The following is a 72,089-nucleotide window of genomic DNA, read 5'->3' as shown; positions in this document are numbered from 1 at the left end:
GATGAAATTAAACGGCAACTTGGATATAACAGGTTAAAGAATCCAAGAAATGAAAGTAAATATAGATAGGTTATTCAAATTAAAGCATGTAAAGAAAACCTAAAAAGACAATAGTTTCAGCTGTGGGACAGTATTAAGCTAGGTAATGTGTATGTCTTTGGACTAGTATTGGAACTAATAATGTTGCCTGCTTAGAGTAGTTTACTACCACATCTAATTTCTCGCTCAATATACAGCTCCAGGGCTTAAATACCTCCAATGATTTTTTGACCCCCACTCCTCCCATACATATCAATGCCTACTCATTCTTTTGCATTTCTTAATTTTACAGAGTTATACTTTTATTTTTGTATCTTTAACAATTCACAGAATTTTTTATTTACATTTGCTCTGCCACTATAAAACTGAGACAGGGACAATATCTTATCTATATTTATTTACCTAGTATCTAGTACTGTGATGACACATTGTTATTTTAAATTATTATTCATCAAGTGAGGGAAAGGATACAAAAAAACCCAGAAATTTGAAAAGATAAAACACAAGGAAGAAAAATACCTGAAACTCATTACTACAAAACCTAAATGGATATGAGAAACTACTCCATGAAAGAAAATTAGGGCAAATTATTATGCTTGAAAAATAATTGATAAATAAATAAATATAAATAATTCCAATTCCCTTAAAATTGATGTAGGGTAGCATGGAAAACAGACCGCATTTTGAACCGATAGAGAGCACGGCTTGTGAACCAAAACAAATGAGTTGCTTCGTGTTTGTGCAACCCATGTTTTTCATTGACGTCCATCTCCTTTTTCCTGTCTGATAACACATTAAATTGGTTAGCATAGGTCTTTCATTTACTCTGTTAACTTTAATCTACTTTGGGGTTAAAGTGTTTCTTCTCATTTTAAAATAATTTAAAAGCAATCGTCTCTAGCATGCAATGAGATAGCTGTCTCACACTGGTTCTTTGCTGACCTGCGGAGGACCCCTCTCCCGAGGGCTCTTCACTGGGACATGGAGGTCTCATGTATGTGAAATGATCTTCTTGAGAGTTTCCTTTTTTGGTGAGGGACCTGGCTTAAATGACTTTTCTTGACTTGGGGAATTTCCATATCATATTCTTATAAAAAATGTCATTACTAACGTGAGACCAGAATTTTTTTGCAAGCTTCCATTTCTTTATTTTGACCATTGCTTCCTGAGTCAGGTAAATCCTTACCTTATACTTTGATCACACATGAGTATCATGCATGCCCTATACAATTAAGAACCGAGGAGACAAAAAAAGTCCCATTGGTAAGGATGCTAGGTATCAGGTGGAGTGGACTACATGCCATTATATGTCTTTCCACTTCTAGGACTGTAGGATGCTCAGGAATCAGCAGGATCTCAATGAAACAACAGGCGATGTCATCAAATAATAATGCTGATGGAACAATCAAATATTTAGAGAGTACTACTATCTAGCATGGAGTGGCTGGGATCTTTAATTTTTTTTTTTTTAATTTTAGCAAAATGTATGCCTGTAACACTTTTTTTCTCAGCATGATTGTGGCATACATGCTCACTCTCCGGAGTTTCCATGGAGACTTGGCACTACGGTTTGTTTTCGCTTTGTTTCCCTACTTACATTTTTCCTTTTAGTAATTTTCGTTTTCCCAGTGAACAAATTTTGTTAATGATCTTCAAAAGTGTAATTCTTGGATTTGGAGAGGTTGTCTCCTTTCTTGTCATCATCTATTTGTCCAAGTACTTTGAATATATCAGTCCCCTTGTTTATTACATGGACATTGCATGAAAGAATATATTTTATTAAATATTAAAGAGTTCTGGGTGTTTATTTATACTATGTTGCTTAGAATTGTAAAGTCTAAAAGCTGGGATGATTTATTTAATCCTCTAATGTTATGTATTGGGGAACTGAGCTGTAGAGAACTGAAACGACGTGTGTTAACCAGTTTTCAGAAGTCCCAGGAGTAGCTAATTTCCTTGTCGGGTCTCTTCTGCCATATCAGATATATTTGGTTTGTCCCTGTCGCCTTTTGGATTGGAAAAGACACTTCTCTGTTTCCCCACTCATAGAATTGTTCAAATGAAATAGATTGCTTCTTGGCGGTGGGTGAACTCAGGCGTTTCTGCTGCTGAGAAATTTACTTTTGCAAACTGTGACTCACTGTGCAGCAGCTGCTTGGAGGGAGAACACCTGGTTCCGTGTCTGGTGTCTGTGCTCTGGCATCTTCTCACCACCTCCGGTTGTAGTTAGAGCAACAGTTTTTGATTTTAGAGGACACCAAGATTCTGTACAATAACTTATTTTTCTCTTGGAGAGAAGTCCCCTTTTGGAGTCCCTGTGCTTTCAAAACACGTAAGGACCCATTTTTAGGTTCTCTTTTGTCAAGTTGTGGCTGGACTGTAAAACATTCCTTACTCTTTCCTGTGGTAAGCCCATCACTGTGGGGAAGACATATGTGATTCATTTTTATCTCACGTTGGAAGTATATCCTTGCCAACAGGCAACTCTTAAAATCTCACAACTGTGAGTTTCCAAACAACCTCTCTGGGACATGTGCTATTTTGCTGTTGGACACCGTGCATTATCATCATAATCATTGGTGCTGGAAAGACAAACACATTAAGTGTAATATAGACCAAATAGAATACAAAGTTTCTGCCTTCTGGGAACATGAATTTTAATGAATGCTATTATTTAACTGAAAACATATTATGCCAGAAGGTATTCCAACTTACTGTGAAATAGGTTGATGAAAATGTTATTTTTCATAACAAATCAAGGAAAATTGAACAAGCAGAGGGACTGAGCAAATTCCATTAGAAGGTGTAGTGTATCTCATTCAGAGTTTAGTTTATGGGTTCCTTTCCTGTATCCTTAAAGTGGAGATTCATAAAATGTTACCATTTCTCTAAATGAGATGACAAATGTAAAAATCTCCTTTATTCATCATTTCTTACTCTGAATCTATCCACACTCATCATTTTCAATAGCACAGTGGTAGATACTCAATAAAATAACTGATATATATACGTTTAGAGGATTTTGAAGCCAGGTTGGGGTTTGAATATGTTATATTTGATGGTATTTGTTTAACAAATGAGTGGGTTCCCCCGTCCTGTCCTGCCAATCATCTCTCTTATAATGAAATCCTCAAGGGAACTGAATAAAAAAGCTAAGAGCAAGTGAGAATGAGCGAGTCATTTTATTGCTGGCTGGATAGATACCAAATTCTAGTGAGCAGCTTGAGGCACATGCTTTATGTTGGAGGCCTTCAGGGGCCATTATCTCCCTTAAGGTTTAAATCTCAATTTTGAGAAAGTATAATCCTCTGGTTGCCTGCATAATCTTGGAACCTGAAGGAATTGCCAGCATATGTAAGTGTTCAAATGGGGAAAAATACAGCCCAAAATATCTGAGGATGGTAGGCTGGGGCCCGTTTATCTCTCTATTTCCTGTAGGAGAGGACAAGAAAGGGAGCATGGTTTTTATGTTAAGTCCTTCTTGGGTCTTCTCATTGTATAAAGGTAAACAGTAGGTGGTCATATCTTGCAAGGAAGCCAGTAAATTCAGATGGTTTCTACATATGGCTGTATATGTCCTTAAATGCCATTCTGTAGTCTGAAATAATAGATTAATGCTTTAGTCATCTTGAGGAAATGGAGGAATGGGGAGTTGCAGAGGCAGGCAAGACCTCTTTCTAGAATAGAGAGCCTCCCCATTGCTCCTGCAGAAACAAACACTGACTACCAGATTAAACTGGTATTCAAAGGAAATACTTTCTTATTCCTCCCACAGAATCACAGAAATATAGTCAAGTCTTGGCATTTTGTATAGGGTACTTCTCTCATTAATGGGAGATAGCTTCTGGAGATTTTTAAATTGTACAAATACCTGAGTGTTTGTATTCTTAATGGATTTTTTGAGGGCTAACAGTTTTCTATTCTCTCTTTTGCAGTTTACTTTCATTTCTTTCAACTCTCTGTTACTTCCCTATGTCACTAACAAACTTAAATATCTGGAAGAAGCCGAAGTAGACCTCAAGTCAATAATACAAACTCTAATGAAAAATAGAACTTGCTTCTATTACACTAATAGACAAAACTCTCAGATCTTTACATATATTGTCTTATCTGAGTTTGCAAAGAAGTCTAACAATCTAGATTATACAAGATCTCAGACTGTAGGCAATTAGAAAGAACAAATTGAGAAGTGGTGCTTTACGTGCTATTTATTGAGAATAGCAACAAATAGCTTAATAGCCTGAAGATAAACCTATAAAATAGGAAGTAGAAGAATCTTATAAAGCATAGGATCCAACTCAGTCCCTGTAGGAATAAGTCAGGTTACATGACAATTGACCCCACGTTATTAGGGAGAGTTTGATACATTTAATATTGTCTATTTATTTCACAGATTTCTTAATCTATATATAAAATATATAAAGATAATGAAATAAAAATAATTATTTCATTTTATCCCTGTCTTATTACATACAAAACATAAATCACCTGTTTGTAGAACCATATATAAACTTTAACAAATAAAAATTATTAATATATTAGATATTTATTTCATGCTGTAAGTTTTAGTTGTTTTTAGCAAGTATGGAGAATTCATTTTATCATTCTAGATATATGAGAAGTTGCATGTAAGAATAAAAAAGGGGGACTTCAGAAGAGTAGTAATTAAAACAAGGCCCTGATGTCTAATGAGCCTGTGTTCAATCCCTCACTTTGATATTTGACTCTCCTGCATTCTAGTTTCTTCCCCTAATACCATCATTGTAAGAATTTAATACTTATTCCCATCATTTAGGCTTATTTTGATCATTAAATGATAATTAATAGAGACTATTTGGGCTATCTATTGAGTAATATAGAATAGAGGAATAATAGATAATGGGTATAGCTTATTCAATTTATGTCAACATAGGCCATGAGAATTAAGCACTTAGAACCAGTCTCCTAAAAATCTTACTTATTTGAGTGAATAAATGTGAATAAATACAGGACATAGAGAAAATCTGTTCTCCAGTGCCTGCAACTCTTGAACCCATAGCAGGCATCGTAATATCATGGCGCCCGCACTGTCCTTCAGGGTGGAGGTGGCTGAGGATAGATGACAATTGCATGACTCCTCTTGGAAAAATGGCTTAAAAAATGCTTATTTCCCAGAGTTAGTCACTTATCTCAAGAGAGTTGGGTTGAACCACAAAGCATCATCCAAGAAGAGAGTCTATGTGCCAAGGCAGCCCCATATCATGACCAAATCCTTTTTTCTTAGTGCTTGTCCACTAAGTGAAAGGCAAAAGTCGGGCTACCTTCACAGTAGCCTGTGACATCATACTTGATGTCTCTAAGGCTGGGTCACTGAAACCAAAGCATTTTTTTCTCTGTTCAACTGCTTTGCTTAATGTAATGGTACTATCAACACCAGGAATTACATTACTGCTCTTAGCAGGTTCTCACTAGTGTTGTCAATGTTCATTTTATGTTTTTTTTTTTTTTAAGATTTTATTTATTGGGGCACCTGGGTGGCTCAGTGGGTTAAAGCCTCTGCCTTCAGCTCAGGTCATGATCCCAGGGTCCTAGGATCGAACCCCGCATCGGGCTCTCTGCTCAGCAGGGAGCCTTGCTTTCCTCTCTCTCTCTGCCTGCCTCTCTGCCTACTTGTGATCTCTGTCTGTCAAATAAATAAATAAAATCTTAAAAAAAATTTTTATTTATTTATTTGACAGAGAGAAAGAAATCACAAGTAGGTAGAGAAGCAGGCAGAGAGAGAGGGGGAAGCAGGCTTCCTGCTGAGCAGAGAGCCCGATGTGGGGCTTCATCCCAGAATCCTGAGATAATGACCTGAACTGAAGGCAGAGGCCTAACCCACTAAGCCTCGAAGGAACCCCTATGTTTTTGTTTTTTTAACTCAGAGTTCTTGCCTTCTATAAACTCTCTGGCACTTGTTCTATTTTTCACATATATTAAAGTGTGAAAACGGCAGAATTTTCCAAATATACCAAAGTTCAAATGTAAATATTAGACCCTTTCTGTTTGAATATAAATTGCATACTATTGTCCTGGATTTTTTTTTTTAAGATTGTTTATTTTAGAGAGAGTATGTGTGAGATGGGAAAGGACAAAAGGTGAGGGAGAGAGACCTTTAAGCTGACTCCACACTGAGTGCAGAGTTGGACAGGACTTGATCTCACAATCCTTAGATCATGACCTGAGCTGAAATCAAAAGTCAGATGCTTAAGCCACTGAGCCATCCAGGCACCCCAAGACCCAGTTTTTTTCTTAAATGAATCATTGGTTCAGAGAATTTCAGTCTCATATCAATGTATTGTCTTAAAATACTAGATATGTTTATAGAACAATTAACACCCCTCCAATAACTGTCAATTTGTGTGTTTAACTTTTCATCAAGCACTGTTGTCATCTGGAGTTCAGATGTTCAGTTGTTGAACACCTTTACCTCAATAATGGGGCAAGGAGAGCTGAAAATTCAATCATGCTGTGTTCTGGTTGCTGCATATCAAAGTAAAAAAGCTAATTGAGTCACCTAAGGATACATGTGTGAAAGCAAGGGAAAACGGGTTCTCAGATAAACATGTTGCAAACTTCAGAAAGTTCTGGTTTCATGGGATGGCCCAACTGCAAGTTAGGATTAGTGCAGTTGAAATATTAAGCATAAGTTTACACTGGCACTGCATGTGGGGTTGAAAACTTATGCTTCTTAAATCTATAGGGACACAACAGTGAGGGAAGGCACACTTGAATTTCAAGAACAAGAGATTCTCAGTATTACTCCTTTCTCTAAAGACTCACCTTTACACATCTGAAATCCAGAGACAGTGCTTGTTAACATTTTGGCAGATACGGACCTAATCAGTGCTTTTTTGGTATATATCATTTGTATTTTAAAATTTGACATTTTTAGGAATAGGTAAATACATCATAATTTTTACTATAATATTTTTTTAAATTGTAAAATATTTTCAAAATTGTTCAAAACTATAATTCCATTATGTTTGGATATTTAGTTTGTTTCCACTGGTTTGCTGTTATAAACATGAACATCTCTGTGTACACATTTGTGTACATAGTATTGTTAGAATTAGAATTAATGGGTCAAAGAATATTAATCTAGTTTTTTTTCAAGCACATATTGGACTTTTTTTCTGGATAGTTTATATCTATTTATTTTTGCTGGACAGAAATGCTTTACCACACACTTACCTTTACTGGGTATTATTAACATTTTTCTTAGAGTTTTAAAAAAATCTTGGGATTTGCTTTCTAAATGAAGCAAGATATACAAGACATCATTCTTATATAAGATAACTTGGGACCATGTAGAGGCTAGCCTTCTGGTTCTTGTATGGATTACTATTCTACTACCAGGTAAGAATGGTGGAAAATCACCGTCCTTCTAGACCTGTGCCAACACAGAAGACTGACTATAAGTTAGTATCTACTGAAGAATGAAAGGAGAGTCATGAGAAACGCTTTCCTTCTTGCACATGAAATGAGAAAGACTTTTCATGGCAATACTTTGTTACATCATTACATAGCTTTTAATAATGTTTCAAATGACTTAAAACTTTCTTACGTCATTCACATCATAATGGTACATCATTAAAAAAAATCAACCTTTGGTCTAAAGTAATCATTACTTGTAGTAAACAGAGGTTTCAACTTTCTGAATATTATTTTAAGACTTCTGGATGAATCAACACTAAATAAACATAATTTGAAGCACTGTGCATTTTAAAGTTTGCTTTATGGTTTTGTGTGTGGTTTTTTTTTTTTTGGCGCAGGAAGTCTGATATTTCACCTAGTGCTTTAACCTTCCTATGTGTAACCACCTGACTCAACTTACTTTTGCTATCATTTCAGACAGGACCAATCCTGTCCAAAAACAACTTTAAAATATAAATTTATAGGTCTAGTGTGCTGAAGCTGAGTTAAATAAATCTAATAATGATGATAAAATTCAAATGAGGAAAACTGATTATGACATGTAACTTTTAGTAAACAATCTGCAGATGATATAGGAGTGTCTTAGATCAAAATCAATATATATTAAGGACAAAAGAATAAAATCAAAGAAAGAATCCTAATAAATCCAAGGAAAACTGTTCATAAATTAACCTCAGGGTTTAGGACAGCCATGAGCAAGAGTCCTGGTGGCAGGATTCACTCCTGTATTTAGATGCTAGTGCCCTATATCCTCAGGGAACATTATTGCAGTTGTGAGCAAGTGTAAAAATAATGTCCATAAACTCAAATTGTGGGCTGAGGGCAGGCTTTGGGATATAGGGGGCCTTGCATGGCTCCTGGGAGGCAGTCAAACTTAAGTTGTAAGTATGACCTTCTCTATTCATTGTTCTAGGCCAAGAGACAAACCATGTTAGTTTAACTGAGTGGCCTTACTTTATTTTGGGAACATAAATGAGCAATTAATTAGTTCCATGGGGGGATACTGTGCAATTATTGTCCTTGTAGACTTGCTCTCTCTAAAGTCTTGTGTTACTCATCTATTTTTGTTGTTAGCTTTTCAATATTTGTTGCCTTGAAATATTATATACTTAGGGTGTACAAAATACAGATGTAAAGATAAGCAGTTTATAGCACAACAAACACCCAGTTAACCATCATCAAAGTCAAAAACAGACTTGAAATGGTCCTCATACACTCAAAATCCTCCTAGTGGTCCATTCTAGAGAGTTATCGCTCTCTTTCCAGAGAATGCACACTCTATCCTGATCTTTATGGTTTTTTTCCATTTCCAGGATTGTTAAATTAACATATAATGTATTATTTGCTTCAGGGGTACAGGTCTGTGAATCATCAGTCTTACACAATTCATAGCACTCACCATAGCAAACTCTCACTTTCTTTCTTTCTTCCAATGTCCATCTCCCAGCCACCCTATCTCTCCCCCTCCACCCCCCAGCAACCTTCAGTTTTTTTCCTGAGATTAAGAGTCTCTTATTTTTTAGAGTATTTTTAGGTTCGCAAGAAAATTGAGCCAAGGCATAGAGAATTCCCATATATCCTCTGATTCCACTCATGCATAGTCACGCCCATTATCGAGAACCTCCACCGATGTGATACATTTGTTACAATTGACGAACCTGCATTGCCACATCATTACTACCTAAAATCCATAGCTTATATTAGGGTTTGCTCTTTATGTTTTATATCCTGTGTGTTTGGAAAATGTATGATGACAAGTATCATCCGCTATTATAGTTTTATGTATAATAGTTTCCTGTCCTAAAAATCCTTTGTGATCTACCTATTCATCTCTCCCAACCTCCTAAACTCCAGCAACTACTGATCTTTTTTTTAAAGATTTTATTTATTTATTAAGATTTTATTTATTTATTTATTTATTTATTTGACACAGCAGGAGAGGGAACACAAGCAGGGGGATTAGGAGAGGGAGAAGCAGGCTTCTTGCTGAGCAGGGAGCCTGATGCAGGGCTCCATCCCAGGACTCTGGGATTATGACCTGAGCCAAAGGCAGACGCTTAACAACTGAGCCATCCAGGAGCCTCACTACTGATCTTTTTACTATATCCACACTTTAACCTTTTCCAGAAAGTCATATTGTTCGAATCATATAATATGTAAACTTTTCAGATTGGTTCTTTCACTTAGTGGTATGTATTGAAGTTCCTTCCTGTCCTTTCATGGCTTGATATCTCATTTTAAAGATTTTATTGATTTATTTGACAGAGAGAGAGATCACAAGTAGGCAGAGAGGCAGGCAGAGAGAGGGAGAGGCAGGCTCCCTGCTGAGCAGAAAGCCCAATGTTGGCCTGGATCCTAGGACCCTGAGATCATGACCTGAGCTGAAGGCAGAGGCTTAACCCACTGAGCACCCAGGTGCCCTGATATCTCATTTTAGTATATAACATTCCATTGTCTGGATGTACTGCCGTTTATTTGTCCAGTTACCTATGGGAAGTCATCTTGGTTTCTTCAAGTTATGGAAATTCTGAATAAAGCTGCTATAAACATTAGTTTATATGTTTAGGTTTTTATGTAGTTACAAGTGTTCAACTCCTCTCACCAAGAAGCATGATTGCTAGATCATATAGTCAGTACATATTTAGTTTTATAAGATGCTGCTAAATTATCTTCCAGAGTCTCTGTACCATCTTGCATTACCACTGACAATAAATGAGAATCTCTGTTGCACTACATCCTTTCCAGCATTGGTGTCATCTGTGTTAGTGTTCTGGATTTTGGCCATTCTAATAGATGTGATGTGATGTTTCATTGTTATATTAATTTGCAATTTGTTAATGACAGGTTGTGGACCATTTCTTCATATGCTTATTTGCCATCTGTGTATCTCCTTTGGTGAGGTGTCTATTACAGCTTTGGGCCCGTTTTCTTAATCAAGCTGTTCATTTTCTTATTTTTGAGTTTTAAGAGTTCTTATAAGAACTTATGTATTAGAACTTATGTAATACATAAGAACTTATGTATTAGGAGTTCTTATATTATTTAAGAGTTCTGATAGCAGTCCTTTATGAGATTATAAGTATTTTCTCCAAGTCTGTGGTTGTATTTTCATTTTCTTGACAGTATCTTTTATAAGACAGAAATGTTTCATTTTAATAAAGTCAACTAATTGAATTGATAAAGTCAATTAATTTAGTAAAGTCAAGCTTATCAATTATTTCTTTCATGGGGTATGCCTTTGGTGTTTCTCTAAAAAGGCACTGCTATACCCAAGAATATTTGGGTTTCCTCCCATGTTACCTTCTTGGAGTTCTGTGGTTTTGCATTTTACTTTTAAGTTTGTAATCCATTTTGGATTAGTTTTTGTGAAAGGTTTAAGTTCTGTGTCTAGATTCACTTTTTTGCATATTCCACATAGCACCATTTGTTTAAAAGATAATTTTGCTCCAGTATATTGCCTTTGCTCCTTTTTCAAAGATCAAAGGAATGTTATTTATCTGGCGTCATTTTGGGGCTTTATATTCTCTTCCATTGATCTGTTTATCTATTCTTTCATCATTATCCAACTGTCTTGATTACTGTACTTTTATAGTAATTCTGGATTCAGGTAGTGCCAGTCCTCTAACCTTTTTCTTCTCCTTCAATATTGTGTTCACTGTTCTGGGTCTTTTGCTTTTTCATGTAAGCTTTAGAATCAGTTTGTTAATTCCATAAAATCACATGTTAGTTTAAGTCAGGAAGAAGTAACATCTTGACAATATTGAGACTTCTTATCCAGGAATATGGGATATTTTTCCATATATTAGGTCTTCGGTTTTTGTTCATCAGAGTTTTATAGTTTTCCTTGTATGATCTTGTATATATTTTGTTAGATTTACACCTAAGTATTCTGGTTTGAGGGTGCTAATGTATTGTACCATAAATGGTATTGTGTTTTGTTTTTTTGTTTTATTTTTTTATTTATTTATTTTTATAGTCTTTTGTTTTGAAATTTTTTCCATTTTATTTTACTTTATTTCTTTTCAGTGTTCCAAAATTCATTGTTTATGCACCTCTCTCATGGTTTGTCTCCCACTCCAGTTTCCCCCATCTCACTTCTCCTCTCCATCTCCCAATGTCCTCCATGTTATTCCTTATGCTCCACAAGTAAGTGAAACCATATGATAATTGACTCTCTCTGCTTGACTTAAATTCCTTTTGTTCATTGCTGGTAAATAGGAATTAGATTGATTTTTATATTTTAATCTTGTATCTTATAATCTTGCTATAAGTGCATATTAGTTCCAGGAATTATTTATATTGATTCTTTTGAATTTTCTGCGTAAACAATTATACCATCTAGCAACAAAAATTGTCTTATTTCTTCCTTTCCAGTCTATTTTTTATTTCCTTTTGTTATTGTAGTTGCTAGGTCTTCTAGTACAGTTTGAAAAGGGAGTGGTTTGAAGGGACATCCTTGCTTTGTTCTGGATTTTAGTGATAAAACTTCTAATTTCTGACCATTGAGTATGATGTTAGCTGTAGGTTTTGTAGACATTCTTTATTAGTTTGAGGAAGTTCCCCTCTATTGCTCATTTATTGAGAGTCGTTATCATAAATGGGTGTTGGATTTTTGTTGGATGCCTTTTCTGCATCTATTCATATGACTGTGTGATACGTGATTTTCTTTTTTATCCTGTTGTGATAGATTCCATTAATTGGTTTTCAAGTGTTAACCAGTCTTGCATAGATGCATAAACCCCTATTGGCATGGTATATAATTCATGCTTTTCACTACTGAATTCAATTTTATAATATACTTTTAAGAATTTTTGCATTTTGTTCACATGAAATATTGACCTGTAGCTTTCTTTTATCATAATGTCTTTGTCTGATTTTGTATTACAGAAGTGCTGGCCTAGTAGAATAAATTAGGAAGCATTCTCATTGCTTCTGTCTTCTGAAAGAGACTGGAGAGAATTGATACCATTCATTCATTAAATGTTTGGTGGAATTCACCAGTTAACCCATCTAGACTTGGTGTTTTCTGTTTTGGAAGATTAATAATTACTGTATCAATTTCTTTAGTAAGTAGAGGGCTATTCATATTGTTGATTTCTTATGTGAGTTTTAGCAGACCTTATCTTCCAAGGAATTGGCCCATTTCATCCAGATTATCAAGTTTGTGGCCACAGAATTTTCATACATTTCCTTTATTATCCTTTTAATGTCCTTGGGATTTGTATTTATGTCCCTTCATTTCTGGTATTTTGTAGTTTGTGTCTTCTCTCCTTTTTTCTTATCCTGACGTTAGACTTGTCGATATTATCCATGTTTTTAAAGAAACAACTTTGGTTTTATTGACTTTTCTAGTGGTCTTATTTTCAATTTCATTTATTTCTACTATAATTCTTATTTTTCTTTCTCTGCTTATTAAAATACATATAAAATAATTTTTTTATCTTTCTCTCTCTATTTCTCTTTTCAAGTTTCCTAAGGTGGAAGCTTAGATTATTGATTTTAGATCTTTCTTTTTTTTCTAGTATATGCATTCAATGATATAAATTTCCCTCTAACCACTACTTTCAGTATATCGTACAACTTTTGTCAAGTTGTGTTTTCATTTTCATTTAGTTCAAAATAGCATTTAATTTCTCTTGAGATTTCTTCTTGCCCCATGTGTTATTTTTATAAGTGTGTTGTTTAGTCTCCCAAGTGTTTCTGAATTTTAAGCTATCTTTCTGTTATTGATTTCTAGTTTAATTCCAAATTAGAAACAGACATTTTATGATTTCTATCTTTTTCAACTTGTTAAGGTAGGTTTTATAGCCCAGTAAGTGGCTATCTTGGTGAATATGTATACCAATTGCATTTCCACCAGCACTGTATGAAAATGTTGATCCATATCCTTACCAATTGTGGGTTTTAGTTTAAATTTATTTTGGTGTGTTCTTAAAGGAATGTTACTGTGGCCTTAATTTATATGGTTGTCTTACATTGAGTTTCTTCTTGAAAGCAGAGCCTAAAAAAAGAAGTTATACACTGGATGCTGTCCAAAGAAGTAGGAAAGAAGAACCTTAGGGACTGACTGAAAAATGAAAACCCAATATAAATGTGTGTTAGAAAGGTCACTACTGTGGGCAACTGGGGTTTGTTCCTTTCTGGGACCTAATGAAGAATGCATAGAATGTGATTCAGAATCCTCTGCTCAAGGATCGGGTAGGAGAATAATTATTTATTGACTATAACCCTCCTTTGTAGAGGATTACTTATGCTTCTTTGCACTTCCACACTTGCTCAGTAGGCTTTTACTGGTGTTCTTAACATTGGAGAAGCCCTGAAGCAGACAGAAATACATGAGACACCTTTTTTTTAATTTAATTTTTTTACTAAATTTTTTATTAGTTGCATAAAATGATGAATGATATTTTATTTCATATATTAAATAGATTCTTTAGCCAATCACAGGTACACTGTACAAAATATATTTATTTTATTTACATTTATTTTACATTTCATATCTTTTTTAAAATTTAATTTTATTTTTTCAGTGTTCCAGGAGTCATTGTTGATGCACCACACCCATATTTTTTTTCAGTGTTCCAAGATTCATTGTTTATGTGTCACTCTTAAGGCAAGACGCTCTCTGAGCAAGACTGAAAGACATGACTGAAATTAGAGATAAAACAAAGGGGATATGGAAGGTGCTTCTTAGGCAAGTTCAATGATAACTAATGGAGCAAAGCATATTTTGTGCTTATTGACCATTTGGACTTGTCTTTTATAAAGTGATACTTGAAGCTTCTTGTACATTGTTTTATGATATCATCTCTGTGTGCTTTACTTTTTATTTGTAGAAATGTTTTATATAAAGCAGTTACAATTTATCAGTTATATGTGCTGTAAATATCATTTCATCCTTTCACCTTACCTTTCTACTTTCTTAACTATGGGTTAGCTAAACAGGAGATCCTATTTTAATGTAGTCTAGTTTTTCAAGCTTTGTATTTGTAATTAGTATTTTTATGCCTTACTTAAGGAATCTTTTCCTATAAAAAGTGAATGGAGATATTTTATATTATTATTAGAAGGCTTTTGCTTGGGGCATCTGGGTGCCATGGTGGGGCACCTGGGTGGCTCAGTGGTTTAGGCATCTAACTCTTGATTTCAGCTCAGGTTGTGATCTCAGGGTTCTGAGAGCCAGCCATGCACTTAGGGCTCTGTGCTCAGCACAGAGTCTACTTATCCCTCTCCTTCTACTCCTTAGTCTCCCACCAACCCCTCTCATTCTCTCTCCTCTCTCTCTCTCCCTCTCTCTCAAATAAATAGATAAGCTCTTTAAAAAAAGGAAGGATTTTGCTTGTCTTCCATGGTGAGCTTTACAAGCCATGTGTATTGATTTTTATATATGATGCATTATGTTATATGTTAATGTGTATTTTATATATATATATACACACACACAACATATATAATACATGTATGTTTTGTGCCCAGCCTCATCCTTTCTCTTTCTACAGGGATCTCTTGTACATCTCACCCCCATGTAAATGGTAGCCTTACAATTAGTGATTTTCTTTTCTTTTTAAAAAATACTTTCTTTACTTATTTGAGAGAGAAAGAAAGAGAGAGCACACGTGAGCTGGGAGGAGAGGGTAAAGAGGCTCCCTGCTGAGCAGAAAGCCTGATTCAGGGATTGATCCTGGGACTCCAGGCTCAATCCCTGAATCAGGCTTTAGCCACCCAGGTGCCCCGGTTAATGATGTTCTTATAAGACCCATGTTTCCTTGCCAAAATTGTTTGGATCAGTTATGGATGCTTGTTCTAAATTACCCCTTTTTTCTCTGGCAGTGGATACTCCAAAGTGAAAAGATTGGGATCTACCTCTATGTTTAAGAAACAATGAGGAGAGACTTGAAACCTAGAGAAAAGGGGTTGGGTTGGGGAGAGAAAGCACTGAAAACATTCTAGTCCTTAGTTTCTCAAATTTTCACAGTAACAGTCCTGCTTTTCTTCAGATTTTATTTCTCAATTCATAAATCACTGAGTCTTCCTTTTGCCTAAGCTGGAGGTGGATGTCTCTCGCAAGAGCAAAAACCTCTGTCTATTTCTGTAGACTAGATTACTAGAAGTACTAGAAGTAAACACATTGCTCATAACAATTCATATTTTATATTTTTATTTTATTGCCAGTTGCCTTCCAGAATGAGTTTAAATAATCGAATTTCAATCAATTATGTATGAGTAACGTTTTTCCTTACACAATTTTCTACCACACACATTATTAGCTTTTTTCTCTTTTACTTTTTCTAAATCTATTAGTCCCCCTAATTTCCACGACTGTTGCAACATTAGCCGTTGGTTCAATAAGGGAAGGAAGGAACAGATTATTCTTGTAGAAAAAGAGAAACAAGTGCCTAAAATTCAAGAACAACAAGATTAGGGAAGATTTTTAATTTTTTTTTTGTTGTTGTTGTTGTTCCCAGAATTGTTTTAATTTTTTTCTCTAACTTCAGCACTAGTGTTTGACAATCTTGGGCCCAAAAATAAATGGAGAAGAATGATGAGAACAGGCTGGAGATTGTCCATTACAAATGTGTTGGTGTTCGGTGCCCCTGGCTGCATAATGGGACAAGCATAAGAGCCATTATATTCCCTTATGTTACCAAGACACAACTACTTTTTGGAAGTAATGCTTACATTTTGGAGTTGAATGATTCTTATTATCTCAGAAGATATTTTATTTTATTTTATTCTCACATAGATATTTTAAAATACATAGCTCTTTTCTCCCATCTGGCGTATCTCCTCTGTTCAAAACTATAATTTGGAGAGGACCTGAAATATGATTATATGTCTAATTTTAATAAATGAACAGAATGTGGAGGACTGTGCTGGCCTCATGATGACCTGTAATGACAAAAACATCTTCAACAACAGGCAATGTTTAAGTGGGACACACATTTTACATTTGATAATTATATTACCTTCCACAATAGCACTAGGAAGTAGTTTATTCTTTTTCTTTTTTAACTAAATACCTTTTTTTTTTTTTTAATTCTAGACAAACTCCATAGAGATAGGTATTAACTTCTCAACTGTTCCACTGGCAGCTTCCATGAGTTAACCTGACATCATTATAGGGAATCAGAGGAAATTGTACTCTTGTTTGAAGATGGAAGAATGGAGATGTAAGCTCCTGTCTGAGGTTTGAGGATGACCAACTCTGTTATCACCCTGGAAATGTTGTAGGAAGTATAAAGCTTAAAAGCAGAATATTTCAGGGTAGAGAAAGTGTCTGGGAAAGCGTTTTAGTCAATGTAGAAGAGAGACATCTGATAAATGAGGTAGCAAAAAAATTATTTTTTACTGTGATGTGCAATAGGTAGTATAATTCTAAATTGAGGACCATAGGTTTTCTAATTAGTTGTGTTTTTGCATAAGTTGGATTCCTTTGTTCCTACATTGATTCATCTTTAAAATCAAGATAGCAATATATTGATTTAACTAATGGGGAAACATAAAAATATATACATATAATTTAATCATTGATAAAAACAAGGCAGTGTGGAACTAATAAAATAATATTCAATTAGAAGGTGTTTCCTGATTTGATATTCTGGAGCTACGGATAATTAAGAATTTCTGACAAGCAGATCATCTGAACAAAGGATTCAGTGGTTGTTAATTGAATTATTTCTATGTGTTTGTTACTTCCTTTTGTTTGCTTGCATCAATTTAAGTTCACAATAATAGATACATTAAAATTGCTTACCACCCTATGTTTGCTGGTTAAAGGATTAATTAAGTCAGGTTGAATGAAATTCAATTAATGCTTTTTATCTGGCTGCCATTTGTTTGCTTCTAGATATTTTTCCAGTGTCTAAAATGAAATCAGATACCAGCCATAGGTTTTAGGTATGGCATTAGCAGTCAGAATGCCTGGGACTGGCAAGACCATTTCTGTCAATTAATGACATCTCACTGAGTTATACATTTAGGGGTATGGCAAAAAAATGAGTGATGTGAAAACAAAAACAAAACAAAACAAAACAAAAAAAACTTAAAAATAAAATGATGCAGCTGTCAGCTTCCAACAAAAAGTACAGATCTCACCTGACTTATGATGGGGCTATGTCCTGATAAATTCATCATAAGTTGAAAATAACAGAAGTCGAAAATGCATTTAATACAGGAAACCTCCTGAACCCTGTAGCTTGGCCTAGCCTAACTTAATCATGCTCAGAACCCTTACATTAGCCTGCAGTTGGGTGAAATCATAAAATACAAAGCCTGTTGTATCATAAAGTGAGGAATATCTCTTATAAATCATTGAATACTGTATTGAAAGTGAGAAACAGACCCCTGTACGGGCACAGATGGTTGTCAGTGTATTGGTTGTTGACCCTCACGATCACCGGCTGATTGGGGCCTGCGGTTTACGTACGGAAGATTGCACTACGTATCCCTGGCCTGGGAAAAAGTCAAAATGAAAAATTCGAAGTCCTGTTTCTACTCAATTGAGTACCACTTTCACACCACTCTAAAGTCAAAGAATCATTAAATCAGGACCATCTGTATTCCATAGGTAGCTTACCTTTGTTTTGGAAGTAAGAGAGAGGGCACTAAATTGAGAGTTTGTCTCTGGTATCTTTTAGTTTTCAAGATGGTTTGTAATGGAATGGGAGGAGTTCTGCCCAGTGTCTATAGACACTGCAAAATTCTGGAATCAGTTGTGTGTGTATGTATGAATAGGGGCAATTTCACAGCTTTTTATCATTTATCAAGAATGAAACAATTACTGTATACATTTTCGTCCCACTTGAAATATTGAGTCAGTATCAGTAGAGGAAAGAAAACCCAGTAATGACTTGGTCTTTTTATTTCTTTAGAATGAATCTTTGGGTAGGCACAATAAATTGTTTCACAGCATAATTCATTGGGGGCTCTTGAGCTTCAGTTTGTATTATATATTCATAGCTTTTTGTGGCAGCCATAGGCCATGAGTCTTAGGCCTGACATGATGAGTCTACAGGGAGAAGGCTGCAGTTTGTGTTACAGATGCCCTTAAGAGAGTTCCCAGCTGTGTACTCTGCTTTTAAAATGGATGCAAAATTAAACTTACCATAATGACTTCTGTTGAAGTCTGTGAGAATTAGTCTTCAGCTATACAGGTGCTACAAGATAAAATGACTTATTTAAGCACTCATAAGAGATTTCTGCAATTGAGAATTGAGAAAATGAACACACAAGTTTATGTCTATGCATCTTTTTTTAATCCTTGAAATGAATATATAAACTTCTGAAAAAGAAAAAAGAAACCCCTATCTGAAGCCAGGCTAGGTGAGGGGAATGAATGCTATTCTAAAATTCTTAAATTCTAAAAGAAAGTCTTCCAAAGAGGTTATATGAGAAAGATTGTTTAGAGAAATCTAACTTAGGGAGAATCTTTACAAAAGGTCTGTTGTTAGGTTTAGAGAAAGAGAAGTCCATTGTTCTACCTTAGGGTAAGATTGATAGATGTTTCTGCATGGTACATATCTATAGATATGGCTTCAAAGGGCTCTCTCTATTAGAAGGTACGCATCTGTATCAGGGCTGAAAATGGAATTATTTTTGTCAAAATCTTGGTCGTGATATAGTAGGCACTCTTCCAACATTAGTTAGAGTGGTGATAGGAACGATCCTAAGGACTATTCTTCTGAAGAATTTTAGTGGCACATTAAGAATAGGGAAGCAAAAGCACTATCTGGAATTAACTTGATCTTCACTTCAGAATCCTAGAAAGTACACCAAGAAATGTGGAAACATCAGTTTATAAAAGACAAGTGCAACATTGAAGAACCATGCTTGATGCAAGTGTTTTTACAATACCAAACCTAAGGTGCCACATTGCTTTTAAGTCATCTGGGATTATGAAGCCACTACAGCACCCTATCCTCTAGCCATATAAATAACAGTTTCTGTATTATTTGTAAGCTCACACAGCTTTTCTCCTGGGCTGCAGATAAAACAAGCTACCAAAATTTAGCAACAACAGGTGGATATCTGGAGCTAGGACTGAGAGCAACCTTCCTAAATATAGGAATTCTCTAAGATTCTCCCAAGATTCTGGGAAACATGGAAGAAACCTAGACAACTAGAGCAGTAATAAAATCCAAATTAACAATAGAGTTCCTGATCTTATCTTAGAGAGGTTTCTGATCAGAACTTGAGCATGAACTATGTAGCTTGGCTATTTCCTGGGCATATATATATGGAACCTAGAAGAAATACTGATGGTGTTTGGAGCTCATCAAACCTTGTTTTTATGAGAAGCCAGTCAGAGTGAACTTGCCCAGGTTTGCATTTATTTGCCCTTCCAGATGTGCTTGACCCTAAATGCCACTTATTCTTGGTTGCTTGCCCTGTTTCCTGGATGAGAGACCCAGAAATGCCTTGGGCCACTGTAGGGTCATGAAATTTCATCCCACCATTATTACCTCATTTCCTATTATGATCTGTGACTCAGACTTCCTGATGGCAATGTCAAGATTTTGGAAATCACAGCAGTTCCCAATTCCAAAATCCCAATGTGAGAGGACACACAGAACCTCTGAGTATCTCAGGTAAGGCCCACAGAGTTGGAGAAATACAGTCTCCACTGGGGTTCTGTCTCTTGGGAAAATTTAGGCTGATGTAAGAGAAGTGATATAATGGTCTGGGAGAGAAGGTTTTTCACTTTTCTTTTCTACTTATGCGTTGTCCTAAGATACAGCAGTGTTCCATGGTCTCCTAAAGGTATCCTGAAAAACAAAAAGTTATATTTTCCTGAGATATTGTTTGATTATGTACAACATTATATTTATGTATCTTTTCTTTTTATCACCTACTTTCCTTTTTCCCTCATTCTTGTTTCTTTCAGTTGATCCCTACTCTCAATAAAGCATTACCATGTGAGTTTGGCCTCAAGTTCTGTTTTCTAGATTAGATCTAAAATAGAACTTAACCAAAGAAAGGCAATGAGATAGACAAGATTAACCTAGTCATTAGAGCTTAGTTTAAAGGAAAAAACTATGATTATAGAATAGCATCGTTTACTTCCCAATTTAGACTCTACTGTACCTATGTTTGCCATGTAAAATAGTGGAACAAGGGTCTGGATTAAATATGAACAACAACAACAACAAAAAAAACCCTTACTTTCTTAAACAGCTATGCAACTGGAGCCCAAACAACATTATGTTTAATGCCCTGTGAACACTGTACCTTGTAACTATAAACTTAACACTAAAATAGTTAGATTTGTGGTTTAGAACCTTTTCATGTAGCAAACCCCAGGCCCAGTTGGCTTCACTGGATAATGCTACCAAACACTTTTGGAAGAAGTAGTGTTTCTACACAAACTCTTCTGATAAAAAATGAAAGGAGGGGATTTTCTGATCTTGGACAATTTTCAGATTCTTAACAATGTCCATATTATTCTTGAGTTGTGAATGGAAGAAAGGAATTAGGCATTTTTTACCCCTAGATCAATCAAACATCGAATGGGGGTTATACTTGGAAAGGAATTAGTCTCAAGCAAAGCTCCTTCTTTTGGGTAAGGGCAGTTCCTGGGGAGGAGCTGGACTTTGGGTTCATACCACCCAATCTTTCTAGTAGCTCAGTGAACGAACATTCTACCCTGAAGCTGGGTGTCTGTGTGGTACACTGCAGTGCCCACCACAGGTCTATTAGTACATGACTGATTATGATTTAGATTGAAGATTCTAGAGGGAAAAAAAAAAATTGCTTCAGCAGTTTTAGGTCTCTACCACATAACAGACTTGGTAATGGTCAGTTATACTTGTGAGCAGGAGGTAAAGACCCTTTGGGAACAAGTGTTAGCTAGCAAAATTGGTGGAGGTGGTTTGTCTCATTGGAAGCAGCAGACCTTGTGGAGTATGGATGCCTGCCAGTAGATGGTGGACAACAGGAATGGATTTCCCTGGAGGGGAGAGAAGAAATACATGGCAAATGCTAATCAGTAGTTAATCTTTATTTACAAGAATTCATATCACATTAGAATACCTCTAGGTCTTGGTGGTGGTGGTGGTGATGGTGGTGCTGTGTGGAAACCTTAACTGAGACTTCTACTTTCTGGAGCTTCAGCTTTCGCTTTACATCAGCCACTGTGTGGCTCCATTCTAGAGGGTCCTGTTCCCATTTTTCCTTTTCATTTCTGACCTTTGAGATGAGGCACAGTGACTTGACCCTCACCCACATACTGCTACTAAGCTGTTTTCCACTATTCTGAGGCCTTAAATAGGCCATATTTACTTTTAATGGGTACCCAAACCCAAAACTTAGAGCATCACTTTTTATAAATCTATGCTTAATGACAGTAAGTAACCATTGTTCATGTTATTTAAATAGATCCTTCTAGCTTGTTTCCATAATAAATTTAATTACATTCTAAATAGTATACTTATAAATATTTTCTAATGAAGGTACTCCCAAATGAGAAAATGGAGTTTTGCTGTTAAAGAGTGTATGCTTTCCTGAAGAAACAATCACACATTCTGTAATAAACAAGTCCTATGGGAAAAATAAGTTCGAGCCAGACCACTCAAAATCTGTGCAACTTTATATTCAGAATATTATTGAAAGCAATTATTAGTTTGTCAACAGGTACCTTGATGAGTAGCCAGACACCTCGGTGTGGCTGAATGCTGCGTCAGAAGCTTTAAAATGCATTAAAAAATAGTGTCAAAGTGATAGCTTCTGAGCTCTGAAAGAATATAGTTGGACATAGAGCTCTGAGCACAGGAGAAAGTGCCAGCTGCCAGAGGTGACAGCATGGTGTGCTTCTGGGTGGATGAGGCCTCTGTGCAGCTAAAAGTGCTCCTGTCTGTACAGTAGCCACACTGAAGGTGTTTCTTTTTCCTGCAGAAGATTAAAATTCTGTACAAACTATTCTAGCTTCAAGTTGCATAGGGACCAACCCAACACTCAACTTAAACTGACAGAATTATCCTATTGAATGATCATGTAGGAACTAATTCATGTAAGAGAAATGTGTTTTATCAAAATAGACTATAGCTCCAAATAGAACACAGGCAATTTATATTGCTTATGGGCTTAGTTTTAAGTATGGACCTGAGTGACATTTGCCATGAACTTATGAACTTTGTAAGGCAGATTCTGCATATGCCATACTCACTTACAGGCACAACAAAGAACACCATGCTTTGAACTTAAGTAGTTGTTTAAATTTTGATAGGCCTTTTTTTATAGTTCAAACAGAAACTAGTATCTCATATATGCATGCTCACTAATGTTTTCATTTACATTAATCTGTGAATTACAGTAAGTTCATTACTGAATTTTTACATATATGAATATCAAATCTCAGGGATTTCATTGACTCAAACTAGCATTAAACATTAAAGTGAGGAGTAAAAACTCCCACATTATATCCTTCCACTCTGTGTTGTCTATCATGAGGTAAATTCCATGTAACTGCTTATATGCAGTTAAATAAAAAGGGTAAGGTACTATCAGAAAACTGAATTACAGATGATACACTATGTTTGAAATATTAAAAGTAGATAAAGCGACTGAAATACATAAAACTTATGTGAAACTGAAAAGAATAAATGTGGGAAAATCACTAGGTTTAACATCTTCTTTATATAGCCTGAATTGTTCTTTAAATACCTGCTGCCCCAAATGATTCTTTATCAGTTATTTTCTTAATTTTGTTTATTTTAATGTCTGAGAAAGACTGGAGATTTATGAATTTATAAAAGCAATTATGTACAATGAAACCATAATCCTCAAATGCTCATACAGTCATAGACACCAACACCATATGAAACAGTGAAATTCTGTAACATGTAACATGTAACAGTCTGAATTCTTAAAATGCAGGATGGTATTATTGAGACTTTAAGTGATTTAGGCATGGCTGCAAAGGTAGACTGCCCACAAGTCTCAGGATTTGGGAGGCAATTGCCAATGACTTTAAGTGTCTAAACTCATAGTATTTGTTATTATGAGGGTTATTATAGAATTTTACTGTATTTATATATAATTTGATCCTTAACAATTTTTAGTAGTGAATGTAATTTAAATACCCATTTTTTAAACTACACAATATAAATTTAGATAAAGACTTAGAGTTGAATAGCTATTTTTCCAAAATCTAGGAAATATTTTTAGTTCTTTTTCATTCTTATAGGTGTTGTGCAGACATATTTATAAAAGATTTGCTTGCATTCTTAAAACATTTCAAAGAGGAGGGCCAACATTATCCTGACAATAAAGCCAGAAAAAATACCAAAACATTAGTATGATCCTGATCCCCAAACCAAAGTACTAGAAAAGAAAACTACTAATATCTTTGATGGATATAGATGCAAAATATTTCAGTGAAATACTAGCAAATCAAACTCCACAGCACATTAAGAGAGTCATACACATGATCAAGTGGGATTTATCCCTGGGATATAAGGATGGTTCAATATATGTAAATCAATCAATGTGATATATCCCATTAACAGAAAGAAAAGAATCATATGATTGGATTAGCAGACACAGAAAAAGCATTTGGCAAAATTCAATTTGACAAAATTCAAAATAATGATAAAACTCTTTAAAATTTTTAAATTTAATTTTATTTTTTATTTTTTATGCCACTGTGAAAGTTGTCTTTTTTTTTTATTAACATATAATGTGTTGTTTGTTTCAGAGGTACAGGTCTGTGAATCATCAGTCTTACACAATTGATAGCACTCACCATAGCACATGCCCTCCCTAATTTGTTAACAAATTAGGTATAGAAGGAACTTATCTCAATATAATAAAGACCATATACGACAATCCTGCATCTAACATCATACCCAGTGGTGAAAGGTTGAAAGCTTTTCATCTAAGGTAAGAAATAAGATAAGAAATAAGATAAGGTGCCGCTCTCACCATTCTTATTCAGCATATTATTAGAAGTTCTAGCCAGACCAATCAGGCAAGAAAAACAAGTAAAAGGTATTAGAATTGGGAAGGAAGAAGTAAAATTGTCTCTTTTGGAAGATGACATGAATTTATATTTAGAAAATTCTGAAGACTCAACCAAAAAACTGTTAGATCTAATCAGCAAATTTAGTGAAGTTGTAGGATACAAAATTAGCATACAATAACCAGTAGTGTTTTTGAACACTAACAATGAATTTTCTGAAAAATAAATAGATCCCATTTCTAGTAGCATCAAAAATGGCAAAATACCTAAGAATAAATTTAAGAAGGTGAAAGATCTCTACTCTGAAAACTAGAAGACAATGATAAAAGAAATTGAAGAAGACACAAATAAATGGGAAGATACGCTGTGTTCATAGATTGAAAGAGTTAAAATTGTTAAAAAGTCAATACTACCTAAAGCCATCTATGGATTGAAAGCAGACCCTATCAAGATACCAATAAGTTTTACAGAAGTAGAAAAATAATAGTCCTATAATTTATATGGAACCCAAATACTCCAAATAACCAAGCAAATCCCAAGAATAACAAGGCAAGAGACATTGTACTTCCTGATTTCAAGGACTATATTAGAAAACTATAGTTATCAAAATAGTGTGGTTACTGGCATAAAAACAGGTAAGTAGGCTAGTGGAGCATATTTGAGAGCCCAGAAATAATTTCAAACATCTATAGTATATTTGACAAGGGAGCCAAAGATACTTAATGAAGAAAACATGTAAACGGTGCTGGGATAACTGGATATTCACATGTAAAAGAATGTAAATTCAAATTAAAAGAATGAATCTGGGCCTATATGATGTACCATTCAAAAAATTAACTTAAAATAGATTAAAGATTAAATGTAAGACCTAAAACTATGAAAATGTTAGAAAACCTCGGAATAAAGCTATTTGGCATGGTTTCTCACAATTATTTTTTTAATATGATACCAAAAGCACAAGCAACAAATGCAAAAATAAACAAGTGGGATTACATCAAATTTAAAAGCTTCTGCACAGCAAAAGAAACTATCAACAAAATGAATAGACAGCCTGTGGAATGAGAAAAGATATTTGCAAACCACATCTGATAAGAGGTTAATATTCAAAATATATAAAGAACTCTTACATTACTATGCAGTACACCTTAAACTAATGTAATATTACATGTCAATTTTATAAAAACAAAAAACCTCATAAAACTCAATAGCAAATAAATAAATAAATAAATAAATAAACAAATAAGTAAATAAATCCAAATTAAAAATGGGAAATGGATCCAAATAGACGCTTTTGAAAGAAATGAAAAGTTGCTCAACAACACTAATTATTAGTGATATGCTTCAGTGTTATGCCACTTCTTGCCTGTTACAGACCATCAAAAGATAAGGGACAACAAATGTTGATATGGATATGGAGCAAAAGGAACCCTTGTACACTGTCGGTGGCTTAGTAAATTGGGGTAGCCACCATGGATAGCAGTATAGAGTTCCTCAAATTAAAAATAGAACTACCATATGACCCAGCAGTTCCACTTCTGGGAATGCATCTAAAGGTAGTGAAAACACTAACTCAAAAAGATAACTTCATCCCCATATTCATAACAACATTATTTACAGTTGCAAAGGCAAGGAGACAACCTGTGTCCAGTGATGGATGAATGAATAAAGAAGTTATGATGTATACATACAGTGAGATATTATTCAGCCACAAAAAAACAAGGAAATCCTATCATTTGTAAAAACATGAATGAACCTTGAAAACATTGTGCTAAGTCAAATAAGTCAGAGAAAGACAAGTACTGTTATGATCTCACTTATATGTAAAATCTTAAAAATAACAAAACAGAAAAAGAGATCAGGTTTGTGATTACCAGAGGCAGAAGGGGCAGAGAAGGGAATTGTGAGAAGGTAGTCAAAAGGTACGAACTTCCAGTTATAAGGTAAATACTAGAGTTGTAACGTACAACATATTGGCATGCAAACGCTACTATGTAATATATAAGAAAGTGGTTAAGAGAGAAAATCCTATGAGTTCTTGTCACAAGGAGGAAATGTTTTTCCCTTTTTCTTTTCCTTTCCTTTTTTTGTCTCTATATGACAAGATAGATGTTAACTGAACCTATTGTAATTATTTAACAATATATATAAATCAAACTATCATGTTATGCACTTTAAACTTATAGAGTGATATATATCAATTATTTCTTAATAAAACAGGAAAAAAGATTCAATTACATGTTCAGGTGGAAATCATTCATATACAATTTACAGAAGAACATTCATAGCTGAAAATATAGTTGTAATTGAGATGCTGTGTTTAAAATTAGACTTAAGGTAGGATCAAGTACTTGAGTCAGAGAGTAAGTAAATTATCAAACAAGAAATATTTTGTGTGACAAAATAAAATGTCTTTTTAAAGATCATATGTAAGAAGTATAATCACATCAATGATAGATATTTTCCTTTTTTATACAAATAAATTAAAAACTTCTATGCTTTCTGAAATACGGTAAGTGTTATGAAAGTATATACATTTATAGAAGCTATCCCTACTCCCAATATATATGGAGTAGATTTCTGTAGACTGAGTAAGGACAATAATATCACTTTTATAGTTAATTAAAAAGACCTTTCAGAAAAAAAATGTATTTGATTTATTCTGTGATATTAGATAAAAACAAATATGTATTTGATTTATTCTGTTATTACTATTTCATTTAAGACCATTTATGTTGATGTATCCAAGTAGCATTAATATCACTTCATGTTTACTTTGTTACTGATTATATTAGCTAATATTTGTGCTTGGAAGGATAAATAATGAAAACAATTCTCACTGCAAACTAAAAGTGAAATGGATTAGACTCTCAAAAATACTGAAACCGTAGCTTTCTTGTTGCCCCAAATCAATATAAAATTAGAAAATAAATTTCAGGAGGGTTTACTTACTATATGAAATAACCAACTTCATAAAAGTCTTTCTTTAATAACAAAGGTAGAATTTCAAATTCATGAAAGTGAAAGATTTACATAAGAGTTGGAAATCTTAAGTTTTTAAAATTCTAACTTGTCTGGAAACAGAGAGAAAAATGGTGGAATGATTAAGGAGGAAAATCCAATTTTGAGAACTTTGGAAAATGTGAATGCATCATCATAATAATATTTTTACTGATTATTCCTAGGTGAAAACACTACCTTCTCAGGATTATTCTGATTCTTAACAGTCCAGGATAAATTAAATATTGGATGAAAAATATTCAGCACCCATTTCATAAATATGGAGAGACACTAAATTTAACTTCTCTACTTACACTTTGTTGTAATGTATTGACATCACAGATATTACAGTGTCATTTAACTCTGAGAAAATAATAATACAGAAATTGTTGAGAAATCCTGACTTACTGGGAAATACAAAGAAATACTTAGCTAAATCATTTTGTTTTTATTAGAGTCTTGTTTTTCAAATAGACAATTTACTATGATGTATAAAATTTAAAATTTTGTGATGATTTTCATCTTTAATAAACTTAGTAATAAATATTATGTTCAAATACAACCAAAAGAGAATATTTGTAGTTAGAAGCATAGAAGCATAATACTAAATTTTGCACACACTAATAGCCATACTTAACTCCACAGTCAGGAAAATGACATTAAAAATTCTTGTTTTCTTTATTGGTGTTTCAGTTATGAACATTTGCTTCTAAATGAAAAATAAATCTAAACTCAACTATTAACATGAACATTCATAACTTTGCACCAATCTATATTAATGGATATTTCATGGCAATTAATTATGTCAGTTAGTTTATTGATATCAGCAAAACTGAATAGATTAGGTGTACTGTTCATTTTTTATTAAAATTTCTTAAGAAATGATGAAAGATTGATTACTTATATCCATCATTCCACCAAAGGAAAATGATAACCCTGGATTCTTTCATGATGAAGTATTTGTAAGCTATTGATATGTCGTGGTTGAAAGGTCATAAAGATATGAGATCTTCTCAAAGATGTGAGCTAAATTTTTTAGTACTTGAAAAGAAATATTGACACTATCTCTGTAAAGTTGCAGGCATGAGCCTCTGTCTAAATCTAGATATACTACTGGCCATTTGGTGTCCCTAAGCAATAGATGAATGAGAGAATATGAAGTTGGAGGGTAGATTGTGGTATGGGACTCTTTTAGGTGAGTATATGATAACCAGCTGGTCCTACCTTGCAGGTTTAAAAACTGCTATGGTATATAGAGAGATCTGTACTCATGTTTGTGGCGGAGATCAAACCAAGACCTCATTCCAGCTACTTCCCATTTTATCTGACAGATGATGTCAGTAGCTTCTGTGCTGTTGAAACAGTATGATTTCAATGATGTATGAATTTTGAAGGAACACAAACATTCAGTCCATAATGGCTTCCATTGGATGTTCACTTTAGCTGCCAAACTAATTTCACAGTGCTTATTCTGGAGTAACCACATTTTGGAGGATTTAGAAATCTCTATTTTTGAGGCATTAAACTAGTCCAGCCATTTGGGGATAACAGTGTTCTTCTGGAAAGTCTTAGACATAATTGAAATGAGAAAGGATTGGCACCACTTGCTTGATGAAGAATTGGTGTTTAATCTAGGGGACAATCATGCTTGTCTTGTGTTTTGGTTTGATATTGGGGAAATATATATTTTTGTTGGATTAATCTTGCATTATCCCTTTGAATACCAAATATTGGTGGCAGGTAAATAAGAAAAATATTGAAGACAGCTTATATAAAAATGTGTTAGTACAGGAGAGGAAATGGGAGGAAAGTGTTATTTTCTGGATGAATTTTTAAGAACATGAGGGATGATTTGGGGGAAGCTTTTGAGAGTGTAGGAATACATACCTGCACACACAGAAATGAAGGTGAAAAGCGTGAAAAAAAAAAGAAGATGAAAAAAAGTTCCATCTACTCAATTATTATGGAATTCCATTCACCACTGCCATTCTTTAAAAGATTTTCAGGAGATATAAGTCTCTATCTTTATATAAGTTGTCACACTAGTTATTATAACTCTGTATATGGATTAGCCCTCAAGGTATTCAGCTTTATTCAGGTTACTTTGATTTTGTGTGTTCTTACTTCCACGTTTGGACCCATAGTCAAATGTTCATCTGCACCTGAAATTTAGCAAATTAATTCTGAGCCTAGGAGCAAGTGTTTCCATTATCATAACTGCCATGCCAAGAGATTGAGGCTGTTTAGACATGATGTGTGAGTGGTTTTTAGACTAATACAACAGAAAGAGAGGAAAACAGAAGTCCCTGAGATAAAAATTATAATTTTTCAAACATTCTGTGTTTTCACCAGAAAATACTATGTGGAGAATTAAAATATGTCCTATGTGAGTTTATGGAAATAGAAGAACCTTAAGAAATGGGGAAACCACAAGTAAGACCTACTTTTTATCTAAGTCTCAAAAGCACTGATTTCTTAAGGCATTTGAACCCTTTTTGGATAGTTGGGGAAAGTGGATGTAGAAGGAAGTTTTACTAAAAAGGGACACAGTAAAATATTGGAATGGCTGAAAAGGGAAGAACCAAAAGGGATTTGTTTTATTTTTGTGTGTGTGTGTGGGAGAGATTACAAATTTTATATATGCTTATGAGAATGACACAGCAGAGAACTTACAAGTCAGGGTGTGGGAGAGAGTAGAGTCTGATACTAGGTGATTATTGAGTTAGCATATGGGAAACCTCTGGTGCCTACATAGGGATTTTATCTTAGATGGGAAATGGGCACTTACCTCTAGTAATAGGAGTGAAAACAAAGCATATGAGTATGGCTGCAGGTGAACAGTGTAGTGAGAGTTTATGGAAGTCCTCTTCTGATTATTCAATTTTATAGAAAAGTAGCAAATATGCCATTATATAAATATGAGATTGTGGAAATGGAATGGGTGTTTGATGAGTAAAAAGGAAGAAAAACATGAATTATCTATCTAGGAGAGTGACAGAATAAGTGGACTAGGAGACATGGCATAATTCTTGGCCATTAAGATTCGACCTCCCAGATTTAAAAAAATGCCAGGCAAAATAGATTTGTGTTTTTCTCTAGCTGTGTTTAGCTCCACAGGTGCACTTGTAGCTGTGTTTAGCTCCACTTGTGTAATAACAAGAAACGTAAAAATATTAAGGTTATGGATTTGTCAAAGAATGGGTCTCTTATCGAAGTTCAATAAAGCCAGTGAAGAGCAAAGGCGAAAGGCATATATGCAAGGAATTGATTTTTAATGTTTGTTCATAGAATTTATTCTGTATGAGATGAGAAAATAAACATCAGATGTATAAAGTACAAAGGCAAATCAGGCTGACTCTGTAAATTTTAGTCCAGGTGAAGTTGAAGAATTATTAGAGTTGGAATATGTGATGAAATAAGCTAAGAAGTTAGCAGGAGATGGTCTGAATGTAAGATGTTTTAAATTGATATTGCAGAGTTTACACTTACTGGTAATTAATAAAAAGTTCTAGTGCAGGGTCTCTCAATCTCAGCACTTATCAACACTTTGGGCTAGATAATTGTGTTTGTGTGTGTGTGTGTGTGTGTGTGTGTGTAGGCTACCACGTGCGATGTAGAATATTTAGCAGAATGCTCACTAAACTCCACTCATTAAATGTCAGGAGCAACCCACCTCCCTTCCCAACTCAGTTGTGAGTACCAATAATGTATCCAGACATGGCCAAATATTTCCTGGAGAAGCAAATTGTCTCCAGATTGAGAACCACTGGTCTAGAATATAGCCATGGGAGTGAGTGGCAGAGGAGAAGTAAAGGGCATGATCACCACAGATGTAGAAGTTAGAGAGATAGGACAATTATCTACTTATGTACTGAAACAATCAAGAATTACAAGAAAAGTAGGGTTGAAGGAAGCTACAATGATAGTAGCTACAATTATACACAAGTGATGGGGAAGTGATGATCCATGAGATTGTTGACATGGTATAATGGAGAGGTTTCAGGAGTTATGATAGGGCAAAGGGGGGAGTGGAATATGAGCCATGTTTGTGTGAGGAGTCTCAACCTTCTTGAGAACTATATACATGCAATGAAGAAGGACAACCTTTTGAGCTGGGAAGTCAGTGTTTGCAAGCTGTGAATGTTGTGAGTATAGAAGGGTGGGTCAAGTTGAATAGGTTCAGACCATGTTATAGACCCTAAAAATGGACTCTCAGAGGCCTGGGAGATGGGAGGAGTCTTATTTTCAGCTGTTGAGACTTCCTCTTGACTCATCTCTGTGAAAAGTATAAACAAGTAAAGTGTGGTCTTACCTCAAGAGAACTGGGATCACTCTTTACTCTAGGAAGAATGTCAATTCCTTGTCAACTCCTCTACATAGACAATAGAAAATATAGAGAGGCTGTATCTTATTTTGAAGGCTATCTGTTTAGATTCCTATACCAGAGGTAAGAAGGAGTAGGAAGACATGGTATTACCCCAAAAGTTTCTCGCTCATTAAGAAGAATGATCTTGCATTGGGCCCTATCAATGCAGTAATCCAAGAGAAAGACCAACTCCTATGGGGTAGAAAAGACATAGAAAAGTGGGATTTGATTGGATTGTGAATGATTAAGGGAGTGGAATCTGTTACAAATGTTGGATAGAGTCACAAATACTTGATTAAGAAGTAGTACCTAATGGACAGAAGGAAGGAAATTAAATTCTTTCTTCATCTTTACAATTCTCACCCTCCAAATTAGAAAGAAGTGCTGTTAATGAGTAAATTAGGGAAAGAGTTAAAGAAGCATGATAGTTTAAATTGATCTATGTAATGAAGAGAGAAAGGGTACTGAGAGAATAGGTGAACATTTTTGGCCTAAGGCAGCTGCTGAATATGCTAGATGTGTGTGTGTGTGTGTGTGTGTGTGTGTGTGTGTATGTACATATATGTGTTAGTCTACATATGTAGACTAACACATATATCTGCATATACACCTGCATACATTTATAGAGAGAGCTCAATAAATATATCGTAGATATATCAGATACACATTCAGAGTGGATACCATACACACATATATATATATCAATATATTACACATTTGGAAGGAGAAAGAATGGAGAATACAAATTGCAAGGAGTTTGAGTTACTTTACAAAAGGATCAATCTTATACATGTTGGGTAAATTTCATAAAAATTTTGAATTATTTAATTATTTAAAAAATATTTTCAGTATTAGAGTGTCTTTTTCAGTATTTTTTTTTTTTAATGTCTGTGACTCCATACCAGGCCTATACCAAGAGGTTAAAAAGGCTTACATTCCTAGGGATATTTAGAACTCAATAAAACTTTGGGGTTAGAAGAATGTTAGGTCAAGAGACTGCCTTACTGTGATTTAATGTTTTCTTTTGTTTGTTTATATCCTGCACTTTTGGGGACATGAATTCAGCATTGTATCTAAGGAGTCATTCCCAAGTTAATTCACTTGGGACTGCTGGCACTTTTTCCTAACCTATGTCTCTATTATCAATTGACTGTTTTTAAAAACAACTAATGGAAATTTGGATTAAGAAGCACGTTGTAGAGGGGCACCTGGGTGGCTCAGTGGGTTGGGCTTCTGCCTTCTGCTCAGGTCATGATCTTGGGGTCCTGGGATTGAGCCCCATGTTGGACTCTCTGCTCTGCGAGGAACCTGCTTCCCCGTCGTTTTCTGCCTGCCTCTCTGCCTACTTGTGATCTCTCTCTCTCAGTCAAATAAATCAATAAAATATAAAAAAAAAAAGAAGCATGTTGTAGAATTTAGGTAAATATAGACTGAGTTTACATCATGTTTAAAGAGATACTGTGATATTTAATAATACTACATAGGCTGGTACTGTCCAAGATTTAATGTGAAACTTGTATATTTTTACTTAATACATGACAGTGGATGCCTTTGTCTGGGTTTTAGCCTCGTTCTGAAAATCTGATTTCTCACAGACCTGTTAACTGTGTCAAAGATCAAGGTATTTATTATATTAATCATATTTTCACTATCAATAGATAAACACCCTATCAAAACAAGCAAATAAGAAAATGACTATAATTAGCACATCATATTTAAAACTAGGTTATATTCCAGAGTATACAGATATCCACATCCAAGTAATTTTCCTTACATCTCTATCACATTTACTTTTTCTTTCCAATCCATTATCATTTAAAAATCCTGGAAGTATATATCACCCCCTTGTGCTTGTAGATGCATTTGTAGTGAATTTTCTTTTTATTTATGTCAAGGTAAATCCTAGGTTTTTTTTTTCTCTCTCTCTCACTGTCTGATTTTTTAATTATTAAACTATTTTCCAATTATCATGGCTATTAGATTGCTGCTTCTGATTTTTTTAATGTTTTTTTGAATTATACTTTTTTGTGTGTGTTTTTTTGAATGACAGGACAGGGGCCCAAGTAGTCAAATTGATAGCATCTGTTTCTTTCATGATTAGAAAGACACACCTGCATGTGTTTATTATATGCCATGAGACACAGGTACCATCCTCTCCCAACTGACGGGGCTTTTCTCCTATGTGACTGCCCCTTTCACTCTTCATTTGAAGCCTGGAGCTCTTGGGGATGTTTTGCTGAATGACCATCCCCAAACTATATGAGACTGTTAGATCCTAAGCTGTTTTTTTTTTTTTTTAAAGACCTAAGATTTAGAAAGATCCTGCTTTTATAAGAAGAGAAACAAAAAAGCCTTTAACAAAAAAAAAAAATCTCGTAAATTGAATTATTTTGCAATTTCTTCAAAGGCACAGAGATCTCCAGATTGTCTTGCAGTTTGAGCCCACAGACATTACTCCATCTCAAGTCTTCTTAAGGAAACACTATCACCATTGACCATGCCAAAACCCTTGTCTCCTATGTCACCTGGCATGATGGTGAAAAGCATGACCTCTGGAACCAGTACATGATTCTGGGCTTAAAATCCCAAGTATCTCTAGCATCACCCTGGAGAGATCCAATTATCCTCTCTTTTGTGTTAAGGTAATATATCTGCTTGTGAAGTGAAAAGATAAAATAGAGAAGGTATATATGAATTCTTTAAAAGCTTACCTCAAATTTTATCTATTAATTGTTTTATTCATTGCCTTAATAGAATGAAATTTGGTGTAAGAGTGGTTAAAAGCGAGAAAGATCTTGGTAATAGGACATTCACAGCCTGCAAAGTTCTGTCATCAACATGATCTGAAGCAAGGTCAGAATTGCTGGGTGGGGAGATTATGGGTAAAAGGGGAACATTCACTGAGGAAAGGGAGAGGGATAATTGAAAGGGAATGGAGCAAGGCTGAAGTTAAAACACTTATGAGATTTAGGTTCTCACCAATAAAGAATATAGACTATATATCCTTGTGTGGTTGGAGTCAGTTCCTCTGACTGACCTGCTTGTGGGTGTCTGAGCTCCACTGGGGACCTAGACATACTCAGCCATCAGTTTGGTAAACAGAGTGTTTCACTTTCTACTTACATAGCACAAGCCAGAACTCAGGGCCCCTCTGCTGTGTACCCTTGGGGAGAACAACACAAGAAGATTATTCATTTTTTCCTCTACCTTCTTCAAAGAAAATAAGATAAATAGAGAAATAGATTGATAAATGAATAGATATTTAACTTGAAGTCCTGCTGGTTTCACTCTACATGGATTCTTCCTATGTGTTGTTTTTCTGTCCTCTACTTCCAAAACACAGTGTCATACTTCAAGCAGTTAGGTTTCCTTCAGCAGGATGAGCAGTCTTCTGCCCATCTTCCAAGAATCAGTGCAGACAGAGGATGTTACCAAGTGCAGAGCCGTCAGCCTTGCAGGGGCTTGTTTGTCAAAGTTCACAGCTTAGCAACATTTACTGCTACTCTAACTTTCTCTGCAGTGTTATGGTTGTAATTATTTGGTGTTATTCTGGGAGTTAATTGCCAGGAAACAAAATTAAGGGAGCATGTCTGATCCTTTCCCTCCTCTGAGACTACTGAAAAAAGAATTGAAAAGAGGTGAGCCTTAGTATCAATTCAGCATGGACCATTTCTCTTGTCATTGGTCTCATTGAAGGAGCTCACTTCAGGAGAGTCACAAAGAGGTCAGAAGATTTTAAACTGCCAACTTAGATTTGCATTACAACTCCCAAAGACTTTTCAACAGTTTGGTATGGATATGCCAAAAATCTAGCTCATTTCTCTATCATGAGATTGCAGAATGAATCCTGATTTTCGCTGTGCTAACAGAGTAGCTCTTGGAGAAAATGTCAATGAGGTATTTTAGGAGAGATTATCTTTAAAAACCATTATATATTAAATTATTAGAAAAAAAGATTTAAATTGTTTGAAATAATTGAATGACATCATTGATGAAATTTAATCAGTTGGTGATTTAGGCTGAAGAATGTGCGAAATATATTTTTGGATCGTTAAGCCTAAAAGAGGATCACCTCAAATGGGACATTAAGTTCAGAAGGGTTTATGTCATCACTAGTTTATCCATCATTGTGGGGTTACTCAGAGTTTACTGAGAAACAGAAAAAGTGCCGCATCAGCTCATTTTCCTCTTGAGAGAGAGAATTGTTTCCTTCTTGAAGCAGTCCCTTAGTGATGCTTGGATCTGTTTTGCCTTGACCCTTACTTCACTGTCAAAGACAGAGGGTGCCTCTCAGCTGCTCAGTAGTGGTAGGACGCTTTTGCCCACGCTCAGCATCTTCCTCCTCTGTCAGCTTCATATCTCTCATGGCCTGAGCTGCTCTTAATAACCGAGTGTTCATTTCACATTCAAACAATTAGAGAGGAAGCAATTTGTCTTAATTGCTGAGCCTCCAACAGATGTTTTGTTAATAGTGATAAGAAACCCTCATCTAAACTATTGCTTTAAGATGGGAAAACACTGCCTGCTACTAATATTTGAATTGTGATAACTTTGAAAATGTTCACATTCTACTTTGAAGGGCAAATACACTTAAAATTAAGGCATAATTATGTAATGATGAGATAATAGTAATATCTCATGAATGCACAGTTGATTTTTACATGTTTTGTACATTCATAGAATTTGTGCACATGTCAAACCATACTGTAGGAACAATTCTATTATGATGTAAAAATATTAATTTTGGGGTGGAACAGAATTTTTAAACTTCTTAGGCTAGTGAAAGCTTTTGTCAGGTGATAATGTCAGTTTTAGAGAATACGATAGTTTCATGAATTCACTAGTTTTTATAAGCTAAATATTTAAGAACATGCCAAGTTTTTGTTTGTTTTTTAGCTAAACAATGCAACTTCTCTGTACGATCCTCCTCTCAAAAAACATTTTAAGTTATTTTCCTTTTTTAAACCATTTAATAACCAAGGTAATGTGAAAAGTATAGGTCGATCATATTCCTGATCAAGAGGGTAAGTTTTTACTTCCAAATACTTGAAATTGTCCCTCCTCCATTGGAACAAAGACATAAGCCTAGCAATGTAAGGCTTTGTAATTATGCTGAAACACTTTTAATAAACTTTTTTTTCTTTAACCACCATCTTTGAGTTTAAGCTATTAAGATACATAAAGCTTGTTATCTCTAAGAATTTATTCACAAATAATGCTCATTGCTTTTTATTTTGATTTTGCTTATTCACATATTGAGTAATATTAAGAATGATGTACCAGATTATATTTTTTCACCTTGTTTCAAGGAGGACATCTATGAATCTAGTGGAAAACCTTGATCACCTTTACTTAGCAAAGCAGGGAGAATGAAGCCAAAGGCAGGAAATTCTCTCTTCTCTCTAGATATCTAGATATAGATAGATATCAGTATAGATTTGGCTTTCAGTAGATCTGCATTCCAGTTGGGGCTTAGTTTATGGTCTGATATGACATAACAGATTAGTTAATTTCTCTGAGATTAATTTTCCTTGATCTGTAAAATGTTAATAATGTAAGATTTAGTGGAGAGGTTTAAGAAGTTAACTTAGGAACATGATTTCCAGGCTCTCGATTATTATACAAATATTATTATTATTTCTTCTGGAGTTAATATTAATAATTCCTATTAACTGGAACATCAGGTCTGACCTGTGGCTTTTTCAGCTACAGCCTACCTGGCTTCTGTCTCCATTGTTCACTTACGAAGAGTAGACTGGTAGTTTTTGGTGTGCACCTGTGTTATCCTAATAAGATACCAAGTATCCTAGTATGATAACCATACTTTTTCAATGTAGACTTGATTAGAATAAGAATTATCTATGTAGGACTAAGACAAATCAACCAGATCATATGGTAATATACATCAATAATGCAGTTATGCTGTTAGAAAAATACAGATTCTTTTTGAGTCACTTAAAATTTACATATACACACTTATTTTTTTAATTATTTGAAATCTTGTCAAACAACAGTAGACATATTATACAAAAACATACAAATTTGTATTTTTATAAATATTGACTACTGTATAATTTACTTCAGATAAAAGAATACTGACATGAGATTGAAGGGTATCTGGGAAAGACAGCAGCAGCTATTAAGTTTAAGGAAGATGAAATCAAATTATGGTCAAAGTCTACTTTAGAACAAATTAGTGGGACATAGACAGACATAAAATAATCATAAAAGAATCCACCAGCAAGTCATAATAATTCTAAATGTGTAGGCACCAACAACACAGTTTTAAAATATAGGAAGAAAAGAATCATATAGAACCCAGAAGTAGACCAACACAAATATACCGAACTGATTTTTGACAAAGGTGCAAAAGCAATTCATTGTTAAGGATAGTCTTTTCAATAAGTGGTGCTCAAGTAGTTGGGCATCTAAAATAATAAAATGTCGGTTAAAAAATAGGAGAAAACCTTCAGAGTTTAAGACTATGTAAAGAGCTTTTATAGCTGACATCAAAAGCATGACTCAAAAAAGGAAGAGAGAAAAAAAATAAATTGAACTCAAAAAATTTTAAAAATTTCCTCTCAGAAAGACCCAGTGAAGAGGATGGAAACATGAGGTGTAGTGGGATAAAATATTTGAAACCCATATATATAAGATCTTTATCAGATCTCAAAACTCAGGAGAAATAAAACAAAGTATTTCATTTAAAAAGGGGCAAAAATCACGAACAAACATATCACTTAAGAGGATATATAGATGATAAATAAGGACATGGAAAGATGTTTAACATCGTAAGCCATTAGGGACATGCAAATGAAAACCAAAGTCGTATATCCTTATGCAAATACTAGAATCACTATTGTGAAAATAGCAACAATACTAGATGCTTACATAGATGCAGAGGTAACTGTTGATATTTGGGAGAATGGAAAGTCCATTGCTGCATGCATTTTGTGATAAAATGTGCATCATTATTGCATTGCAAATTTTTTTTATGACAGACATATGACCCAGATTAGTTTCATGAGCCAGCGTAGTGTGACTTGAGTTGGCTGATTGGACCAACCAGGAACACCATAAACTAAACAAAGGTGTCAGCTGTGGTAAGACATTGCTGACAATACCGAGAAGAAGTCTACAGTACGATGTGGTAAATTTGCTGAGGTCAGTCAAGGGCAGAACCTTAGGTAGTGTGGCCTCCCTCAGTGTGAGACAAAGGGGTCAACCATTTCTAGAAGTCAAGAGTCTGGTGTAAAGCAGTATCTCTGCATCAGAAATAGTCTGTGATGGAGGATGTGTGGCTGTGCTCAGGGAGAAATGGTAGTATTTTTGTGTGATACAGGCTGAAACAGCAGCTTGAGTTCAGTTGGTTTCATCAGATAAAGGGCATTTAACTTGGGCATTTGCATGAAGAATCCAGATGGTTTGATCAGTAGCTGTGATTAGTGTCTGCAGTTCATGGCCCCAACTAACAGAGTATTAATCTGCCAGTCTGTAGTTTTCCAAGCGGCAGACCAAACACTTGGCTACTTGCAAATCCCCAAGCCCCAATGAAATTATAGCAAGTTTCATCAAGGTGAGCATAGGCCAGAGTTATGAAAATTCCATGAGTTCTGTCCATTGGGTAGAGCAACCATGCCATTTTCTGTTCTTCACTGCTAGCATTGAGGTTGAACAGATGCAGATGCCCAGGGGTTGCCATTACTTTAAGGCTTAGCCAAACCATCAGTGGACCAGGCCCAGACATTTAGGGGAACCTCTATGAATTAAGAGCCCCATGAATACAGCCTCTTTCTATAAGACAGTGGTGTGGGGGATTAAATTGCTCCCAAAGTGGTTGTTGCCACTTTTCAAGTAAAGTACATATATGGGGGCCAGTGCCAGTTGCGTTGTTGACTATAACATTTCTATTTAAAATGTGAGGCCTGTTGTGTCCTTCCTACCTTCTTAGTTGTTAAGTCCAAGTTACCCAAGATTAGGCATTCAGTTTCAACAAGAACCCAATGGCAAGACAATAACTGCTTTCAAAAGGATTAATCCTGGCAATCCTGTAGTGGAAGGGATGAGGCTGTTATCCAGGGGCTGCCTCTACATTGAGGCTTCCCTTTTTGACAAATGTCCAGTTGACAGAGGTGTCAGTCATAGAGACAGGGTTCAAAGATATCATTAGTGCTTTGTGGAGGCATAAAGACAGAGTGTGTGCCATAGTTTCCTGGATCACTTCCAATGCAGACTGTTGCTTTGGGTCCACACAAAGATGCTGATTTGTGCATTGATAATATGAAAAAGCAAGAAGAATGTCAGTGTTTTTTGTTTTTTGTTTTTGTTTTTGTTTTTTTTAGAGAGAGAGAGCACGCATGTACGTGTGCTCACACAAGTGGAGGGGGTGAATTGGGGAGGGGCAGATGGTGAGGAAGAGTGAAAATCTGAAGCAGGCTCCATGCTCAGCTCAGAGCCCAACATGGGGCTTGATCTCATGACCCTGAGAACAGGACCTGAGCTGAAACCAAGAGTTGGATGCTTAATCAACTCTGCCACCCAGGTGTCTCAAGAATGTCAAAGTTAAGCACATATTGTCTCTAGTACCCAGAATTCAAGAAGATACTGGCCTCCTATGTTGTGGCAAGGGCTAATGAGACATGTTTTTCCTTGACTGCCAGAGGATCAAATGTTTGAATCTGTTCATTTAGTCCCAAGACATTTAATTTGTCAGGCAGGTCTGAAATTTTTCAAGGTTTATTATGCGCTTATATGTGGGATTATGATATTATCACCATCAGGGCTGTTGAGACTGATTATTCTGATTTGCTAAACAATAAGATGTCGTGTGTATAGTGAAAGCTTTGAATATAACCTTTGAACATCAGAGGGTGGAGACATTCATGCTTAATGCTGACCAGTCATCAATTGCAAATGAAAGGATGATTTAGAGAAATGTTTTACATGTTGTAATTTTCCAGGCTTTTCCTGACTGGAGAGTCTCCCCTGGAACTTATGTATGTGGAAGAATATGCATTTAACATCAGTTCTTGCCCTATTTTAAGTGGAGAAATAACATTACATTTAATTGGCCCAAAGCATCCCACCACAAGGTCATGTTCACTTCTCTTCCCCACCTCACTCACCTATTGGTTAAATCTGGGTGTGTTTTTCTCCTATGGTCTGGAGAAGATTGTGATTTGGGCATGCATATCCATCAAAACCGTAAAAGTCTGATTCTCTCTCCCTTCTCTCTCTACCTCCAAGTCATCCAGCATACTTAGGAGGAGGTGTATCATCTTTGATCCCTCTTGGAGTAATGGGAATGTTAGCCCCTCTTTTAGTTATCTGTATTGTCCTTAAAATAACTGAGATCATGGTGAAGAGCATGGGAGGCATTGGTGACACTTAGAAAGTGGCATCACCCCATTTAACAAGCCTTCCCATTTTGTTTTAAGCAGGGTGGTGGCAGCTCATGGTCAACCAAACAAACTTCCAGTAGGCTTGCCTAGTGACCTGTATTGGACTGTAAGAGCTTCCTAGCTGATACCATCTCTTTTGGACTTAAAAGCCCTTGACTCAGCATTTACAGCCACATTACTTTTTTGGATGGTGTCACAGGGTTTTGTGCTTTCTGGCTAAGTCAGTCTTGGATCACGTAGGGTGATTTTCTTTGAGGAGTCCTCCATAATCTAAAGCATCTGCTGCCCCATTATGAAGATGACGTTGCTTAAATTCTCTCTGCAGGTGAGAGAAATTTTCCAGAATGTGAAAGATAATTTCAATAATTCATCTAGATTTTTGTGTGTGTCAGTTTCTATTCTATAATGGTTCACCTTTATCAGAAAACTCAATCCAGAGCAGTAAGACTCTCTGAATATTAGTGCCTCAACAATGGTTTCCTGCAAAAGTTTGTCTGTCCCAGGGAAATCTTCTAGATAGGCACAAAGCTCCCTTATAGCAAGACCTACCACAAAAAGCTCTGAGACTGTTTATTGTCTTCTCTGAATGTATCTAAAATTGCTATGATAGATATCATAAATGTAGGAACTGTAAGACAACCCATCTATTTCCATTCCATTCCATTCCATTCCATTCCATTCCATTCCATTCCATTCCATTCCATTCCATCTCATTCCACTGTTTCTAAGTGTTATGTGCCTCATCTCCTTGTTTCACCAATGGCCCAGACAAAATTCTGACGATTCACTTGATTTCTGCTCATAACTGTCACAATTTTTTTTCCATTTTATGCTTGGTGTGGAAGCACGTCTTTGTAACTATTGTCCCAAAGGAAGAAGAACCTTCTGCCCATCTAGTACACCTCTTAGGATTAGTTGTTAGAACTGCTGATGAGATAACACTTTTTCCTTGACTGCCAGAGGGCTTAAGTACTTTGCAGGGAATTTAAACTAGATAGCAGGTCCCTGAATTTTGTCTGAGTTTATTAGCCAATAGGGCAAATTAGTGAGGAAGTCCTCTACCCAGAGGAGTGTTAACCATAGTTTGGGCAGCCCTCTGGCACTCCGCCTATAACCACTTCCCAAGTACCCCTCTTTTAACTGGCAATAAAGAACCATATATTTACCACTAGACAACACAGTTTTGTCAAAATGTTTAGTACCAATTCCCAAGGACTTACCTCAGATCTCATTCACTGGCCCCTGAGACCCTCATATTTCCTTTTTTAAAAAGCCATGTCTGTTAATATCCCATCTTCATCATTAAATCTGTCCAGAAAATGGAAAGTTTTGTGATTTTATTCTTTCAAGCAAACAGTATTCTCTAGTTTCATGGATGCTGATTGAAGACACAAAACCCAGGTCAAAGAAGACTGAGTGCTTATTACTCACAGCCATAATAGTAGTGAGAGTATCAGCATATTCATGACAGTTTCTTGAGCTGCAGTTCACATGACAAATAAGACAAGGACCAGAGGATGCTTGCACAAAATTACATTATAGGAGAAGAACTCTGAGGGTCAGGATTTCAAATTTTTTATAAATAACATACACCTGATTGTTCTTAGCTCTGCAGGGAGAGATTATCTTTCATCATGTTAGAGTATAAGAATATCCACCCTTTGCTATGGAAGGGTATACTAACTCTATTTCCAAAGGCTGTTTGCTATACAAACAACATTATAAAAATAGTCTGGAACAAAGCTGTCAGTGCTTGGCTTACAAGACATACAACCATGCAGAAGACTCATGAAGAATTGCTTTCCAACACTGAACAATTCAATTAAGAACCAATTCAAGTGAATTTGGTAAGACTAAATAATGCTTCTGGCAGAGGTAATCAGCAGATCTTAAGCTCTCCTTTTAACAAAATGTATGTTTGATCACCTTACATTTTCTCCTACCAGCTTCTGCAGTAGCTCAAGTCCTTTTTGGTTCCATGGACACATTTTGTCTCCAGATTAATGGTTTCCACTAGGAGTCCTCAGCTTTTGCAGAAGGGATTTAAGAACCTGGAGTTTTCAGAATTTGAGTTTGAATGGCCCTAGTATTTGGGGGAACTTTTTAATGATAAAATCTCAAATTTCAGAAATCTACATAGCAAAGCCATGGGCTCACTAGTAACACTTCAGAAGTCAAGGAAATGGAATACTTGGTTTATATGCAAATGGTAGTAGAAAAGGAACAGTTTTTCTATTAAAACACTGTCTACCCCATATTGTGGCATATACATAAAGTAACTCTTCTAATTGGCTAATTAGATTGTATTCCCTATGAAAATCTGTTCCACTAAAATGATGATATATGACAGGATATGTCTCTTTAAGATGCTTATGCTTAATATGATTCAAAGCCCTAAATCCTCAGTTTGAGAGAGAACAGTATAGTTAGGCCTCATGCCCCATTTCCTCTTTCATTAATTTTTGCTAAGGGGGGTTCTGACAGAAAGGAGAGAAGTCCTAGGGCTGTGCACAATGCTTTGCCCATATTGTAATACAAAGCTGCCAGATGCTTCCCCTCCAAAGCAGGGGATGAAGGTCAATGGTAAGAGTGCTTGTTGTGAAGCATTTTTACTGACTGCATTATACCTGCCATGTCAGCAGTACCCAGACTCACCTCTGAGGTTCAGCAGAGGGAGGATAAAGGAAAGGAGAATTTCAGGTGGTAATTTAGTGCAAAAGAACCGCACTCAGGGAATAATGGTGGTGCTGAGAACTCTTTGTGTGCTTATAAAAGGTCATTGCATGAAGAGTATCTGTATTTCTTTCTTTCTCTCTATATATTCCTCTAGATGGAACAAAAAGTGTGTTTTAGATGCAAGATATATTTTTCTCCTGTTTATTATTCTCCTTGACACCTCTGAATATCCTATTTTCTTTCCAGCTAATTCAGGAAACTTGTTTCCTTGATGTTAAAGAGATAACAGAATGCATGTATTTATGTGTACTTATCTGTATGTGTGTATGTGTGAACATGTGTGTTTGTATGCATAATTGTATGTTTATATGTGTAGTTGTGATTAGAGATCTTGGGAACCCTTGGGACTTTGTTTATCAGCGTTTTCTGTTTACAGTGATTGGAATTCTGACAATTGTTTTATATTTCTTCTTTTTGCCTCGTGGGCTCTGGAACCTTCTTTGATCTTCACTGTCCTGCTCTCTGTGGTTTTATGGCCTGGATTTTGCTGCAATTGTGGTCATTAATTTGCTGCAAAGAGTGGACATTAATTATGAAAGAGAGGGTGTGCTTGGAGCTAGAGAACCAATTAAAGTAAGTTTAGTAAGATTAAATAATGCTCGAGGTAGAGGAACATTTACTTAATTAATATACAACAATACTGCACATATGATGTATAATCTTTGGTGACTAAGTTCTTTCAAATCTCTTTCTGCATATGTGTGTGACTGTGTAAATGATATAATAAGACTATAATCTTTCCTGGTATAAATGCTCACTGTCATTTCGTGTGGATAATGTAACTACTAACTTATGGAAGACAGCATTGGCAGGGCACATAACTGGAGTCTGAACCAGGATTGGGCCCAGGAATTGAGCCAAGGAATTATTTTTTATTATTTATTTGTAAGATTTTATTTATTTATTTGAGAGAGAAAGAGTGAGTGAGAGAGAAAGAGAGTATAAGCTGGGGGAGAAGCAGATGGAGAGAGAGAGAAGCAGACTCCCCACTGAGCAGGGCTCTATTCCCAGACCCTGGGATCATGACCTGAGCCTGAGGCAGACAAGCTTAACCAACTGAGCCACCCAGGTACCCTGAGCCAAGGTATTATCAAGAAGGAGAAAAGAGTAAAGCCAAATCCAGAAATGGAAATTAGGCTAGAGAAGCAGGCTTAGGAAGTAGATGATAGACTGCCAAGCTGAGTTCTCAGCACATAAAGAGAAATGGGGTCTAAGCACAGGTGTCAGGCAGAGTTCAGGCTGGAGCTTCGTCAAAAAATAAAGCAAAGAACAGCAAAGCTTTTTTTGTTTGTTTGTTTTGTTATAGTTAAAGCCTAAATTAATTTACTTTCCAGGGTAAGGAGCCTATGCAAGTGAAGGAGTTCTCTGATTATTACTTGAATAAAAAATTAAATCAAGGTTTTCAAAGTGTTACAAAGAGGCTATTACAGTTTTTATGCTATTTAAATTTTGGAAGCTGGAACTCGTTCATAGCTGGTTAAATCCTATCATTTATGGGTAAAGAGCATATTTTCAGTTAGGATCTGGCATACTAAGGTTACCCAATGTTCTTAGTGATTTAGGATTTTCAACTATTAGAACTAGTTATGAAGAAACAACACCTAATTTTGTTGTCATTCATGTAGCTGTAAATAAAAAAAAAATGAAAGAAACACAAGAAAAACTGCATAAAACAGGAAGCATATTTAGACCATATGGTAGGTTGGGTTTTCTAGTAGCAGATGCTGAGATGGGGATTGGAATGTCAGTCAGGAATCACTTCCTTTAAAAGAAGAGAGGAAGGCAAGATTTGTAAAGAAACTTTCATAGAAATAGTGTGACTTCACACGAGGTGACTCTCTGAGCTAAGGCATCCTCTCTGGTTGCTGTCTGTTGACCAGATAACCCACAGCTGCGTTGCAAGTTCTACTAATTAACCTACTAATTATAAGATATAACCCAACAAAAACATGTGAACAGATACTCCACAAATGAAAATTCAAGAATGTCCAGTAATGACAATTATATTCATCATTATAAGAGAGAGTATAGTATTTGTGTATATCATTATTATTCATGGCAATATATAAATTAAGACCACACACACAAAAATCACTAGATTCTCTGGAATCACACAGTTCTCTAGATGACTAATATTATAAATAATGACATTTTCAAGGGTTGGAGAAGATGTGACTCAAAAAGAATGCCCAGATATGGCTAATGAGATTTGTAGTGGAACAACTACTTTGGAAAAGTTTGACAGTTACATAAAAAGTTAAAAAACAAAACTACCACATAGTCCAACAATTCTACTTTTTAGTAGTTACCCAAGAGAGATAAAAATATATAGCCATATATGTATATGTGTGAATGTTTATGGTAGCTTTGTTCATAATGGCCTTATACTAGAGACCTGCAAACATCCCCAAAATTCATCAAGAGATGAATGGATTATGAATCATCAGTGTACAGAAGCAAACACTGATGCATGTAGTCTCAAAAACGTGATGCTGAGCCAAGCAGAAGAATGCATATTGTGTGATTCCATTTATATGAAACTCCAAAGAAAATGATCTAATCTGTAGTGACAAAGCTGACCAACATTTTCCTGAAATTGAGGATTAAAAAAGAAATTGACTAGAGAGGGGTATAAGGACAATACTTTGAACAAAGGAAAGTCTTCTATTTCATGATTTTATTAATATAAACATTTGTTACAGTTTATCAAACTATATACTTAAAATAGGTATTTTATGTAAATTATACTTTAATAAAATTATTTAAAATAATCTCTTCTGGAATTTTTAAGATATTTATTGAGATGCTATTCATATACTATAATTTCCATGTATTTCAAATGTACAATTCAGTGGTTTTAAGTATATAATGGAATTACACAGCCATACCCACAGACTAAGTGTGTAATATTTTCTCATTAATGAGACTACTCATTAATAGTCTCTTCTGTTACTTCTTTTTTATTTTCTCAATATATAGAATAAAAAATATGTATTAATACATAATATATAATATACATAATAGGTCATAGTTACATTATTTTGTAAGCATTTACTTTGCCACTAAAATTATTAGTAAATTTAAAGGCTGTGTAATATTGAAGTTTATGAATGTGTCAAATTTATTTAAACATTTTCCTATTATAGAACATGTATATTATTTCCTGAAGCCTTTGAGAAAAGCAGACTACAAGATAGAACATATACTAGCCCCTTGCTTATTTAAATGAAGACATTTGTATTATTTTTCACCCTGTTATTAATCTAGACAAATTCCAAAGATCGATAATGAATAATAATGAAGAGTAAATATGCATACAGACTGAGAACTATTCAGATTTTAAATTAATGCAGCTTTTAGTGTTCAACTTGTGATTAGCAAGATTTGGGTGGACTGGATCTTAGGGAGAACTCTTTAAGGTTAGAGGCAAAGAAAACTGAATTTTATGAATCATTAGTTCAAAGATTATTTTGGAATAGAAAAAATTACAGCAAAACAGTCAGTAGAAGTTATGTTATTTGCCCTCCAAGGAATCTGTATTCCTTCAACATATTTCTCTGTAGGAAGAGATAGATAAGAGTTAAACAGCAAAACACAAAAACAAGATTTCTTCCCTTCTTCCCTTGTCTGGCCCACAGTGTTTCAGGAGGACTCCGTGAACCTGGGGGGAGAGTGTCATCTGCAGGACCTCCTCCCAGTCACGAAGAAGGTTCTACAGGCGCTTGTCTCTCCTTGTTATTGAACTTGCCCTCCATAACGTGGTTTTCTGCTTGAATGATCTTGAAATATTTTCAGTTTACTAGATTTTTTTCACATGAACTTTATTTATTTATTTATTTATTTATTTATTTATGGATAGTCAAGGAACTCTTTGTCTACAGCTACTGGCACAATGCTGTTTTATTGACATTGTGAACTATAATGAACAATTGGCATTCTCTCAGGATATATGGGAAAAAAATGACTTCCATAATTAAAAAAGTTGAAGGCCTGGGAAACTCTTTTCACTTAGAGGGCTAGAGAGCCAATCTGTAAGAAAGTACATTGATTGTTTTCAAATAAATGCGAGATGAAGCGTGGTATTTCTATCCCACTTTTAGAGATAAGTGGGATTTGTCTTTTCAGGTACACAGGTCACTTATCTGTTCTAGAATTGTCCTACCAGAGGGATAAGCATTTTTGATTTGTAATAGTTTTGAGATGTCGATCGGATCAACCTTTTGATTTATGTGTTAGTGATTTTTGTTGTTGTTGTTGTTGTTGTTTTGCAATTCTAATATGCTTTTTCTTTGTTGGAAGTAGGGCAGTAGGTAATTTAATCTACGTAAGGAATTCTTATTTGGTGATTAGTATTCATCTCCTTGAAAAATTAACACTTCCATCCATAGGACATTCCCAATCCTGTTTAGTAGAATTAATGAATACAAGGAGAAACATGTATTTAAGAACATATATGTAGTCTCAATCCCTAGAGAATACTGTTTTTGGATTAGTTGATTCAAGACTCTTTAATTTGTACAGGTTTTATTCCTGGTCCAGGAGCCCGGTACATTTATAAATGTAGAATATACATAAGGTTTCCCTAAAGTATTTCTCTATGTTATTACTACATCCTGAAACTAATTTATTAAATCTTTAACCCTTTTCCAAATCCCTAGGGCCTTATGGGGAAAAATGATAACTATTCTGGGAATAGGAATGCTGTTTGAAAAAAGATTACTAAAACCAATAGTGTGGATATTACCTTTAACAATGAGATCAATTTGGAGATTTCTTGGTAGATAGTCAGAAAAAAATATCCTCAGCCCCCTTGATAGAAGATCTCTGAAACCTGCTCAGTTCACACAGACTGTAAGGATGATTTTCATTAAGGAGAATTCGTAGTCTTTTGTTTTCCTTGGGAAAACTCTGAATGCCGACAACATGAAATAAATGACTTTTTATTATCTTGAATTCACGTAGATCTGGTGATAAATAACTTGCATTAGCACTTTTCTTAACCTTAAATGTTGTCCTCACGGAAGCTACTGTTGTGCTATGCAGGGCCTCCTAGGTGTAACTCCTATAGATTCAGGGACTTTGGGGATTCTCTTCTTGGGGTCATTTGTCTATGATCTCTGATGTGTTTTTTCCTGTACCTTCCTCAGATTACTTTATGTGCTCTTCGTGAAGATTTCTCAGATTTCAACACCCCTCATCTGTAACAACTAGGGGATTTAAATAAAATGGGTATTTGCATTAGATTTGGGGAGGGGATCAGAATGAAATTCAGTAGATCTAGACTGGGCACTGGGGCTCTGATCTGCATCTTAAATAAGCAACCCTCCTAATTCTGATGCAGGTGGTTAAAGACCACTTTTGAGAAGCAGAGTTTTAGCTTATGTGGGTCTTCCCAATTAGACGGTCAGGTGTGTGAGTGAGTTCTGTATGAAGAACTCAGGGCACTGCCCATGGTTGGCATTGAGAATACATTTCTTAAATAAATTACTGCTAAATCCAACTTTGCTAGTATCTTCACTTGCAGGTTATCCGTCCACTGTGGTTTCTTCTTTGTTGAATATCTTCTTCCTACCTTCCTACTTTCCTTCCTTCTTCCCTTTCTCCCTCCCTCCTTTTCTCCCTTCCTTCCTTCCTCTCTATTTTTTCCCATCTCTATCCAGCTGTTTCTTTATTTTTCTTTCTTCTTTATTTTCTTGTATTTTTCCTACCTCTACCAAGTGATTTTCTTAAGGCCTAGTTGTTCTTCAGAGAGTGTCCTACAATATGAAGTCATTGCACCTGGGCTAATATTTTAAATGATAATCTCTTTCATGGATTCTCAGTTTCAAACAGGATTCTTAGAAATGCTTATTTTTAATTGGTTTTCTGTTGTACCATAGATTTAATTGTTGCTTCAATTGGAAAACACAGCATGTACTTCTGCCCAGCACTTGTTCAGAATTACATTACTGTTTTCATGGGAAAGTGGTAAAAATAAACCCCTTGCTGGCTTTCTTGGAATATTGTTTGTTGGTGTTAATTGAGATGTGGAGCCAAGGCCGTAGGCATGCAGAAATAGGCAAAATGTAGTGTAAACATTTTAATAATGTGTTTAGTGCATCTACATTACAGAGAGATGGACTGGATATTAAAATACATATATATATATAAAAACTTAAAATTAGTAATTTCATTTTTTCCCCCAGAACTATATTTTGAGAGTTAGAATTATATGATTCACCTGAAAAATTGAATTTTTCTGCAAGTCTTCTGTGAACAGGAGTTACTTTCCAGCAGTTTCCCATTGAAATGAGCTAAAATACTGATCCAATGCCATGCTTTTGTGGAGATAGCAGGAGTAACTTTAGAAAACTGAAACTGTGGAGAAATTGTAACTTATTTCATAGCTGATTTCTATATCATTATTGTAAATTTACCTATCAGGAGTCACTTTATCTTTGTCATCTTCAAGTTCAGAGCAGTTACTTAGGGAGATGGTTTCTGTCTTGATAGACAAGATACAAAATACTGTAACATCTATTGCCAATTAAATGGGAGGACAAAGGTAAATTGAATACCCTGGAGATGTGATTAGTTTGCTCATTTAGAAGTTCATGGATTAGCTCTGCAGTCTTGGGTGTTGAATGTAGGTTTTCAAGAATAAGAATGAATTACAATAGACTTGATGTAAGTTAAAATAAATACTAACAATGGCATATCATGATAAAGTTAGAAAACACTGCATGTGAGCTATCTTTTGAAAATACAGCAATATAGTTAACTTAATAGATTGAATTTTTCCCTTATTCTAAGAAAAGGTGAAATTCAATAGAATATTATTTTTAACCTATAAAGAAAAAATAAAGCAGCAGAACTTAATTCAAATTTCTCTGAATCCATGTGAAATGCCCAGCTATAAGAAACAGGAACCCTATTCTCAAACGCTTTTAGAAAAAAGATGGATGTTTATTTGTATTACAAATTGTAGCTATTGTCCTTGAATTCATGGAAAATTTCATGAAATATTCTTTTTGAGGTCCAATAATATTGATGTTATTTGTAGTTAAAATTAGATAAATTGAGAAATTTTTACCGCTGGATGCTCAATCATTCAGCAGCCTGAAAGCTAGACAATTTGTGAGGAATGTTCAAAAATATCCAAATAATACAACAAGTAAATCAACAGGATTTAAATCAGTCATTACACAGATTTGGATGAACATGTAATGTAAAATGTGACAAAGTTAATACCTTTGACTCACAAGTTTTTGATGACTTGCCATTGTTTTTAAGATGATGTCCAAAACTTTTGACAAAGATTTCAAGAAATTTTGACTCTTTAAAAAAAAGGGTGGGGGGCGGTGCCTGGTTCACCCAGCCAGTTAAGCTTCTGCCTGCAGCTTGAGTCATGATCCCAGGGTCCTGGGATAGAAGGCAGTATCTGGCTTGCTGCTCAGTGGGGAGCCTGCTTCTCCCTCTCCCTCTATGCTTCCTTTCTTAGGAAAATAAATAAAATATTAAAAAACAAACAAACAAACAAACAAACATGCTTAAAAGAAATTTCATCAGCTAAGAGGTACCTGGATGGCTCAGTTTGTTGAGCTTTGGCTCTTGGTTTCAGCTCAGATCTTGATCTCATGGGTCGTGTGATTGAAACCCATGGGCTCTGCACTCAGCGAGGAGTCTGCTTAAAGATTCTCTCCCTCTGTCCCTTTGCCCACTTGCACACACACTTTCTCTCTAAAATAAACTTAATTCTAAAAAACAGAGATTTTTTCAACTTGTACAAAATGTTCATAGTTCGTTATTTTTTATAGCCCCACTCAAACGAGAAACAACCCAAATGTCTGTCAATACGTGAAAGGATAAACAAGTTGTAGTTAAGAAACCATATAGATGTGTCAAAAATAATTATTTTAAGCAAAAAATAAAAGAATCCAGAAAAAAAGTATGCCCTGAATGATTCCAAACATATAAAAGTCTATAGTGCTGGTGAACAGTTGAATGGCTATCTTGGGACAGTTGTGTGGGACATTTGGGAAGAAGTGGGAAGAAGGAAATACAAAAGGACACAAGGAGTCCTTTCTGTGTGATGGATGTGTTCATTAACATAATTGAGATAATGGCTTATAGGGCCATTTACCATATGCCATATATACCTATACTATTTACCATATACAAAGATGAAACTTATCAAATGATATACTTTAAGTACGTTCAGTTTATGGTAAATCAGATCTCAACACGTTGTTGGAACAAAGATTTACTCTTTATCAGATACCCTATTAGGAATTTTTGTGTATAATTTTTAAGTCTAGCATATTCATTTTTAAAGTAAAGAAATAAAGCTCATAGAGATATGAACTATAGAAGTTTACACAACAAACAAATTGTGAATTTGGAATCAAGCTCATGCTTTCTGGCCAGAATTCCACCATGTGGTTTTCTCTTTCCCAGTTTGAGCACCAGCCCCTCTTTTGCAGGCTACTCCCCCAGCTTTTTGATTCTTCCCAGTTCAGGACTCAGGTATCATCCCATAGAGACGTGCCATTGACAGGATGCTTGGTCTCAGTTCCTGATCCACAGAATTTGTGAGCCTAACCCAGTGCTATTTTACACTACTGATCTTATGGAGGCTTCCTATAGAGAAATAAAGTGAGTACTTATAAATCTAAAAGACAGTGGCTTTCATGCTAGATGGGTCTCCCCTGGATTACCATTGCCTGAACACTAGGATAAATTTCAAGACATCAGTTCCTGGTTGAGATACGAAATAAGCTTTATAGGAAAAAGGAGACTAACAAGGTGGAAGTCTCGAATGGTAGGGAGAAGTCCCCTAATTTTCTCTCCTCCCTGGTGGCACATGCCAAGACTAGACTTATGTTGGACAAGGGATGTATGTCTATATTCCTGTGGACTTCCTCCTTTACTATTTTACTAGGTTAGTTTTCTAGAACTGCAGTAAGAAAGATCCACAAAAAAGTGGGTTAAACAACAGAAATGTATTTTATTTTTTATGGTTCTGGAGGCTAGGAGTCCAAGATCAAAGTGTTGTTGCAGTTGGTTCATTTGAGGGCTGTGAGGGAAGGCTCTGTTCCAGATCTCTCTCCATGACTTGTAGATGACTGTCTTCTCCCTGTGTCTTCTCATTGTATGTTTATGTGTTCAAACTTCCACTTCTTATAAAGATTCTGATCAGGCTGGATTAGGGCCTACTTTCAGGACTTCACTTTATCTCTGCCAAGATCCTATTTCCATATATGATCATGGTCACATTCCAGGACACTGGGGGTTCAGACTTCAACATGTAAATTTGAGAGGAAGGATATAATTCAGCCCACCATATCCACTTTTCCTTCCTCCCTTCCTTCCTTCCTTCCTTCCTTCTTTCCTTCCTTCCTTCCTTTTTTTTTTTTTTTAATTGTGCAAGCATGGCAAAGTATTCTTTGTTGCAAGATAGTGTACATTTGAGGGGACTTTTTTTTTAAACAGGAGTTTTAGGGAATGTCAGGTGTCAAACAACTGAGGACATGGGGTGAATGGGTTATTATATGTCCATCTTCTAAAAGTAGAAAGCCGCTTTTCCGTGGAAAGCTGTATTGTGCTCACACCATTGGAGAGTGCTGACTGTCCTCATACCAAACTCAAAAGAAAAGCCATTGCTACTGTCCAGGAGCCAAATTAAATCTTCCCAGAACTAATATTTAATCAGATTGGAAATGTTTATGGCTTCTAACATCAGTGATGGAGCACGTGTATTTCCTTATCCCTTGGAGAGGTGGAGGACAGTGTCCAGATATTCATTCCCTTTGGCCCTAACCAATTGGAACAACTCTAACACCCTTGGACTCAAGCAAGCAAACAGACACCTGCCTGACAAGCCACAAAGAGCAGGGACAAATTTCCTGTAGCAAATAAGGATCTCTTTCTTACTTAATCTATCCCTCAACCCTCTCTGATTACTGACACTGTTCAGTAATCTATCCTTACAAAAGGTGACTTCGTAGGAATACCATGAAGGTTTGTGGTGGGTGCAACTGCTAACTGTAGAAAGTGTCTTTTGAAAGAAACACTGACTCAGAGCAAGGGAAGAGTTCAAATGGTGATATATTTAGGTGAGAGGAAAGACAAATTGAACTGCTCAAATCATTTCTCTTTGATATGAGGGATGCAATAGATTTTTCTGTAACTGGGCTGTTTTCAAATCCATTTACTTGCTTCTCTTTGTGCTCTAATTTTGTTTGGAGATATAAATGATTAGAGCAGAATTCCCATTAACTGAACAATTGAACGTGGCTGTCAAGGCTGGTCGGAAATCCAAAACATTACATATTACTCTTATATAGGTCTAGACACAATGTGATGGAAATACGTTCCTGGTTATTTACCTTGGCAACTAAATGGATATAAAATACTAGAATTGCTTTTAGTGAATATGGTTTCATTTTAATGGAAATATGTAACATAACTTAATTACATTTAAAAGAATGGGTAACATTTTAGCCAGATTAAAATTTCTTATTAGATTTTGATACAAGTTAATATAATTTGTGTTTTATCATTTAATTTTAATAAATAATTTAAACCATTTTGAAGATATAAAATGATTATTCAATTTTTAAGCTATATTTATTTATAGTTTTCTAAAAAAATAAATATGCATTTTTATATTTGCATTTACATTTTAATTTTTGATCCTTTAGAACAGGGGTTAGCAAACTTCACTGTAAAGTATGAGATGGTAACTATTTTAGACTTGTGGCCATGCCTTCCTCCGTCCCAGCTCTTCAGCTCTGCTATCTTAGTAGGAAAACAGCTACAGTTGATACATAAGTGAGTAGGCTTCTCTGATTCCAATAAAACTTAACTTACAGGCACTGAAATTTGAATATCATATTTTTTTATGAAATATTCTTCTTTTAAGTATTTTCAATCACTTAAAATACAAAAAAAAAATCTTAGCTTAAGGGCTGTGCAAAAACAAGTGTTGTGGGTCAGAGTTGATTGAACCCTCTCCTGGATCATTATTCTCAGCATAACAAAAATACACATTGATCATTACAAGAAAATGAGTGGTTCTGTAGATTCAAATCAATGCAAATAGATTTCATGGAATAGATACATAGTTATGTATGAATTATCTTTGTCTTTATTCTCATCATAGCCAGCTCTCATCAACAGAACTGAGAGATGTACAAAATAGATGCATTCAACTTTAATATTTTTCAGAATTTTTGTCAAGCAGAAAACATAGCTGTATATGTTTTGTCCATATGAATGCTTATTTGTCAGGGTAGGAAGATAGAACATATTTTATTCAATGGTTTGTTGCTTACTTTATAATTTTTAAAGCTAACAGGCTTTTGAATAAAATATATTCTGGATATTTTCTCTCCTGAAGTGCAGTTTTACTATGTTCCCTGTTTCCCTGTTTGCCCTGACCTAGTGATTTGCTTTCTGGCATTTCTTTCTTGGCCAGCCCTGGCTTTTGTATCATGTCATAGAATTCTTTGTACCTCCATAGCTTCTCTGATAGATTTCTCAACACTGTGATTTCTCAGAGCCCGACTTCTTTTTTACCTTGGTAGCAGTTGTTGTCAAGGGTGGTGGGGATGAGTGATGGGAAGGAGGGGGTTGTCCTCTAAAGTTCCCAGTTAAAGAAATATATGAGAGAGAGGGAAGGGAGAGAGAGAGAGCACAATCTCCCTGGTCTCTCCAACTCTCTGTACTTTAAACAATAAAGGCTTTTTTTCAACTCATACAAGCCCACTGCTGGTCAGTAGGGTAGATCCCATGCTGACATTCAGGGACCCAGGCTCAGCAGAAATCATAACAGTCATAGTTCCTAAGGGAAATCCTGGAAGTTTCTTGCATTGGCAGTTAAATGTGTTGGCCTTAATAGGCACTTTCATATAGCTAATGATGCATTGGACAGAAGGAGCCACATGGCTTGCCCATCCAAAAGGGGCTAGGAAGATGGAAAGACAAGAATATTTTGAAAACAACAGTAGTAACTAGGACAGAACAAACAAACTTATAAATGTCTAACAATCTTTCCTTTCAGGATGTTTTAGTCTCCAGGGAGCCTCCTCCTTGACTAGGTACAAACACATTGTGTCTTTACTATTCTTTATAGTCTCCAAAGTTAAGATGCTTCAGTTGTCTTGTGAAGTCTGGACTGGGATGTAGGTTAACCAGGACTGGAAATTTAAGAAGTGGAAAATAGTTGAGGCATGCTGTTTTGTTCATTTCATATCCTTTTTTTTGGGGGGGAGGAGGGGACGAATGCCATTAGCTATAAATGGGTTTTTAATTTATGCTTGGTCTTTAAGATTGTTTATGAATATTACAGTTTTTATTGTACATAATTGAAAATTATAGCAAAATGTATTTCTGGCTCTACTGAGGGCAGTGAAATTCCATCTGAGTATTTGCAGTATATCTTCTAATGTCTTAATTTAAACATTATGATTTGCAAAGATTTTTAGTTTATTCTAGCTAATATGGTATAGATTTAATGGATGCAGTTTGGGATTGATAATGCTTAACATAATTCACTTTTTATTTTTTTGTATTTAGGTATTAATTTATTTCTGCTAGTGAGACCCAGATATGAACAAAATAGAGCTTTGTTGTTGTTTTTGCTTTCAGTGGGTACTAATTTTCTTGATAGTATTTGATAGCATTGTCATAGCTAAGGACGGTAGTCAAAAGATGTTTCTGATAAAATAAAAAGTGAACAACAACAATAAAAAATCACTTCACTTTTTTTTTTTAGGAAGGTGAGGAGTACAAAGGTCATAGTGAAGGGGTAGGGAGGGTTGATAAAAGATGCTCACATCTGCTACTGACATTACTCAGCATCCATTATAGGTTTCAGGACTAATGAAGCACCCTATATCCCTTATCTCAGTTAACCTTCACAACAGCTCTGTAAAGTGGGCATCCGAGGAAGTGGAGGCCTACCAGGCATGTAGTTAACCATGGTCACAGATTACAAGAATAAACTCAGACCCATATGTGCCAGACCCCTGAAATTTGATTTTCTGTCCTGTTATTCCCAGTCTCAGTATTTCCAGTGACATTTAACAGGGAAATCTATTCCCTCCCTACTTGCCACCACAGAGTGAAATAACAGGATCTACAAAGTGCTCTAGGGTCTGTGGGATAATTGCAAGACTAACATCATGAGGGACTCTGGGCCTTGAGTCTACATGGCTCACATTGGTCATTAGCTCAATGGCTAGTGCAGTCCCAGTGGTTGGCACTTCCAGAAAGAAGCATGCCATCGCTGAGATGTGGATGTTGTGTTCCTGGCACAAAATGGGCCATTCAGAAGACTAAGGGTATTACCTCTATCTAGTGACTCTCATTACCATAGAATGCAATCAGTTTCCTAGAGTTTGGCTCTTGTGGACATCGAGAAAGACAATCATCATATGGTTTCACTCATGTGTGAAATTTAAGAAATAACACAGAGGATTATAGGGGAAGGGAGGGAAAATTGAATGAGAAGAAATTAGAGAGGGAGACAAACCATGAGAGACTCTTGACTCTGGGAAACAAACTGAGGGTTGTGGAAGCAGAGGTGGGTAGGGGGATAGGTAACTGGGTGACAAGCATTAAGGAGGGCATGGGATATGATGAGCACTGGCTGTTACATGCAACTGATGAACCATTGATCACTATATCTGAACAAATGATGTACTGTATGTTGGATAAATGAATTTAAATAAGAAAACAAGAACAAGAACCCAAAGGTATCATAGAAGCCTAGAAGATATGAAATTTGTTTTCAGGCAGCAAGGTGGCCAGAAACAACATAAAGTCTTACACATTTGTGGAGGTGACACATAGGTTAGCAGCAATGATACTGTCTGGGGACAGGAAGTCAGAGGGGACAGAAGCAGCAGGAGGGAGCTCAGAGCTCAGAGTCACAGGCAGGAAGGACCCCTGTTACGTGTTGGCAGGGATGACTCAGGTGTCAGGAGGACCAGAAGCAACACTGAGATCTTGAGTATTGAAGGAGCGAGAGTAGTTAGGAAGTGAAGGACAAATACAAAGTTTCTACAAAGCTCTGCTTATTTTACTGAGAAGAACAGCTTGTTCTTCTCTCACCAGATATGACACATAAGAATGTTGACTTTCCTAGAGATCATCTTATAAAATGCCTAAGGGACATTTTATTTTGTGAATGTTAACTTCTCTGTAGAAATTGCCATGGAAAATTCCTGGCACAGAATTTCTGTTTTCTAAGGTGCCCAAATGGGGCAGGATGTGAAGACCATGTTGGGTTATTCAAGGATGAAGACTCAGTGCCCCTTTTGCTTACACATTTCCTTGTCTTTTGTCCATTTCAATACTCATTAACACCTACATTAAAGGATAGAAAGGCAAAAGGAGGTTAAAGAAAATTCTTCACTTTTAGGCATTAATAATCTTTAAGGTCATTAATCTTTCATTAATACTAACTCTAATCAAAACCATGTCAAACTTACCCTTTTGTTGGGAAGCTGATGGTTTCTTTTTCCTCTTGTCAGGTATATTTCTATTTGACAATCACTTGAAGTTGGGGATTGTATCACAAAATTAAAGTTATTTTACCATTAATATATCTAATATTATTTATTTTTGAATATGTATATCACACCAATCATTTGTGATCAGTGATTATTTATGCTAATATTTGTCATTATCATATTATTTTTAATGTGTGTTCTATTTGGTGACTATTTTAGATATTTCTGTTTTTCAAAAAATGTTCTTTTTGGATTACATGCTTTGAAATCCTTTTAATAAGAACTAGGAAAAATAACACCACTAGTTAGACACTAAAACAAAAGGAGAGATAACCATTAAATAGAAAGGTATCATGAGCCACAAGTAGGTATGTTTTGATCTTAGTCAGAAGTATCTTGACCTGTAAGGAAGAGGTTCTTTTGGCTGAGTTTTATATTTCTATGGATTGAGATCTGCCTTTCAGAGATGCTTCTGCCCCTCACCCATTGTCCCTTCTAAAATGTTCTATTCTTACTCTTTTGTTAAATAACATGTGGTAGGAGTGAAATAAAATATGTTGCTGATGATGCTTTGGCAAAATAATTAATAATTATAATGAATAGTTTTACTATCAGTGCCAAACACTACATTATTTGCAATGAATGCATTATGTAGTCCTCATGAGTGATATAGGAGATTGGTATCATTATTGTTTGCATTTTGTAGATGAGACAACTGAAGGTTAAGGAAGGTAATTAATCAAGCTGGTGAATGGTGGGATCAGAATGTAAACTCTGCCAACGAGATTGCAGAGCACATGTTCTTAGCCACTAGGTCAGAGAGCCTGCAGAGTACTGAAGATGGCCAGGGTATCCTGCATGGAAGTTGTGACCACAAGGATTGGAATGAGGTTAAGGTACCTAGCTTTAATAAGATTGCACACTTTGTGCCGAACATTGTAGCAGTCAACGTAGAGCCAGGAATAGGAAAGACTAGCGGTATTTAAAGAGATGATTCTGTGATTCTACAGGACTGGAGGAAGTAGAGTCTTCTTTGGACTAAATGTCTCTAGAGTCGGAAGTGTCCTTTCTTCAGGTTACCAGATATTCATGGCCCTCTAACAGAGAGAGTATTACTTTTTCTGATTGCCTTTTTGCCAAGCCACTTTTCATATGCAAGTTGGTTTCCAAACTGGATATGCCTTAAAATAGAGAGTGACTATGCAGATGTAGCTACTTTTGGATGAAAATAATTTGGCACACTGGCTCACAGATGATCCTGGAGTATTTTTTTACTGTGCTGACCACCCCAACGGAATATATGAAACCAAATTTATGGATCTGAGCAGAGGTGTTTAGGTTCTGATGCCTGGTGACTCAGTTACAATCCTTCCCATTTGTGAAACTTGATCACATAGGGGACCCTTTCTCCTGGCTTTTGATGTTCCTGCAGGCTGTCGGTACAATAGAACATGTTTCTAATCTTGCTTTAAAAATTAACAACAATAAGAAATCAGCACTTGGAATGTTCGATTTTGGTTTAGGTACTGGTCCAGCGTTGAGTTGGGGCAGCAGGGATCATCCAGTGTGTCCCCAAGCCTGCTTTCTACCCTCAAATTTCAATTTAAGCCTCTTGTTGGGATGCCTTTTGCCAACTCTTTTGAACAAGCTTAATCTTTTTCATAAAAGAAGCTGGCTACCAGATGATATTTTGGCCTAGAAGAGTGGTTCTCAAACTTGGCTACACATTAAAGTAATTCCAGGGAGTTTTTAATAATACTGGTGCCCGGGTCACATCTCATACCAATTCAGTCAGTATCTCAGGGGATAGAATTAGTGTTTTCAAAACTCCTCAGTAATTCGAGTGTACAGCCAAGGGCGAGCAAAACTGACCTTGAACAGATAGTAATATGTCTTAAGTTGAATGGTTATTAGTTAACAGCTTTCCCTTCTTACATAGTACAAATTTCAAATTAACCTTCATTATATATTATTTACTCTTATAAAGTGGTTGAAATGTGAAATAAACATAATAAAAAGAGAGTTGTCGTCTGATTTTCTAATCCTCTTGTTTTTATTTGTTTGTTTTGCTATTTATTTATTACATTCATTTGCAAATTTGATTTTGGAAAACAAATCTGACTGAAACCATAGTAAAGTAAGGGACCTATTTTCCTTTCATGGCTCTGGCATAGCTGTTCTTTATAATTCTGAAAAAGCCATCACAGGGACACCCCATACCCTAATGCAAATTTGTGCCTACATTTCATAACAATTTAGTGAAATGATAAAATGGTTCATGCATGCATGTTTATATACATATATTGCTGTTCCTTATTGCTCTAATGCATTTTCTATGTCTTTGATATAATTTTTATGGAAAAATCAAGGCAGGCACTTTGCCGAATTCTTAGGTAATAACATTTACATCACTGCGTTGGTGAATGGTAACTTTGAGAGTTATGTGATGGGCTCTGTCTGGTATCCATGGTATGAGCTTAAGTCATAACTCTGCATGGTATGAGCCTATGTCATAATTATTTTGGTTTTGTTTGTGTTTTGCTAGGGTTTAAGATCTTTCTTGAAAAAGATGTTGATGCACCCTTTTGTAGGTGTCCTTCTGCTCAATTTAAAACACACACACACACACACACACACACCACACACACACACTCATACAAGCAGACCTTCAGGACTGATTAGAAAGTCCAAAAAACTCACTCACTGGTGGCCTCCAGTTCAACTCCCACACTATTGTACTCTCGGTTTGGAGAGCGCGACTCTGAAACAGGACCCTTCAGGGTCCACAGGAACCCTTTCTGGGCTGAGCCATGGGCTTTCCCATTTGCATATTTCCCCTTTCTTTGCCAGACTCGACAGCGTCTCCATCTCTGTCCGTGGTGTGCTGCACTGCTCGCTCCTGCCACTCCTCTTCTTCTCTAGTTGCTCTAGACAGGTCATGGTCATCAGCGCACTCCTCTTTCGTCAAAGTTTTATCTGTCTATTTGGATGCAGAAAATTGCTCTGTAGGAGACCAAAATTCTCCTTTCTAACCCCAGTCTTCGTCCAAAGCTTCATGCCTGCACTTCAAACCACTTTCTGAAGCCGATGTCTCCAGAGCTCTTCACTCCTCTGTGCACCGCACGTGTCTGAGAATCATTTCCCGACTTGAGAATAACGCGTGTCGTATGCGTTGACTCACCCTTGTTGTTGTCATGTGTGCATGCTGTATTCGCCAGCATCTGGCTGTATCGGGATGCAGTGGAGAGGAGAGGAAACAGAGAAATGATGACCCTAGCCCCATCTAGCTGCCAGCAGTATGTGATGGCACATATGTGACCACACTAAGTTTCATTTTTTTTACATGAACACTGAGGTTGATCAGCAAAAGGAACTCTGGATGGATAATTCTCATCTTGAACCTACTATGATGTGATTTTAGAGAACTGGCTATGATTTCCCCACTTTGAATGCATTCTTATGTTATCTTTTCTACCCTCTGTAGTCATCTCTCATTTGTCTTCATAAACTAGCGGGCTCAGGGCAATCCGCCTGTAAGTTTCGCTGCTCCTCAAACTTCCTTTTGTGGCAACATAATCGGTTGGACCTCATTCAGAAAGTGATACACTCCAAGAGTTCTTAGAAGGATTTTGTTCATTTCCTTCCTGGAAAAGTGTGCACAGAATTGCCTTCTTTACTGGCTTACCCAGGAGATGCCCCTCATTATAACGGGACTGAGTTGGACACGTGAGGTTTTAGTCGCCTCTTCCAGAACTATTGTTTTTCTGCCAGGCTGTCCACTGCCCTCTTACGCCTCTTTAATTTGCTAAAATGTCAGCAATTAGCACTGATTTGCTTAACAAGGTGCCAAGCCAGCCACATCAGCCTTCATAAAAAGAGAAACCCACATGTTGGAAGATCTTTATTTTTCAACTATTTCACCTTCTTTTGCCAAAATTTGCCACAGGGATTTCTGACCAGCATCTTAAATTGCATGTGAAATTATGTAAGTGATCTGATAACTAGATAACAAATAGGAATTGCATGTGCACCAGGAAGGAATACTTAATCTGGGAAACTTAACATTTTTGCCATATCAGTGTTCCTCAACTATTAAAAAGAACAAAAAGAATAATTTTATTACTCTGCAAGGAATACATGGCAATGTGCTTTTCATTCTGAAACAATTAAATAACTTATGTCGATCCCCTTAGGCGCGTGGTTACTGACTTCCTAATTATGAATATATTTCTCCCTGGCTGATAGCCAACTTCCCACATGTTATCTCTCCTTTATTTAATATTTAGTGGGCCTCAGTGTTATATTTCTAGGAAATTTTTGACACTGCCCCCTTTTTGGGCCAATCCCTTTGCTTTGTTTATAGATTTGCACAGACTTGTAGTCTTTAAACTAACTGGCCTATATAGGGACCTTTGGGACTCACTATATTGAAGAAAGACTGTTTTCTTTTTATTAATTGATGGTGTGGAGAGGAAGCAAAGGCTATCTTGTATTAGGAGTGAGGAAGCTTAACTGTTAACTCGTCATGCCTCAGATGTTTATTAAACCTTAGCACTAATGGCCCAGCAGACAATATTATTTTAATAATTTCATAAACACTGGTAGTAAGGAATTCATTACCAAATAAAACAACAAAGCAGAAGAAATATTTCCTGCCTTTCAGAGGACTGAGGCTTTTGTGTTTGCTGTGGAGAGGTCATTGCATTGTTTTCAAAATCAACACACAGAAATCTTTCCTCTGGTTTGTTGGTTTTACTGATATGAAAAGATTACCTTAGGAAGATTAAGTATGGGAGAAATACAGTAATTAAAAATATGATTATATTCCAAGAGAATACCGAAGAAAGATAAAATTGGCAAAACTCATAAACACTGTAATGGTAATGTAGAATTAAAGAAATTTATCAAATAACTTTTCAAGGTAGTAGTCTGGCTCTCTGGATTAAATTTTTGTGTGTTTGTGCTCACCACTTTTCCTACCTACTATATGCCCAACTCCCATTGCTCAGCCCAGGCATATAGATACCCTGCCCCAATTGCAGAAAAGGTCTTGCGTTTCAGATGGTAAAGGCTCATACACTTGAGTGGGAAAAGGTAAAAAATAATTTTAATTGTTCAGTTATGAAGTTTATTTGTATAATAAAACCTCATTCAAAGTATCTCAAAATGATTGATATCAAGCTCTTATAAAAAGCCAGAGTGAAAAAAGTAATACTAAAATCTTGAAGGCTGTACGGCCAAATCTTGATACTCTACATCATAGCCGTAGATCAAACCACACTTTATCTCCTGAGTTGATCACACAGTCGCCTTCACTAGATTATGTTTTAATGTCATTCCCAGAGCTCTTATGGGAGAACATTGCATCTAGACAACCGTATCAAAATCACAAGTATACTTCCATAAAAGTGTATGGGCTCTGTCCTCTATGTCCTTCCTTGTCATCTGTATAGTCAGGAATGTCTCAGAGGAAGGTGCTAAGAGAACTCATGGTTCTGAGAGGAACTGGTTTTCTGTCTCCTGTCTGTTAAAGAATTGTGCAAATAATCATCTTTCTTTTCACTTTGGCTGCCGAAAGATCAGAGTACAATTTTCGAAACTGCAATATAACAATTATGTTTGATCTTTTTATCGGCGTTTATAAAGTCTTCTAACCCATGGTTTTGATTTTTCTTTTTCTCCTTTGTCATCATTTTCATTTGAGTAATATGATCTGTGAAGTAGGCAGTGTACACATCTCTATTTTCTGAGGAAGATTTTAGATATATGTTGATTAAGTGAATTATCCAAGATTTCACTGTTAAGCTATGATTTACAAATGGCTGCTTTCATACAAAGTCATGTTCCCTTCACATGAAATCACACAAAACCAGGGGCTCTCAGTGAGAAGGGATGGGAAGGGCAGTGATTTTGTTCTCCTTGAGACATTCAGCAATATGTGAAAATAATTTCAGTTGTTGCCACTTGGGAGAGGATTGATATTGGCATCTAATGGGTAAAAGCCAGGGATGCTGCTGAATGATTTAAAATGCACAGGCCAAATCTGCCCCCCTCCAGTCCCCAACTGTAAGGAATTATCCAACTCAGAATGTCAGTAGTGCTGAGGCTGAGAGACTGCACCGAGATGCATTCTCTTTAATGGTATTTTTAAAATAACTTAGAAGTTGCCATGCCTTCTCTTTCTCTTTTGTAATTTTCCTTTTAATACCTTTGTCAGTTGTCCACATTTCATTAATATTTTTCACTGTACTAACTTCTACTACTTAATTTAACTGTGCTTTTCCCTTTGCATTTTCTTTAATTCCACTTTCATTATTTCTTTTCTGCACTAATTTTGTTCCTTAACTCTCAAGATATATATTTGCTTCATGGCATACTTTATGCATTATTTAACAAGAAAACCAATTTATAATGGAGGAACATAAAGTATTTTGGCTCCTGAAATTGAGAACAAAATCTTTGGTGGCACGGATTGCACAAGGCCCTCTTCATTGTGTAATTTGCTATACAAGGAAACTGCTTGTCCAGTGAAGGCCTCCCTGATCTCGATCTTCCAGTTAAGTTCATTTTCTTCCATGTTTCATCTCCAAAAGACTGACTTTTGCCTCGTTCCCTCATATAGAACATAGATGATTAAGAATGACTTCCAGTCTCACTTCTCTTTTTCTCATAGGAAGTCATCTTTCTGAACGAGGCAGCATAAACCTTGAGGGCAATGCCTTCCCCTCTTTGCTCTTCTAAAAGGAGAGGAGGACAGCCTGTGTTGAAACTATAATAAGCTAAAGCATAGATCATAGATTTTTAGGTAAAAAGATGATAGAGAGCTAGATAGGAAAAATTATTATTATTTTTTTAAATGCTGGTCCTCTGAGAACACAGAAATAAGAGGTCCATGTTTAGAATGGTTATCGGGAAAGTGTTCTTTGCAAAGTGATTTTTAATCTGAGAACTGAGTGTTGGGTAGGAATTGTAGGTCTTCTACTGAAGGATCCAGGAAATGCGTCTCAGGCACCCTTGTGCCAGGGTATGAAGTGGAGACCTTGAGGTGAGAACGCGCCTGGTGAAACTAAATAACGATTTTTGTGACTGGAACTTGGTGAGGAAGCCATAGAGAACTGTAAGGAGAGGGAGGGAGGTTTGCAAAGGTCGGCTCAGACAGGCATCTTAGAGGGTGTTCGTCCCGAGTAGTCACTTCAAAGCATCACTTCAAAGATCAGTTAGGGAATAGATGGGCTGAACAGAAGCAAGAGTGAGGTAGGGAGCAAGGACACTGTTGCTGCAGCCTGGGGAGAGCCGTGGGGGTTTGCACGAGGCGCTGGCAGCAGAAATAGGGATATGAGCCAAATTGTGAAATTGGTTTGACAGTACTGGGCAATGGATTATTGTCATAGCAGAGGAAAGAATATATGAGCAGCAACTTCCAAATATCCCAGTAAAGTGCCTGGTGGGATAGTGGCGCCCCTTATTGATCTGGTAAAGGCTAGAGAGAGATTTACCCAAGAAGATGAAGTGGTCAGTTTGCAGTAGGTTTTATATGTTTGTTTGCCTACTGTCTGTTTCTTTCTTTCTTTCTTTCTTTTTCTGTTTTTTTTTTGTTTGTTTGTTTTGTTTTGTTTTTTGTTTGTTTTGTTTTTTTTTGCCTTTTGGATATCAAGTATGTAAGTCAAGCTCAAACGAGGCAGCTGGACCACAGTCTAAGTTTGGGGATTTGACACGTTGACTTCACTCTAGCGGTAGGAATGGATAAGACCACCTGGAAGAGAATTTCCAGAATACTGACAGCTCGGAATGGAGACTTCAGGAATTCTACTATTTCGGGGCCAAACACAGGATGAAAAGGTGAAAGGAAATTAAGAGGATAGCCAAAGTACATTGTAGCAAAGAATGAAGATCAAATATAATATATTTGAGTAACACAAAACTTTGTAGTGTAAGTTCAGTTCTGCAAACAAAGCATCAGAGTCTCTATCTTGGTGGATCAAAACATCTTCTAGATTTTTAAATGATATTTATTCATCTTACTGGTTATAAATTGGTTGGAAGTAGAAAAATGAAAGGATACAGCTGGATTTGGTAATAAAAAGGAAAGATGGATTGCTATTTAAATAAAAATCTGGTAAAATATATTAGTGAAAACCTACAAACTGAAAGGAAATTATAGGAACGAGTTAATTATAGATTATCACACTATTCACATTTCTTGGTGAATGGAAAGGTTATATGTTGAAAAATACAGATCCATGTTATTTACGTGTGTGTGGATTACTTAAAATACACATGGAGTTACCTGCACCTTCTGTTATCTGGGATTTTTAATCCATGGTACCTCTCAGTATCAAACTAGTTATTCCGTACCAATCCTGGCTGAGGCTTTGATGTGTGCGTGTGTTTTTTTAATATACATGATTTGACTGGAGCTGTACTTCAAAGAGAAATCAGTCTTTTAATGGAAAAGAACTTTTCTCCCTGTTTAGAGGTAAGTACATGAAAGTCCTAGACTAGTATAGATAAAAAAATACAAACAAATAAAAACAACACGAACAAAAAAACACTTCTCAGTGCAACCAGAAGATCAGACAGAGGGGCAAACTCCATAAGATTCCGAGTTCTAAGTCCTCATCAGCATCCAAGAGAATGACATTTCTTTACCTACATATTTGAAATTTTTCAATTTTGGTTAGGGAAGAAAGTGGTAAGGCAGGGTTTTCCTGAGTTTGCTATTGCATTTTGATTTCTGATGATCCTGAGAAGACTGGAGAACAGAAGCGCAAGCATTTGGAAGACTCTGCAGTTTCACACTCACCCAGGCTTGTGACCCAGGTGAAAGGAGGCTGGGCGACGAGAAGAAACAGATTTTAGGAAACATGGGTCAGGGCTCCCCTTGTTTTCACAAGTCATGCCGCGGTCAGTTCTAAGCTTTGAATGCACTTGTCCCATTCTCACTGACAAGGATTATTCTTTCGGGCCCTCAGTGAAAATCGAAAATACCTCAATGGTATTATTTCCTGGTCATGGAGCAACACATCTTACTGTTTAGGCAAACGACACTTAAGCATCATGGAGTATAAAGAACCAATTTTGCTTTTCAAGCAAAAAGTATGAAAATTTTAAACTAACATTTGGGAGTGAGTCAAATGGTACACACACACACACACACACACACACACACATATTTTTTTTTACCTGTAAGCGAGATGATCAGATAAATTATTTATTCATTTAATTATCTTAATATGTTCCCCTCTGTCATGAATTTGTCCATCATCTTTTAAAAATTCCTCTCACGTGTGTAGTTGAAGTAGTTTAAAATACGGTCATAAAATCCCCCCAATTCAGTCTCATGGAGGTTTAATAAGTGTATTTTGATTTTGACTGAACAGCATAGCTATATTATTGGAAGAGTATCTGTACCTTAGAAACTAAAAATATTTGGGTTGTCTCAGGAGCTTGATGGGTTAAGCATCTGCCTTCAGCTCAGGTCATGATCCCAGGGTCCTGGGATGGAGTCCCGTGTAGGGCTCCCTCCCCTGTGGGGAGTCTGCTTCTCCCTCTCCCTCTGTATGCCACTCAGTCTGCTTGTGTTCTCTCTCTCTCTCTCTCTCTCTCTCTGCCAAATAAATAAATAAATAAATCCTTAAAAAAAAAAAAAAAGAAACTAAAACTATTCTTATATGATACTTTCAGGTCTAGTCCAACAGCTGTGTTCAACATACTGGCCCTTGCCAGTATGAATGAAACTCCCTGTAGAGACCTAAATTGTCCCTGCCCATTTCATTACTCAGGCCCAGAAAACAATTGCAAAAAGGAGAATTATGGTAAATATTATATGGAAAATACAGGGATGCATATTACCCTAATAATAATGGTATGGGAAGTTTATGTTCGTTAACTTTATGTTGCCAGCTACTAGTTTCCTCTCTAGAGAGACCCAAGTAAGGATGGCTATCTTCCTTTCATGTTGCTCACTATAGAAACTAGCAAAATTCAACTTGTTGGCTACACCAAAGAGATCAAATCACTGAAGCATTGTGGTAATATTAGTCAAGGCTCCAAATTAATTATCTAGATCACACATGCCTCGGATTTTCCATTTAATGCAAGTGTGGATCTTGACTCTAGACCCTTGAGATTGTCTCTCTGACATTTCAAAAGCATCCCGTCTCTGTACACACATATGTTCACTTTCAAATGCAGACGTCAGAGAAAAGCAGCTGCATCAAACATCACCTACATCTTTTCTTCTAGTATAGCCGTGGCTTTAAAAACATTGAAATATTTTGAAAAAAAAAAATTTATTCTCAGGGTGTCTTAAGTACATTGGAAAAACCCAAAAATTTTATTTTGGAGCAAAATAAAATGTTTCCTTTGGGTATATATACACATTCATTTTATATCTATCTATACTTGTACTGGAGTACTCTAACATTCAGTAAAGGATTCTTCATTTTAAATCTTAGCCAGACTAAAAGAGTGAAAGGCAATAAAAAGTTCAGTGAAAATCAGCTTCGTTCTATGATCAAGATTCTACTTTTTCTATAAAAGAACAATTAAGAACTGATCATATGGAAACAAAAGCGCTGAATGAAAGGGCATAACACTCCATTGCTTTTGAAGAACAGAGTGCAAAGATACTTGGGGTCCTGCCAGCCTCCCACTTGAAGATAAAATTAGTTATGCCAAACAAATGTCTGACTTTCTCCTGTGATGATTTCTTCATGGGAAAATGACCCGACAGCAGAGATGTTTAAAGTGGGCTCTCCCTCCTGACTGTTTTATTTATGATGCAATAGAGCATACATCTTTAAATTTAATGCCTTCTGAATCAAAAAAACAAAGGCAGATCTATAAAAAGAATGTCTGCAGAAGCCAAAGACACTAAGTTAATGAGATACTATTTTACCACTCCTTAAGAAATGTGAACGATACTGACACTGTGTAGAAGAGTGAAAAGTAAAAGAACATTGAAACAAAAATGAACCAAACTGAATTTACCTCTTTTCCCAGCCCCAGAGATAATAACTACAAAATCACATTACTTACAAACATCTGGCCCTCAAATACTTCCCGGGCACCTGGAGTAGTAAAGATCTGGTGTCAGGTTTTTGTTTTCAGTCAATTCATTAAGCTGCAAGGGGTTTAGAATATTAGATCACGTTAGTCTCATAAAATTGTCACCAATGTGAAACCGTAAGTATGTTTGGATAGAGAAGTACATTTCTTCTTCCTGCTGGGAAAAAAAAAAAAAAGAAGAAAAAGCATTTTTCTTTGAGGTAAGTCTTTATACTTTAATAGAGCCAAGAAATGGTTTCTATTTATCAAGCTCTATTTTAAGTAGGATTTAAAAATATAATAAAATAAAATACTTTACTTTTTAGTAATAAATTTGCCAATGCAAGTTAGAAGGAAATGAAGAGGATTGAAACTTATATTTAGCCCAGACAGAGATAATACTTTGGTGAGAGTATAGATTAAGAATTCTTGATTAAGAAAATGAACTAACAATCTATTCTATTCCTGGCTACAGAGATAATACCTCATTATATGTAGAAAGTATGTATATAAAGTTAAAGAGAGAGAGAAATGCTTTTTTTTTTTTTAACTTCTGGTGCCCTGTCTTGCTCATATAATCAACGTCTTTAGAATCCTTATAACATAAGTGGAATGCCTGATGTTGTCAATATAATGCTTGGTTTAATATTAGCAGTTTGCGTATGAGCACGTATTCTCCAACTCTGTGGATATGATGATATGATTTGACTGTTCGGAAGGAAATGATTAAGCAGCAGGCCTGTAACTCATTATCTCTCACTTGGCCAGTTCTTAAGGCAGGTGGTTCCTGGAGGTGAACAGTTGACAGTCCAGGATGAAACTAAGTAGTTTCATTGATTGCTTCAGCTGTGCCCGATATGAATGCGACCCGCAGGAAGTGCAGGAGGCCGAGGAGGTATCGTATGCTGTTACAGGCCCACCAGCACACTGATTTTCCGTCCGAATTTCTAAATCACACCAGAACAATTTACATTCTCTCGTAATGGGAGCCAAGGTACATTTACTGTTTTGCCACCAGCCTCTTCCCATAATCTAGTGAAATAGGACTGGAACTTAATAACCATTTGAAACCAACTTCGGGAAATACATGATGATATTGTGAGAATTGCCTTCTCAGAGGAAGGAGGGCAAATGAGTTAAAAACATAATCACCCGTATGACAAAGAGAGTCTGACTGATAAATCCAGCTAAAACCAAAGCTGAGCCCAGTCTTTGAAATGTCTGAGAATTTTGTGGGCTGCTGGCAACTGAGGACATTCCTCCAAAGATGAAAAAAAGTAGCTACATCACAGCCCCTGTCAAAAAACAAAGTGCCCAGAGATTAGAAGCTCATTTTCCTCATCTAAAAAACCTTTACCTTTCACCCAAACATCTTGCTACGTTGTCGGACAAATGAACTCTAAATAACTAGACAATAAAGAACACTCTTGAGTGAAGCCCTTATTTACGGAAAGTCCCGTGTGAACTCAGAGGAGGAATAAAGTGGGTCATGTAGATGCCCACAATCATGCATAGCTGGGGAGGGGCTCAGGGGAGCAGGAAGCTCGGGCAGATGCCTTAGTCAGATCCCCAGAGCCAGGTCCTTGATTTCTTGAAATGAGCAGGTTGTGGGTGCTCAGCCATGTGCTCATGAGCGGAGTCCTAGCACATTTTTGTTGGACCCGATGAAATGACTGAAGTGGTAAGAAGCTGCGTTCAACAGCAAGGAAAAAAAAAAACACTTAGGAATGGCTGGAAGTAAAAGTACCCAAGAACAAGAGCCTGGACGAAATTGGCAAATGCATTATATTGGACCTTTATCAGAGACCCCTGGAAGCTACAAATGAGTGTTAACTAGGATTTTGCTCTTAGATTCACCTATCCTGTAGCAGGAGCAACTTTGAAGAAAACAATGAGAAGTTTGGAACAGTGGATTCTCCCTTTCAACCACTTTGGCCGTAGTATGGGCATTTCCTGCTACTGACATGCACAATGGGCAAGGAGCACTGAGCAGCCACGCCTCATTCTCTATCCCCCCTTCAGGCCACGTGGGCCATCCACACACTCATTAGTCCAAATCTCTGGTCCAAGAGACTTTAGGGATTGACCTACTTATTTTATATAACGTGTGTCCTTAGAGTGATTGTGAGACGACTATGCTGGGAAATTTTCTAGGATTAGGAGATGACAGGATATTGAGAAGGCAAATAAATAGCTATGTATCTCTAAAAACTTACAAGATTTCCCTTTTATTTTTTCCTGACCTGATGTTCTCAGGATATGGGATAAATAATTTTATTGGGTAAACAAAACTCTCTATATGATACCATTATATTTGCAGTGAGCTTTGTGTGAGGTACTTTGGGTTAGGTCATAACTTTACTCCACCTCTCAGACCATGGCAGACTCCTATGAGTCTTGCTGGGTTTTACCTGTCAGATTCTATGGTGTCTGTCTGGAGTGTGGGCTAAGAAGAAGCATTAGCAAAACTTCTGTTATTATCCTTAAGCTAAGCAATACACCTGATGGTAATCCTGATTATGGGGGGAGGGGAGAGGGTATGGATCAAAACAGGTAATATATAAAAATAAAAATAGTGTTGGGGGGCACCTGGG

The sequence above is a fragment of the Lontra canadensis genome, unplaced genomic scaffold (assembly GCF_010015895.1).
Source record: "Lontra canadensis isolate GAN:19392208 unplaced genomic scaffold, GSC_riverotter_1.0 scaffold44, whole genome shotgun sequence".
Lineage (NCBI taxonomy): Eukaryota > Metazoa > Chordata > Mammalia > Carnivora > Mustelidae > Lontra > Lontra canadensis.
Note: the sequence above shows the minus strand (reverse complement) of the source record.